The sequence below is a fragment of the Helianthus annuus genome, chromosome 6, assembly GCF_002127325.2.
Source record: "Helianthus annuus cultivar XRQ/B chromosome 6, HanXRQr2.0-SUNRISE, whole genome shotgun sequence".
Classification (NCBI taxonomy): domain Eukaryota; kingdom Viridiplantae; phylum Streptophyta; class Magnoliopsida; order Asterales; family Asteraceae; genus Helianthus; species Helianthus annuus.
Window position 1 is genome coordinate 56,482,552 of NC_035438.2, and position 72,089 is coordinate 56,554,640.

Here is a 72,089-nt window from a genome sequence, read left to right on the forward strand (position 1 = left end):
AACACCATGAACGTATATATGACACCATAACATTGCAAATATCATTTACATTCAATCTTGTTTTCTGTGGTGTTGTATTTTACAAGACACCATAATTTGTTTTGAATTTCTAAAATAAAACACTATAGAAAACAAGACTGAAAGATTGAATGTAAATGGTATTTTCAATGTTATAGTTTTTTAGATACGTTCATGGTGTTTTACTATAAAACACAACGCCTAAAATCACTATACAATTAAAACAACATAGAGAAAACACCATGGACTAAAACATCCGATTGACTGGTAATTTTTTTTCTCTATATAAGCATAGCAATATGGTGCTTATATTAAAGATAAAAAACACTCGTTATTATGGTTTAAATTTTTCTTTAAAAAGTTACGTATAAAAACTTACTGACGATTAAAAACGACGGAGGTAACTTGCATGTGCATTGCATGTGAGTTTTTAAATTTTATCTTTAATTAGGTTTTTTTATTAAAATAATTATTTGCCCTTATCCTAATAAATTAAATAATGACATGTATCCTCATCATGTTCTTTATTATCCTTCTCACAAATTTCATTTTTTACAGGATCTTGAACCTATATATATATATATATATATATATATATATATATAGGGTATGGTTCATGCGAGAACCACCTTTGTTGCAAGAACGAGAGAACCAATGTGAACACAAAAAGAGTACCTAAAAAAATCTAAAAAACACAAAAAAAAATTTTAATATTTTTTTAAAGAAAATCGCTATATGTCGTTACAAAAAAAAACCTTTTTTTCGAGTAACAATTATCGATGCACATGTGCATATGTATCATTTCTTGGACAAATTCCGTAATATATTATCCGTAATTGACAAATGCACTTTCATTTACACTACTATCCGTAATACACTACTTTTTACATTGTTTATATTAAAAATACACATGTGCATCATTATATATAACCATGATATAACGTGTTTTGTTACAAAAAGTTTGTGATTTTAAATGATGAAGTAGACCCATATACATTTATTTGGTTAGTTATATCTAGTGGTTGATGCTTTGATTATATTTGTCATTTTATTATGTAATATGTTGTTTGGGTGGTATAAAGGGTGTTGATGTACATGTAATAAAGTGAAATATTGGTAATGGTATTGTATTATGGATGGTAGGAGGTAATGGTATTATATTACAGATGGTAGGAGGTAATGGTAGTGTATTATGGATGGTATGATAGATGAAAGGGAAAGTGTATTCAAAGTAGTGTACCAAAACACGTTATAATATATTCATACATATAGATGCACATGTGCATTTCTAATATTGTTAATGTAAAATGTAGTGTATTATGAATGGTAGTGTAAATAAAAGTGCAATTATCTAATATTAGTAATGTATTACGGAATTTGTCAAAGAAATGATACATATACACATGTGCATGGATAATTATTACTTGAATTTTTTTGTTTTTTTAGTGATGAAATATAACTCGAATTTTTTTTGGTTATATCTAGTGGTTGTTGGTTTGATTATATTTGTCACTTTATGATGGAATATGTTGTTTGGATGGTATAAAGGGTGTTGATGTACATGTAATAAAGTGAAATGTTGGTAATGGTATTGTATTATGGATTATAGGCTGTAATGGTATTGTATTATGGATGGTAGGAGGTAATGGTAGTGTATTATGGATGGTATGATAGATGAAAGGGAAAGTGTATTCAAAGTAGTATACCAAAACACGTTATAACATGTTCATACATATAGATGCACATGTGCATTTCTAATGTTATTAATGTAAAAAGTAGTGTATTATGAATGGTAGTGTAAATGAAAGTGCAATTGTCTAATATTAGTAATGTATTACGGAATTTGTTAAAGAAATGATACATATGCACATGTGCATGGATAATTGTTACTCGGATTTCTTTTTTTTTTTTTTTTTGGTTTTTTAGTGATGAAATATAGCGATTTTAAAAAAAAAATACAAAATTTTTTTTTAGTGTTTTTTAGATTTTTTTAAGGTATTTTTGGTTGTGTTCACACTAGTTCTCGCGGTTCTCGCAATAAAGGATGGTTCCTAACAGATCCTTTTCCTATATATATATATATATATATATATATATAGGGAGCCGCTAAAATGAAAACCACCCACAGTTGTAAGAACCATGAGAACCACTCTCCACCATCATATTCTACCAACCAAAAGAGTAGTTTGGTCATTTTACCCCAAATGTCAAATCCACTTCTCTCAACATTTAATGCGACCCCCTCTTTCTTTGTCTCTATCTGTCATTAATAGATATTGTCTCTCTCCTCCATAACCAAATCCTTCATCCCACCTTCTTCTTGCTACCTCAACAACAACAGCAGCACCACAACCCCTTAGATCTGACACGAGTGTCTTCCGACGAGTCAAAGGGACAACGATGACGACGGGCCGCGGAACGGGGGTAATGGTGGTGGTGATTGGAGTAATCCGGTTGGCGACGATGGACATGGGTACCGTCGTATAATCTTGCTCAATCAGTCACTTGAATCTCCTCCATCTACCCATTTTTATCTCGCAAACATCTTCCTAAGCTCCACGGCGTCGATCCGAGGAGTTTTGAGAAAACCCTAGCCCTAATTTATCACTCCCATTCTATTCTTACAACACAATCAGGTATTTAACTCTACATTCTATTTATTCATCTTCATTACTCATGTCTTCATCCTTTAACTTTCCCCCATTTTTACATTCTTCAAATGTTTATGTTTAAAAAGTTCTGTTTTTTTCATACAGATGCTATATTTTGGGGATGTATTTGAGCTAGATTGAAATTGTTGAATGAATTTATTTGGTTTTTGAATATGAGTATGGAGGATTTTAAGTTATGTAGAGTTCAAATGATTTAAGGACAGAGATTACCAAAACATGGTTATAAATTCCAACTTCACATTAACATGTTGTAAAAAAATGTAACTTTTAATTATTTTGTTTATAATTTGTTCCGGGAACCAGTAGATTATCCCCAGTTATGTTTTGTGAATTCTTGGCAATTACTATTTTGTTTTTTTTTTCCTTTTTTAGATGTATTTTTTATACATTCAAGCAAAGAACCAGTAACTTATTTTTTCAATGCTTGTATGGTGGCTTTTATAACACATGTAGACTATTGGTAACGGACTTGGGTTTCTCTTCTGTCATTTTCTCCGGCAATGGGTGGGTGAAGGGGGTCTGAACCGGTAGTGGCTGCCTTCTGCTGCCGCGCCACCTGTTGGTTTGATCTGTTGGATTAGGCGGTGATGATGCCAAAAAAACGTATATTTTGATTACGATGGCGCCGCAAGGATTAGGAAGTGACGATGCCAAAAAACGTTTATTTTACGTAAAACGTAAAACGTAAAAAATTTAACGTAAAACGTAAAATGTAAAACGTAAAACTTGAAAAAATTTACGTAAAACGTAAAACTATAAAAATTTAACGTAAAACTTACGCAAATTGTAAAACGTAAAACGTAAAACATTTTCGTGAAAAAACGTAATACGTAAAACTTTTATGTAGACTGTAAAACGTAAAACGTACAACGTAAAACGTAAAACTTTTTTTATGTAAAATGTAAAAACGTGAACTTTTTATGTAAAACGTAAAACGTAAACTTTTTAACGCAAAACGTAAAACGTACAGCGTAAAACTTAAACTTTTTAACGTAAAATGTAAACTTTTAACGTAAAACGTGAACTTTTTAACGGAAAACATGAACTTTTTAACGTAAAACGTAAAAAAACGGCGCGTAAAAAACGGCGAGTAAAAACGGGGCGTAAAAAACGACGCGTTAAAAACGGGACGTAAAAACAGGGAGTAAAATACGGCGCGTAAAAACGGGTCGTAAAATACGGCGCGTAAAAACGGATCGTAAAACAAAGGTGAGTTCACACAGCCAAGCAAACAAGCACATAGTTAGCATACCGAGCAAACAAAGGTGAGTTCAAACAGCCAAGGCATGGGGTTCCCAGGGTGGGGCGTAAACGGGGCGTAAAAAAACTAGGCGTAAAAAACACGGCGCAATAAAAACGGCGAGTAAGAATGAGGCTTAAAACACGGCGCGTAAAAACGAGGCTTGAAACACGGCGCGTTAGAAGACGGTGAATAAAAAACGACGAGTAAAAATGGGGGAAAACACGGCGCGTAAAAACGAGACGTAAAACACGGCGCGCTAAAAACGGTGCATAAAACCGGGAATAAAAAACCGCACGTAAAAACCCGGTCACAAAAACGACGTGAAAAAAACGGGGCGTAAATAACGGCGCTAAAACAGGTCGTATAAACGGCCCGTAAAAACGGGACGTAAAAAATGGGGCGTAAAAACGGCTTGTAAAAACGTGACGTAAAAAATGGTGCGGCAAAAAAACGGTGCGTAAAACCGGGCATAAAAAGCGGCACTAAAAAACCCGGTCGCAAAAACGGGGTGAAAAAACGGAGCGTAAAACGGGTCGTAAAAAAACGCGCGTAAAAAACAGGTCGTAAAAAAACACGCGTAAAATCTTTTTATCATAAAATCAGATTTTAAAATGTTGTTTAATAAAAAAATTCTGATTTAGAAAAAAAAAACAATCAATGCAATAGGACAAAAATGTAATAAAAAACAATAAAATTAATAAGACAACAAAAACAAAATTACTTAAATACCCTTTAGATTAAAGTATTAAAGACATAATAAGACAAAAATAATTTAATATTACTTTTAACGACTTTTAATCTCATCCATCAATTTTGAAGATCTAATGGCCAGAAAGTGGTTCCCGCGGTTCTTACAACTGGAGATGGTTTTCATTTTAGCGGTCTTCTATATATATATATATATATAATACCTAATATAATACGTACTTTCTATTAAGGTGAGTAGAAAACAAAAAAAAAGTGATTCATCCACACCGAAAAAAACGAACTGAATAACCCAAAACATCATTTTTTTAATGTTTGTTATATATTGATTAGGGTTATAAGTTTTACAACAAAGATCCAGGACACCCAGGATCACTCTGACAAATAGATCACCCTTCTGCATGAGAAATAAAAGCGGTGTAGGCCCACCCATCTAGGAGGAAATTCACAACTGGAAAAACCCCTTGTCTTAATATGAAGCAAATTGCTCTAGACGAGACTCCAACTCAAACCCAAACTCACAACCTCCTGTAAGGAAAACCATGGGGCTACTGCTAGACTAACAGGGCCTAAAGTATTAAGCAAGATTTTGATTTGAATATTTCACTAAACTCATTTTAACTTTTTTTGAAGTAAATGATTAGAACTTCCAATATTGTAAACTTTTTTAAATGAATAATTTATATAATGTTTAATTACAAGATTTTTGTACATTGTAAGTTGTATCTTTTGCTTTATTGTTTTACTTGCTTTAGGTGTGTTGCTCCTTTGGTTTTTTGTTTTGTACATTTTTGGGGGGTTAAAAGGTTGACTGAACCCTCATCGCCTCTTCCTCCTTTACACCCTTCCTCTCTACACGCGGACTGCTTTTCTTGCGTTTTCGTCGATGATTTTCTGGTGATTATTGTCACACCCCAACCGATGGCGGAATCATCAGAGTGAGACGAAATAGATTGCTCATCACACATAACACTATTTTGCGACAATAATAAATTCAAAACCATTTTCATTGATAATTCAAATTGTCAAATACAACCAAATGAAATACAAGTACAACATGAAAATGACAAAATACAACAACAATAACATAACAAAACATATTCAAATCTAGTAATCTTGAGCGTGTTTCTAGTCATACCTACTAGATTCATCATGGCATCAACATCAACCTGTAACATGTTTAAAGTAAAGTTTCAACGCAAAAGCATTGGCGAGTACATAAGGTTTGTATAAATATATCATAAGTATGAAAAAAAAAACATTTTCTCGAATCCACATGGCAATTGTACACAAGGTAACTAGCATACAAAGTGTCCACAAGAATTAAGTGTCCCTCGCCACAAAAGTAACGAAACTAGTATGAATAAAAGACTTAACAAGACCCCGACGGGCGGCGTGGTACTCCTATAGCGCTATATATATTAAGTTCGGGCTAGCAAAGTTAATGACATAAAGCATGTATGATTCTAGCATGAACCTAAGTAAACAAGTAGCATGTATAAGGATTGAGAATACAAAGCATGTTTAAGTGTGTGTTGTGAATTTGATATATTAACATGTTACAACCCAAAGTGTTTTAAAAGTAAAACGGGTCAAGTGTACTCACGGTTTTGCAAGCTTCCACTTGTTAATCCGTAAAGAGTTTGTTGGTTTGGAGGTGGAACACCGAGTCTTTCTACATGAGGAAACATAGGTGTGTGAGTAATTTGGATGATAACGGAGGATTAAGATTAGGGATTTAAAGTATAACAAAAGTAAATATACAAGAAAATAATCATTTAGACTTAGTGCTCGTTCTTGACATTATAAAATCCCACAGGGGTTAGAATGATTTCATGGGTTTAATACCCATTAGAATCGTAACGAGAAACTAAGTACTTATGTGATGTAACTTAGTACCTTGACGAATAATCATCTAATTATCATCAAGGGTTCAGTCATTATATGTTTTATATATGGTATATAGTATATAGTGTGATTATAGTCCAACAAATATTACAAGAATCTCATATAAGTCAAGCAAGGAGGTAGGAGGATAATCATTCCATTTAAGACCTCTTTCGTATTTTCACCAATACACAAGTTGCTACAAGAACAACAAGGATGGTCATGAATACAATTAAATGAAATGAACTAACTATTCGAGGGACAAATCATCAAGTGAGGTGGTGGATTGAAGTTAGGAAGCCAAGGCTTCCAAATAATCACACACATTCATCACAAGTCTTGTTACAAGAACAAGCTTGAAAGATACAACACTTGTGGGTAAAAACCCTTATAAAACAGAAAGTTTGGAGTGAATAAAAACCCCTAATTTGTATGTAACAGCCTTGTTTTTAAGCTTACTAATCATAGGCTTGATTAGTAGCATAAGGACATAGGTTTGTTGAAGAAAACCACAAGATTAAGAAAGTTTTAATAAGTTTTCCTTCCAAAACAGAAAGTTGGACCTCATTATGGTGATGTTTCACCTTGGTTTTCCATGGAAAACCTTGTGAAAACAATCCTAGAGGTGTTCCACACTTTGTAGAGGAAGAAGAAGTGAAAAAGATGGAAGAAAGGTGAGTTTAACTCACTTTTGCAACTTGAATGTTTCTGCCTTGAATATGACTTTTGCTACTGATTTGGAGTGATTTGAGAGTGAAAATGAGGTCTTTGCAAAGTGAAAGAAGTGTGGAAATGAGCTAGGTTTTATAGGAGAGGTTTAGGGTGAGTTTTAATGAAGTTAGTTGAAAGCTATAACCAAAACAAACACACCTTTGCCCAATAAACGAGCTGGAAACAACCATTCTGCGGATCACGTTCTTTGGCGGGGCGCGAGAGAAAGAGTGAGGGCCGGTCGCGGCCCGCGACCCAACATGTTTCGTGATTTTGTTTGATTTTTTTGGCAATTTAAGTCCCTAAAGTTTATATTTGGTACGTTTTAAGGCATTTTAAGCATAATAGGTATAGTGTAAGGGTGTATTATGCAACTAAAACATAAAACAAGTATAAAACAAGTATGACTTAGTATATGGGTCGAGAATATGTATCGTATACACATGAATTGAGTATGTATGACAAGTATTTGTAAGTTTAACACATTTTGCAAGAGTTACGCATAAGGTATCACATGTATAATGAATTCAAACGTACGAGCGCGTATGAATATGTAAAACATGAATTGTAAGAAATACGAATTTTTATTTATGATCTAAGTCTCGGATTTTACAACGATATAATGAAAAGACGAAATACAGGAATACAAGATTTCCAAAAATAGAAATACAAGACAAACTTTCTAATTAAGGAAAGTTACAAAACGCAGGGCGTTACAACTGTAGGTAAGTATTTTGTTTATTATTATTTTTTTTGTGTATGTTGGTTGATCGTGTTGGTTTTTAGGCATTGCTCTTTTTACGATTTTATTGGTGGGTTTATGTCTTAGTAATTTTCATTTTCCGACTACTCTCGCTTAGTATTTTGTTTCGGTATTGCCGTATGCTGTTTGATCATCTTTGTTTTTGGGTTTTCGTCTTTGTACCATCTTGTTTGATGGGGGTTATGTCTTACCAATTCGTCTTTGTATCATTTTGTTTGGTAGGTTTTTGTCTTGCTTATGTTCCCAAGTATTTCAAGAAGCATGGGCAAGGTGCTCCTACAAATAATTAAGTATGATATGTTTGATAGCGATCTTTTTATATGTTGTCTATCACACTCTTGATTAGGCTCTTTACTTTAGGTGTTTGCGATGGTTTTTAATAAGCAACCTCGCCTAATTTAAGATGAGCCTATGATCGATTATGACCAACAATGGTTGATAAGACTTTTAGTTTCTTTGTAGTTATATCGATGTGTAACTTATACATTTTTGTTGTTTCGTGCAATAGGTTATTACATCTTATGTAGATTTGCGTTTGCTTCGTTATTTCCTTATTGCTTGCCCACTTCGGTGCGTATTTCAGATTCACATGTCGGGCTAGGATGCGTGTGCCAGAGTTGAATACATCATGGTAAGCGTGTCACTTATCGTTTTATTTATTACTAGTTTTTTGTTATCTTAGCGAATAATTAATTATTAATTTGTAGGTCACCCGACACACACAATTCCAAGACAACCGATGTTTTTTGTTGTATCAACCGATGGGCGTAACTGTCAATTAAGCCCTTTATGTGATGTGCCTGCAAACCGGATGGAACCAGTGGTCGAAAGAAGACGCTGCCAGAACACCATGATGTTCTTGCTTTTGTACATACTACACAAAAATTCAATTGGATTTCTTATTTATGTAAAAGCATTTTGCTTATAGTTGTAATTGTCTTTTTTTGTATAGAACACCATGATGTTCTTGCTTTTGTACGTACTACACAAAAATTCAATTGGATTTCTTATTTATGTAAAAGCATTTTGCTTATAGTTGTAATTGTCTTTTTTGTATGAAAGCAAAGAACTTTATTACTTTACATTGTATGACAATTTGTATCAAAGTGTTATGTATTCGAAAGAAACAATATGTAACAACCGCTAACAATCCGTCTGTGTTATAAATGCTTTACATTCATGATCTCTGCCGTGCAAACAACTTTATTTTATTTTATTTTAAATCAAATGAAGAAAAATATATATAAATCTTGATTAGTGTTTAGTGACTATCTTTTTCAAATTTGACTTAAGTTTAAGTTTACCATAATACAACTTGGTTATTTTTTAATAAAAAATTGCTTCACTTTTACCCCTACTTTAAATTTAAATTAAATTTGAGAAAAGAACTAATCACAAATAAGTAAATAATACCCAAATTTTATATATGCTCCTTTCCGGAAACTTACTTTAAAAAATATTTAAAGATTTCACAACAATCAAACACATATTAAAAAATAAAATTAATTATATACATATACATTCAATTTAACGCTAAATTTTTGTTAAACAATTAGAATGATTGTATGCAAAGACTAACAATCTAACATTCAATTTAACGCTAAATTTTTGTTAAACAATTAGAATGATTGTATGCAAAGACTATTTCATGTTTACAGAATATTCTTTATATGTTAGGAAAAATATATAAAAACACAATAAGCACCTCCAAGTCAATATATACCCCCTCCCTATATATACCTTCAAATTACTCAACATTAGCACTCAATCCTTTTCATTGCTATATAATTAAGGTTTCTTAATTCTTGCAACTTTCAACATGGTGGTCTTTTCCCATGTAGGAAAGAAACTAGAACAACTTTGTAGTTGTTTATTAACTACTTTTAGATTCATGTGGTTCTTAGTCATTTATGTGTATCATTATGTTGTGCGTCGCATGAACCCGTTTTCTATTGAAGTGTTTTATTTTCTCTTTGTTTCGTGTTTTGGGTTTCTTATCCTCAATGCAATGGATCCAAGAACCACCACATTTACCCCTAGAAAGCTAGATCTATTCTTCACCTCCGTTTCGGCATCTACTGTTTCTAGTATGTCTGTCGTTGAAATGGAGGTTTTCTCCAACTCCCAACTCATCATTATGACAATATTGATGTTCATTGGTGGTGAGGTTTTCACTTCTATGGTTGGACTCCTTGTGCGTAGTTTTTCCCGTCGTGGTTCTATACAAGAGGGTGGTAGGGTGAACGATTCGATGAGTGATCTTGGTATCCCACCAAACTTTCATGCCCAGCTTGAGCTAGGCACCATATCGAACCCTGAATTCGAGAGCTCTAAATCAGATATTTTTGAGTTAGGTTATGAATCAGAACCACATGTGGCTGATGTGGAGGAACTGAAGTACAAATCCATAAAATTTTTGGGCCTTTTAGTGTTAGGTTACTTATTGCTTGTCCAAACTTTAGGTGTTTTCTCAGTTTATGTATACCTAAATGTCATCTCAAGTGCCAAAAATGTACTCAAACAAAAGGGTCTAAACACATTCACTTTCTCCCTCTTTACCATAGTTTCCACCTTTGCTAGCTGTGGTTTTGTTCCCACCAATGAAAACATGATGGTGTTTAACAAGAATTCTGGCCTATTATTAATTTTAATCCCTCAAGTTCTTCTAGGTAACAATTTGTACCCCTCAGTTTTGAGATTTTCTATTTGGAGCATTGGAAATTTCAAAAAGAAAGACGAAACTAGTTACCTCTTGAACAATACCCAAGAAATCGGGTTCCATCATTTTCTTTCTCACATCCACTCGTCGTTTATTGTTGTTACGGCGTTGGTGTTTATCCTCGTACAATATATATTGTTTGCCTCAATGGAGTGGAGTGCCGATGCTTTGACGGGCATGAACAATTATCAAAAGTTTATCGGGGTCCTGTTTCAAACCATCAACACCAGACATACGGGTGAAACCATCGTAGATCTCTCCACCATCGCGGCCGCCTCATTGGTATTGATCGTGGTCATGATGTTAGTTTCTTTTCTTTATTCTCTTATTTATTCTCCATCTTGTTAACATAGATAAAATTGTCAATCAATTTCAAACAAATCATGACCATCAAGATAACGGTGCAATTATGAAGGTTCACATGGCTTTGTTATCGGATCATATAAACTTTGTTTTTGTTATATATTAAATTAATTAATATGAATAGCGTGAAGTCAAATTTTGATGAATATTCTAAGATAACATGCATTTAAAAAATCTCAATCAAGGTTTGGATTTAATATTTTTTTTAATGAAACATTTTCCTAGGACATGCCGTAGGTTAAGTACCATTTATGATTAAAATATTCGTCACAATTTATGATTAAAATATTCGTCACATGGTGTTAGTTGGAATAAACGGGTCGGTTTAACTTTTATACATTAAAAATTAACCGAAGCAAATCAACTTCGAGAAACTCATTCAAAGTGCGTTATTTAAGAACGACTCGAATCATGCTATGAAACTTCACTTGACTCGCAATAATATATAAAATTATTTGTAATATTATTTTACTCTTACCTTTTGTAATATTTTATTAATTAGTTTTCCATATTTTTTATTCAAATTATTGGGTTTATTTTAAATAACCTGGTGTCTTGGAGTCGTACGTTTTACACCTTTACCATTTATAGAATTTTATTCATTTGTTATGATAACAATAAACTTCAAAATGCTACAAACTATTACTATATGTAATTTCCCATTCTTTCTTATAAAAGTCGTCATAATTTAACTTTGCTTTCGTATGTTGGTTAAAAATTACTTGCATTTGTCAATGGAATTTGGCCTACTTGATAAATTTGCAATGGTTATCTCGACACAGGTACCTTCCTCCATATACCTCGTTTTTACCATTATCCGCGAAACAAAGTGGCAAAAGAAATAGCGACCAAAGAAAGAAGAAAAACAGAAGAGTATTGTTGGAGAATATCATATTCTCACAACTCTCTTATCTTGTGATTTTCATCATGCTCATTTGCATAACAGAAAGGAGAAACATCAAAGATGATCCCCTTAATTTCAATGTCCTAAATATCGTGGTTGAAGTCATAAGGTAACCCTAATACTCCCTCTACAAGTCTACATGTATAGTATCTAATATTGGACATACACACAAATCACCATAAATGGATGGATAGATGCATGCTTATTTTAAAATCCTATGTAACGCAAGAATACAATTTTACTTGCACAATGAAAGGTGAAAGGTGAAAGGCTGGCTTGTGATCCAATCCAAGTGGCACTTCTAGCTAGTTGACACACATAAAATTAAAAAACTGAAATAATTAATGGATGGCGATGCAATTGTTTTCTCATTATAACTATGTAATCACAATTGCAATATTTTACATGACAACATATTAATCTAAGACAAATTAAGGCCATGGTTGGCTTAGCTTTTCAAAACAACTTATAACTTCTTAAAAAAGTTAATAAGTCACAATAGAATGATTTATTGACTTTTCCCCTCACAAAATAGTTTCACCCAAACACTTTTTAACTTTTCAAAACGTCAATAAGTAAATAAGTCTCTAAAATAAGCAATCCCGAACACCCCCTAAGAATGAAATATGTAAATATATTTATACTTTAACAACTGCCTAAATTATACAGAGAGAACATCAACTATAAAACTGATAATGTCTTTTAAAAAGCAATGGCTTATGCTTATGCTATAGGGTGTGGTCATGACCACCATGACTCGCCACGTCAGCGCTATGTCACCCACCTCTAATCCACCATTCAAAATCACTACCCTAAGGGTGTTGTCATGATCCACCCAAACCACCACCCTAAATTAATGCATATACTTAAAATATTGGAAAAAGAAAAAGAAGTCTGTGGTTTAATCCACGCAAACCATGATAGATGCTTGAGGGGATTAGTGTAACATTTGATTAATGGTCCTAGATGTCAATTGATAACCCTTTAGCGTTATGACTCAAACAAAATAAAAATACACAACTTATTATTATTATAATTATTATTATTAAAGATTGTTATAACTATTGTTTATTAAAGTATTATATTAAGGTTATTGTACTTGTTTATCATTTTATAATTTTTATTTGGGGTTATATCAGTCTCCATCAAATTTCTTATATTCATGGCTGGATCTTTGGGAGTGCAAGTAGTGTGATCACACAAGGCCCTAGGGGCCAAAATTTACTAAAACTTTTCATATAATTTCATTCTTTTAACAACACTAGGTGATGTTTCATTTGCGTTGCGGGGCCATGGCCGAATAATTCTCAATCAATTAAAAAAACAGTACTATAGTTTTGTAAGAAATAAAAAGTAAAAAGAGTGTTAGGCAGCTCTTTGACACGATTTTTAGTTGGGGGCAAAGTCATATTTTTATTTTTACCTGGAGGAAAAATCAAAATTTTTTCCCGATGGTAAAATCCTAATTTTTAGGTAGGGGAAAACCATATTTTTATTTTGCACTGGGGCAAAAACGTAATTTTGAATTGAGGGTGATAACGTAATTTTGAACCGAGGGGAAATTTGTAAATTTTAGCTGGGGGCAAAAGCATAAATTTATTTTGAACTGTGGGCAAATACGTAATTTTAAACTGTGGGCAAAACCGTAATTTTAAAGTAGGTATAAAATAATAAACCGGTGTAAAATCATAATTTTGAGCCGGGGGAAAAACAAAATTTTATTTTGAACTTGGGCGAAACGTATTTTGGCTGAGGGTAAAAGCATAATTTTTTTACCGAGAGCGAAATTATATTTTTTTAGCTCCGGGCAAAAGGATAAACGTATTTTGAAGTTGAGGCAAAACTGTATTTTTTAACTGGGGACAAAAATGTAATTTTAAAGTAGATATAAAATAATAAACTGGTTGGTCCAATGGGTATTGCTCGCCACCCATTTGAATCAATGGCAGAGAAACACTATTCCAGGGCAAAAACATAATTTTAAAGTGTATAAAATGATAAATTGGTTGGTCCAATAAGGGAGGGGTGGCCGCTCATTTGAACCAATGGCAAAGTGATATTATTCCCTGCCATGTGGTTTCATTGCTTGCTTCTACTGTTTCTTTTCTTCAATTATTAGAATACAATAGGATAATGCTATTTTTTTCTTTGTTACTGTTCCGTTAGAGAATTAATATATAGGAGAATTATAGGAACCCAAGGCATCCTTAAATATGAAAAGGTTATTGTCAATGACTTGTAAGAGTAAGTTAGCGTTTTAGTTCAATTAGGCCATGGAGTGTACTCTAAAATTTAGGGTGTTAACAGTGATATGACATGTTTAACTAACATTGCAAATCACTGATCCCTTCTTGTGTTAAAAGACATTAAATGAGTTATGTGTTAACATGTTAACCCAATGTTAAGAAGTTGAATTAATTATTATCTTCTTTTTTAAACCAAAAACCACAAAAAGATAGAGTTAGATACAATTAATGGGAGTGAGACAAAGTGAAATGGAAAAAAGGTTGATGTGAAACTTATCTGAAGCTAAGATAGGTTAAAGTATACCCAAATGCTTTAACACCACTAACATATATAAAATCGGATATTTTATCTATCCTTTTTGTTCCTAATGGTTATTCTAACCGGACTTAAACCACTTGATTGATATAACACCATATATACAACCTGATATATTGGGTACCACTAGACTAAAGATATATATACTGAATACATGAAAGAAGGATTTAAAATTAGATTCAAGATCATATCCCTCTTGCGAATCACCAAAACTATATATCAACTTACAGTTTGTGATTTGAACCATTTGCAGTGCTTATGGAAACGTGGGGTTCACCACCGGCTACAGTTGCGGTCGTCAACTGAAACCAGATGGCATTTGTGAAAACAAATGGTACGGTTTCGCGGGAAAATGGAGTGACACAGGAAAACTAATTTTAATTGTAGTGATGTTTTTTGGTAGGCTAAAGAAATACAACATGAATGGAGGCAAAGCATGGAAGCTCTTGTAAATATGCAATTTTTTTTTCATGCCCTCCGAAGATGCATAATATAGTTTCTTGGTGTGAAGCATCTACACAAAGAAAGAAACTTGCTTGATGGTTAATATAAAATGTATGAATCAACCAGTTATGATTATATTTTTACTTTTTGTTCAAAGTATGTATCTATGATATGTCCTAATTTTCTTAATGCATTATTAAGTTGTAAACTTTTGTAAACCAACAAGAACACATACCCAATCATGCATATCCATGACCCAAACCATACATTCCTAACCTTCCAAAACTTCCATTTTAATACTTGTTTTAGTTTGTTTTAGCAAAAACACATGAACATATCATTTGGTGAACTTTACTTGCATAAAGTAAACATTTTGACCGAAAATAACAAGATGAGTTTAGGAGTTATACCACTAGACAAGCTAGGGATGTTTACTATTCTTTAAATGATGAGAAAAAGCTTGGTTTTGAGATTCAACTCCAAGCTTATGCTCCAAGCCCCTTAAATCTCAAAACTTTAAGGGATTAGAGGCTAAATTTGGTGATTTGGTAGAAAAATGAAAGGGTTTGGGGCTCATTGTTCTTGGTCTTTTAAAAGAGAGAGAGAGAGAGAGAGAGTTGTGTGCGTTTGAATGTCTGGAATGAGGAAGTGTGCATAAGGAGTATGATCTTGATGATCTTTAGAGCATCCACAATAAGGCTCTTAAAAACACCTAAAAACATGTACAGTCAGCTGCCACATCAGAAAAACAATCACCCTTCAAAAACACCAAAAACCTACCCAATGAGAAAACACAAAAACACATAAAAACATTGCCACATCATCACCACCTTTTATATTTAAAGGTTTTTTTTTTTTTTTAATTTATCACCAAACCCCCCACCCTTTGGCCCCACCACCTAACAAAAAGCATCTCAAATATGCGTTCTTCATCAAATATGGATCTCAAATACATGGTAAAAAAATAAATCCCACAATAAGAACAAATGGATGAGGTGGAAAAATGGCAAAAAAACAACCCATAAAAACAGCTATTGGGGATGGTCTTGGTACAAAAATATATCTTACACAAATAACCAAGCATGACATCTAGCATTCATCAACTTAACACACAAATTTAGATGGTTTTGTGGTGGATCTCAGCCGAAGGAGGGGACAAGAGGGTTGGGATTTGTGATTTTGATGATTAGTCTAGTTTTTTTTTTTTTTTTTTTTTTTTTTTTTTTTTTTTTTTTTTTTTTGAAAATTAACTGATGATTAGTCTAGTTAAGAATGTTCTCAAGATAACCTACATAAGATTTCGTTTTAGTATGGTTATATAATTAATTCAGTTCGTCTAATTAATAGTAAGTTATGCCAATTTTCACTAGGCAATACAATTACACACTCAAAAATATAATGTTGGGTGAAAAGTGGCAACTGCATGCAATGTTTTAAATATCGGTATGAACTGGCCGGTTATACCGTTTAAACTGGATATCGGACATGAGTCCGGTCCGATAAAGGCCGGTAAAATCTGAATACGGTATGTCTTATGTACCGGCGGTAAATCTGGTTCTACCGGTTCAAAACGTTGAACCGGTTTGCATTATCTTAAAATTTTATTTTATAATTTTAATAAAATACGATATAAAGGTAATATTGACCACCCATATTTCCAGTAATTAACAAAATGCATTTCGTTTTAATATTCAATCACTGTTGAAACTGTTATTCAGCTCGTTCGATATAATATTGTTTATAAATAATAAAAATTCTCGAAGAATGCAAAATATTTTACAAGAAAATGGTTTTTATAGATAAAACCATGATCAGTTGCATAAATCCTAATTAAAATTAGATTATTTTTTGAGATAAAGTTGTATTTTATGAAATTATAGGGTTAACTAGTAACCCGGTTGAACCGGCCTATACAACCCGGTTCAACCGGTAAACCATTTTAGAGTCAAACCCTGTATGATTTAAAAACCGGTTTTTAAAACATTGAGCGCATGTGTTAAAATGTAATAAAAACGACAATTACGCGATAAAAACGGAAAATACAATACTTTTATGTTCGTATTATGTTTTTATCTATTTTCACGCCAATCACATATTGCCATTACTTTAATGTTTCAAGATATAATCACCAACGTTCGTTTTAGACACTTTTACCGTAACACAATAATTCTATCTCCAATGGTTTTCAAATGCAATCCCATGCATTTACCCAAACTTTGCTAGACTTTATGGAATCAATTACCATTAATTAAATCTAATTGCATGTAACTAATGCAAATCCTGATTAATTAGATGTACAGATAATGTCTCGAATTTACCGGTTGCTGCACATATGAGATTAGTTTTTGGATGAAAGTGGCAAAAATGGCCAAACCATAGAGATGATAATGACATTTTACTCTATTGTGTATTTGAAGGTTTGTTATGATATTCAAGACTTATGTAATGTTGGAAAATTCATGATTTGAAAATTTTCCAAACATAAGCACAATGATGCACATTCAAGCAGGGCCGGTTCTGAGAATTCGTATACCCTGTTCGAGCTCCAAAAAACGTGCCCTTAGGCCTTAACGAAATTGGGTATTGGGCTCATTAAAGATCTAAACCTAATGCCAATTGGCTAATAACTAATCTAAAGCATAAGAATAGTTTTGTAAGTGGGCCTATGTTAGTATTTGTATTGGTATACCCTATAAAAAAGAAATTTTTACGTATACACATCGAGTTTTTTTCTAAAAATAGCATGCCCTTCGAAATATCGGGCCCTGGCTGGTGGTTCTCCCCGCCCACCCCAAGGCCGGCCCTGCATTCAAGAGTTTGACATCTAATCGTATGACATGAAACTAGGGATGGTGAGTGAAGCCTTAATTATTAATGTTAAACTCTTGAATGTGCATCATTATGCTTATGTTTGGATAGACAAAGTATTTATTATGATTTGTCATGTTAAGTGTAATGTTTATTCTAGGTTTGTTCACTTAAATTTCTAATTTATGTAATCTTGACATGAACATCATAAGTTGAAAAAGTGCATGATTATTACATACTTTAATCAACTTTAGGTGGATTATGTGTTTTTCATGTTATTTTTTTCAAAGAGTTGTTAGATTAGTCACCCTTGATAAGAAACTAGTCTATATCTATGAACATTGACATCACTTGGGTTTATTTGTATGAATATTGTATCACTTGGGTTTATTTGTGTGAATTTAGGTGGATAGTTTGTGTTGATCATTCTATTTTTTTTCATAAATCATACGATTAGTTATCTTTAGTGGGGTTATAATTACTTTTGTATTTTGTGATTTTGCAATATATCCATGATTGTCATCAGTTTTAGCTAAATGAATTTGAGATTAACATGATATTCTTCATGATTGATTGCATTGTCTTTGTTAGTTTAGTTGTTACAATTTGCATGCTATTTTAGTTATATACAAACCGTCACTTTTTAATAGGCCAAACACTAATAATGATTTAGTATTAGGATCTACGTATCCATGGATCGATATTTTGTTCTTACAGATACTATACTAAATATATGATAGATTGATAGGTACACTGGCCTATTTATGTGTGGTTTAGTTCTTAAGCGAAAATCATTTTTGTAAATTTCAAAACTCAATTATGTGTATCTGGTTGTAAAAACATGTCCATACCCGACCCATTACTCGTTGGTCATTAGGTATGCCTATTAGTTTCTTAAAAAAATGCCCGTTAGGATTTTCAAGTATGTATTATTTTCTTTCATTTATATTATCATATAATATGATTTTATGTTTGTAAAATCTAAACTAAACTAAACTAAGATATTTTAATACATATCATCAGTGGCGGATCTAGAAAATCCGCCAAGCCGTAACGTTTTATAAAAAAAGGTAGAAAATCCGCCCAGCCGTAACGTTTTATAAAAAAACAGTAACGAAATCGAAAAAACGTTATATTTTTCCAAAATTTACACTAATTTTACACTACCGCTGGAGCGCCAAGCCGTAGCGGGGGTTGCCCCTAGTTATATGCTGGATCCGCCTCTGCATATCATAGTCACTATAAAATATCATAGTCACCATATAAATCTTAAAAGGTAATGTCATATCTCGTAGCATATAAATATAAATAATAACATTCAAAAACATATACCAGACACGAGTTAAAGGAAAAAATATTATTTTTTCCCGATATATGGTTTGGGTAAGCTGGTATTGGGTACAGACCGGACATCACCTAAAACCAGACCCACAAATCTTTTATCTGAGTCTGATACCCGCCTCGTACCCATAAATTTTTATTCAATCTCAATACTCAAATATCCTATCCGGATATTTTTTTTTTTGAGTACTCCGGTCAAACTTGGGTTTTTTTAGTATTCTCAATCGGGGTCAGGCTTTGGGTTTTTTTTTTCGAGTGAGCAGAGCTAATTTTGGGTTTTGAAAGGGGATAAATTTTGAGGTTTTGTGACGACCGAAGAAGAAATTTATTATGCATTTGTAGTGTAGCAGATAAGTCAATAATCCATCCCCTTTGTTCCCATAACCTTGTAGCCGCCATCATCTTGTCAAAAAATTGCTTTACCTTGGACTCCAACTTCAACATCCCGATTCTTTTCTGCCTTTTCAAGTTTCAATTTGTTTCCTCACGGTTCAATTAATCAAAACCCTAATCCCCAAACAACAAGAACAAGAACTACAATTGTTTTGCTGCAGATTCCTCCTATCAAACCCTTCTTCGTAAACCATATAAATTTCAGCTTCTTACAAAATGATTTAAGCCTCTTATTGATTGATACAGATATGGGAGCTATCTCAGTTGTCTCTGCAACTCTTCCTCTTGAAACCAAATTGATTGGTTTAAAGGCAGTATGCACCCATAACACTACAGCCTCAGCTCCAAAGGCAGTATGCACTTTTCTCAATTTTCCTACTTTTATGTTATTCTTATGTTTTTGCTTATGTTTATCAGTTTAGATTAGAAGCAGTTACTTGTGTATGTGCATTTCTAATGTTATTATTATTATTTGTATTAAAGGAAAATTTCAATTTGAAGTTTACTACTTGATGCCCTTTGAGGAATATAACTTAGGAAATGGGAATCTTGGTTAGGCTGTATATAGTCAATTAGTTCCCATGTCACATCCCCCGGCTGGGGGGGGGGGGGGGGGGCAATGAAGCCCTCGCTGTTGTGATAACCGCGTTGTTGAGAATGGTTGTGGGGCCCATTAAATCTAAATCAATTACATTGTTTTCTTTTTTTTTTTTTTCACTTTTCTTAATTTAAGTTTTAGTTATTCCACTCTACACCATAGTTATTGGTGGTTTAGTACTTTAGTTAACTTTTTGAAGGGTTTTGTTATTCCACTAGACATGGTCTTACACTTAGAGGCTTTTAGGGTCTCACTAAAACAGAGGCAGATATATGTTGGTATACAAAAAATAATGTGTGTTAGAAATGCTTTAGAAAACGAATCTGAGTGTGTGCAAAAACTGCCTCATGCGGGCCCGGGTTTTCGGAGCTGCATTCGTGTCCGCGGGACGTGCGGGCACGCACGAGTTCAACCAAATTCCAGTTCAGAAACTCATTTTTTAAAATACACGGTAAGCCATAAGCGCTTTAAAATATGCAGATTGCGAACGCCCCTAGTGTCATGAAACCAAAATTATCTTATGTAACAAGCGTATTAGAATATTACAGTTTTCAGTATTGCTATTCTTTTAGGAAAAGCTAGCATTAGTAGAAGTTTATCTCATCTAGTGATCAGAATCAATGTAAGAGTGAGCACTAGTGTATTTGTGAACTGAGTGAACAAATCCTTGCCATTGATTACATCATCAAATCGTAAAAGACACTAGTGTATTTTCATCATCAAATCCTGGCCATTGATTTACAGTTGTGTTTACACTTGTGAGTTTGCCGTTTTAAAAAAACTAACATCCTTTAGATGCTTAATGGAAAACTATAGCGTCTGTTCTCTTATGCTTTTAAAGATATCACTATTTAAGGTATGTGAGAAATATGGTCGATTTTAAAGTCTTTTAATAGGAATAACTCATAATGTCTGTTATTATTCCTCTCTGATCCTTTTGGTTTTGTTTGACATATATTCCAGGACCGTAAACGATACAGAAATTCTAAGAAGGCTGGCAACCCTAAAGATCGTGCGCCTATTATTCGTAGTTTAAGCAAAAAGGGATCACCCCATATTGCTAATGAACTTGTTCCCAGATTGCAAGCTGAGGGTTTTCTTCTCGACGATTCTACCTGGACGGCTTTGATGTTGTACTACGCCAATAATGGATTTTTCACTCAGGCAGATGCATTATGGAACACAATCATAAACAGTGCGTATAATCTCGATATTCGTGTAGTTTCGGAACTAATTGATGCTTATATTGGAGCGGGGCTTTTTCACGAAGTAATCAGAATTGTACAACAAATTAGTATTAGGCATCCTCACTTACAACATCAAGTTTATGTGCATACAATATCTTGTTTCGGTAAGGTTGGAGAGCTTGAGCTAATGGATTATACGTTGAAGGAAATGATCTCAAAGGGATATCCCGTTGATTCTTCTATAGGTAATGCTTATATTGTGTATCACAGTCGTTTTGGTTCGATAACCATGATGGAACATGCTTACAAGCGTCTAAAAAGTTCAAGATTTTTAATCGAAGAAGACGGGATTAGGGCGGTTTCTGATGCTTATATACGGGATAAAAAGTTTCATAATTTGGGCAACTTTTTACGGGAAGTGGGTCTCGGTAGAAGAAATGCTGGAAATCTTCTTTGGAATTTATTACTGTTGTCGTACGCGGCCAATTTCAAAATGAAGAGTTTGCAAAGAGAGTTTTTAAATATGGTGGAAGCGGGATTTGATCCCGATCTCACTACATTTAATATTCGAGCTGCGGCTTTCTCGAAGATGTCGTTGTTTTGGGATCTCCATTTAAGTCTTGAGCATATGAATCATAATGGAATTATCCCGGATCTTGTCACTTATGGGTGTGTTGTTGATGCGTATTTGGATAGAAGATTGGGGAGAAATTTGGATTTTGCTTTACGGAAAATGAACGTGAAAGATTCTCCGGTTGTTTTGACCGACCCGATTCTGTTTGAGGTGTTGGGAAAAGGGGATTTTCATTCTAGCTCAGAGGCACTTTTGGAATTTAACATGCGGAAAACATGGACTTATAAGGAATTGATTGCGATATATGTGAAGAAAAAGTATCGGAGTAATCAAATATTTTGGAATTACTGACGGATTATGGAAGAAGATAAATGCGCTTTTTAGTCAGCCATTGAAGAATGTGATTGATGAAAGATCCTGGGTGACCTAAATGACAGAAACACCCCTTCTCACCAAAGTATCTTGTTTTGTGGTCTCCTCAACATGCAAGCGAAAGTGTAAGAATACATACATACATCTCCTTTTTTGTACCGGTCCCATGTTATAGTATGTTCCCGATATGTATATAGGGAGTGTCTTTACCATGAGTTATTCTGAATTCTTTAATGTACTTTCCCATTGGTGTAACATCAAGATACTTTCCCATTTGCTCTACATGGTATAAGAGCAAAGGTACGACTCAAACTATAGGGCGTCGCCCCTGTTCATATTCTAGTTGCCTCTTGTCGACCAAATTTCTGTTCACGGTTCCTTGGAGAAACCTTCTTTCCACGGAACGTTGCATCTCACCGCTGTCATCATCACCTTCAGACACCCTTGATTAGGGTTCCCTGTCTTTTGTCGGAATACCTTCAGATGTGCCTCCACGCGCCACTAGCACTCTGCCACTGTCGCCCATGTGCCGGTGTGTGGCCTGCCGGTTTTCGCTTTAAAATATTCCTTCATGGAGCGACGGGGGAACAGTAAACCGGCAGGGAAAAAGTTTACGTGTAAGATTAGAATTCCTAAACCATAACGGGTTATAGGGCCTTTCATTCCTGGGCAGAGAACTCATGACAAATTGGATGTCTGAGACGTAGAATGATCATAAGAATTTCTCTCTAAAAGCGTGTTTATAGCGAGTGTTTTGTTATCGTTCTGCATTGTGACACCTCGGAGATAAACCTAATATAAATGTAATTAAATCTTACTAATTTACCTTAGGAATTCTTTGGTTCTCAAGTGCTACTTTTGAAATCATGATCTTTAAGTCACATTAGAGAAATCCTATAAAAATGTCGTAGGAGGAACACATGCCCAAACTTCTTTTGACAAAACCGGATTCCGTAACCTCTAAGCGAAATAAAACTACATTGACTGAAATCACATAGAATATTTCTAGATTTCCCCTAGATGAAACGTGAAACACTTATCGAAATATACATTCTTCTCGAGATTGAGATGCCCCAACTCAACTCTTGCGTCGCTTGTTGATATCGCCCTAGGGGGTGTTCCAAACGGTGTTTTGTGTTTTCAGTTCATAAATAGTCCGTTTTGAGCGTATGGATTGAGCAATTTGCATATGATTATTCCAGGGTGAGTACGTACGAGCTTCAAAAAATCAGTTTGAGAGTAGCTTCAAACTGATCATCACGTTATCAAATTGCAATATTCTTCAAAACGCAATCTCAAACACCCCCATTCCGAAGAAGTATACGATGATGGACCCTTCTGGCAATACATCAGAAGTGGCATGGGGTCCTTCAAATCCGTAGAAACGCACTTACTGATTGATGAAGCCATGCCTAACCATCCAACAGTTTCGACCTTCTTAACGATGAATCAAATCACTAACCTGTATAGTTTTAGTTGTTGAGATCATCCGAGAGTCCTGTCACCGACTGCTTGTCTAGTTCACTACTATACGCCGATTGAAAGTCTTCATCTGGACCATCCTTTTCTTTCACCTCTTCAATCCGCTCCAACACCTGTTTAATATCCATCCTTTTCTTGGAATCTTTTTCGCAGCAACTCAACCCAATCTTCAACAGCTTGATCATCTCCCCTTCATTGCTCTTATCGAATCCCGTCATTGCCTTATCAAACATGTCAATATCAGACTCCTGCTCGGCCACAGAGTTGATAAAATCCGTAATCTCAGTGTCGTTTCCTTTGCTTTGGTGGAGAGTGTACACAGGGATCTTCCCTGTCATGATCTCGAGAATCAAGATCCCTAGACACCATATGTCCGTCCTTTTAGAGATGCGGCCGAGTTGATTGTACTCGGGTGACTTGTAGGCCATCATGAGATCACGCGCGTGTTCGGGGTTGGTTACTGGAACCAACGCGTAATCAGTGAGGAGTGGCTCGTAGTTCTTGGTGAGAAGGACGTTTGAAGACTTAAGGTGACCATGTGGCACGATTAGGCTTGGTAGCTTAACGTAAAGATGTTGAAGCCCTCTCGCTACCCCTTTCACTATCTTCAACCGCGTAGGCCAGTTTGGGCTTTGAGTTTCGTCAGACTGGTTACCTGAGATCACAACAATAAATTTATAAGTATGGGCATAACAACTAGGCATATAGTCAATGTTACGGCTGTTCAAAAAGCTTGTGGCTTGTAGCTCGTTTGATAAAAGCTCACTTGAAATCGGCTTGTTTGTAAACGGACCCATCTGAGCTGGCTGGCTCTGTTTGTGGATGAGTCGAGCTCGAGCCAAGGCAAACTCGCTTGTTTCACTCACTTAAATTAAGCTCAGGTTTTAATGTTTATTAGTTATAGGGTAAAGTTCTTGTACAAATAATCTTAACATACTAAACATAGAAATTGAAGGAAAACTCAAAAAGACAAGGTGGCATTTTTGTAATTATCAATAACTATCAAAGTTACTCTACAAATATACCTAAAAAAACCTAACCACTCCCCCCACCCCCAAAAAAAACCTAAACCCCCCAACCCCCCACCCCCCATCCCCAAAAACCTAACCCCCCCACCCCCCATCCCCAAAAACCTAACCCCCCCACCCAAGCTAAAATGCTAAAAACTAAACCCCCCAAAAAACCTAAAAAAATAAAAAAAAACACACAAATTATTTTATTTTATTTTTTTAACATTTTTTATTAAAAAAATCGCTACTTTTAGTAGCAGCAAAAAAAAAAAAAAAAAATTTTTTTTTTTTTTTGCTAACGAAATGTAGCGATTTTTTAATAAAAAATGTTAAAAAAAAAATTGTGTTTTTTTAGGTATTTTTGGTTGTAACTTTGATAGTTGGTGGTAATTACAAAAATGCCACCTTGTCTTTTTGGGTTTTCCTTCAATTTGTATGTTTAGTATGTTAAGATTATTTGTATTTGATCTTTTGCCATTAGTTATAACCAAATAACACTCAATCTTAATATTTGTAAGTCCGCGTTTAACGTTAATCTAAGCTTGTTGACTTGCTCATTTGGCTCATATTAGTTTTGTAAATTTTGCATTTATGTAAAAAATCGTTTTTTTTTTTTTTTTTTTTTTTTTTTTGTTAAACTCTGAAGACATAAATGAGTTGGCTTGTCGAGCCACGATATGGCTCGAACTCAAATTTTTGCTTGTTAAGTGAAGATAAACGAGCCCAACCGAGCTGACTCGTTTAACTTCGGGCCCAAACTGACACTGCCTCCGATCAGCTCATTCGTTATGCAGCCCTCGTCATTATCATACATTAGTGACACATTAACAACTTAGCGACAAACATTTCTTACGTCACCAAGGATAACTCCGTTATAGTGTTTCTTGAAACGGAGGAATTTTGGTAGCATTAAGGAGTTATACAGGTGGTAATATAAGACGATGAAGAGAAAACGTACGATGGAGATGGAAGGCTAAACTAATGTTGTCAACATAATTGGAAACCAAAAGCTTCTCATCTTTATTATAGTAGAAAGCCACAATTGGTTGTATATTCGGATGTGTCAACCTGCTTAACCTTTTCATATGCTCATAAAACTCTTCCTTCCCAACATTATTCATCTGCTTAAACCTCTTCACCACCATCACTTTCCCGCCCGCGATAGCAGTCTTATAACTGGATCCAAACATCCCACTTCCGAGCACCGATGCTGAAGCCTTCAACAAGTCTGCAAGGTCGAACCTTTCCTCGTCATCTACCAAGAAAGTCAGGTTTAACGAAAGATCTGCTTTATTTCCGTTATGATCTGATGTTCCGCCTTTATCCTGCCTGCTAAAGTAGCCAGAGGATGCTAGAACTACTGAACCATTATTTAGAATTTTTACTGGAATTTCCTGGTGGTTGCGGCGACATAATATTGCAACGGCAAAAATCATTGCTGCTACTGCTGTTGCCACCACCCATGCTATGATGATGATCATGACGGTGGAAGTAGTTTTCTTCTTACATTCTCCCAACGGCGGTCCGCAAAGTTCAGTACCTGTTTCAGGAGATAGAGAGGTATGCATTATAAGTGTGATAATTTATAATGAGCATTGGATGGCATAGTTGTCAATAGCGAGCGTAGAGATCGCTATAGCGCGCTACATAGCGTATAGGTCTAGGCTCGCTATTAGGGTTGTAGCGATAGATTGCGATAATAGCGACAGTTTATTTATTTATATATTTTTTAAATATAAATAGCAATTGGATTTTAGGTTTTTGTTAAATATACATGTAAAATAGCATATATACCAGGGTATTTTGATAAAATATACATATAAATTTTTAAATTTTTTTTTCTAGTGTATCGCTATTTATAAAATATCCGCCTGCTATTTATCGTTATTCGCTATGTAGCATATAGGTCCCTTATCGTTATTTGTCGCTATTCGCCATTAACAACTATGTTGAATGGTCATCCGGGAAAAGTTAAACACCTAACATGCATATCGTGGATCATAATGATCCATATGCGATGGATTAATATTATACCTTTACATCAAGCATTGCTAATAGACAGTCAATCATAACGAATCTACATAGGATAAAACATTAAAACATATGAATATATAACTCACCTGAAAACTGGCTTGCAGGAAAATGCTGAAGCCCTTCTGGAATTTCGCCACGGAAATGATTGTTTGCGAAATTTGCAACAGTCAATCTTCCCGGAGCAAAGTTTGGGATTCCACCCTCGAATTCATTTCCTTGGAGCATCAACTCTTTTAGCTTAGGCAATGTTGTCAATGACGCAGGGATCTGGCCGATGAGGTTGTTATTCGCTAGATCTATCTTCTCGAGCCATTTCAGACCCTTGAAAGCATTGGCCGGAATTTCACTAGAAAACTTGTTATTCGACAAAAGGATTTCTCGTATTCCATCAAGCATTCCGAAATCAGGGAAGGCACCCTTCAAGTTATTGTTGTTGAAACTTATGCTGACCAATGATGACAATTCGGATAACATATCGGTGTCAATGTTACCTCCCAGCGCCTTGTTGTCTAGTTTTATGCCCGAAACAGACCCATTGGTGCAAAGAAGGCCTTCCCAATTGGCTGTATTATTTTTATTATTATCACATGGGCTCTTGGTGGGAATCCAGGTGGTTAACTTGTCGCCATTGATAAGGGATTCCTTAAACTTGATGAGCGTTTGTGAATCTGAACCTTTGACAAGGTGGATGATTGAGACAATGAGGAGGAGGACAAGGAAACGACCTGACATGGAACAAGAGGAGAGCACTGGTGCGCGCACATGTACGTACAAGTGCGCGCCCATTGAAAGGGCTATTGTAGAAGGCAATGGCGGCTGTCGTCGGAGTTACAGAAGAGATGGAAAGGTAATGAGTTTTTGTGGGCATGAAAAAAGAAAGGTGTAAAGAGAGAAAGAGAGACATGTTGGAGAAGAGAGAGGGGAAGAAAGGTGCCATGAATAGTTTTCTTCTCCTGCTTTTCATGAGATTTATGCGGGCTTCAAAATATTCAAATAGTAATTATAGGCCATAGGGCATAGCCTACATAACACAAGGATTTAAAAAAAACTACCACGAAACACTTGTAGGAACAAATAAAAGATGGTCATTTTTGAGGGGCTTTAGAACCATATGAGAATGATTCTTAACTACTAAAATCATGGACTAACAATAGGAATATAAAATAACTCTAACAAGAGTAAATTACAAGTTTTCTCCTTCATGTTTACATCGTTTTTCAGACAGTGTCCTTTGGCGCTAAAGTTGACAAGTTTTGTACTTAACTTTTACAAAATCCTATACGTTATGTCCTTTAACCCTAACCTAGTTAGATTTTTTGGTTAGATCTAATTACAAAAGGGCAGTTCAGTCTTTTTACTCATTGATTAAATATATTTTGTTTTATCAAAAACAAATTCAGATTTAAAAAACTAACAAATTCAAAACCTAATAAGTTCTCATCATCCACTACCTTTGTAAAAACATTGTTCACAACGAAAACCCTTAAAAATTTCGTTTAAATGTGATGTATGAAAAAAGTCTTCTAGTGTTTTGTTTTAAAGAGGTAAAATTGGGGTTAAAGAGGGTTTTGTTGACGAATTTGAAGCCATTTCATTAGGGTTTGAAGGAGGTTGACAAAATTGAATGTGTTGGTGTACGATTTCATGGTGGTGGCTGGAATGTGGTGGTTCGGGTGGGTGGAGGTGGGAGGAAAATTAGTGAGGAAGATAATAGAGAATGAGTAAGAGAGATATATTTTCTTTTCTCTTTTTATATTTATTTTTTGTTCAATAAATTGATGATGTATTTTTGAGTTTTTGCATAGTTAGTCCTTGGATATTTGAAATGACAAGACTACCCTCATGTGCAAGGCATATGATCAGATTTAACCAAAAATTCTAACTGAGTTAGGGCTAAAAGACATAACGTGCAGGATTTTAAAACATTAAGTACAAAACTTGTTAATGGTAGCGCCAAAGGACACCGAATGAAAAACTGTGTAAACATAAATGACAAAACTTGTAATTTACTCAAATAACAATAAGCTTCTTTCTATTAATCTGCATAACTGCCCAAAAAAAAAAAAGAAACAAACATGGACACCAAATTATCTGATAGAGGTTTTTCAAATTCCCGCCACTATTAGAAGAATGAGTTCAAACAGTAATATTCAAGTACGTGTTAGATGATTTTGCCGTCGCCATGCAATTTTTATAGACAGATTACACTAAAGATACTATCTTGCAGATAGAATTTATCTTGAATGGGCCTCGATTGTAAAAAGCTTATCGTATTCACAAAACATCAAGATGAAAGAATTCAAAACACGTCATAAGTAAGCAAGAAAGGATGTCGAGAGGGCGACTAGTGTCTTATATGCTCGATGACACATTATACAAGGCCCAAATGTATATTTTGAGCAAATAGTAGTGTTTATTTGTTAAAACGTCATCATACATGTGTAGAAAAAATCTTCATTAGTGGCGACTACATTAAGATTAAGATTGTCTTTTAAATCACACACTACCTCTCCACCTTGATAGCAATCTATCAGAAAGAACATATTCTGGCTATATGATTTTAGTCCCTCACATCTAAGTTCAAGGGTTTCGAGTCGTGGGTTTCACTGGAATCAGTCTCTCTATTCTTACGAGATAGAGGTAAGGTTGTCTATATCTTACTCTCCTAGACCCTACCTTAGTTTAGCTATTGGTGGGATTTACTGAGTATGATGATAATGATAAAAAATGACATCTAAGTCCAAGGGTCTTAGTGTAATTAGTTTGTATTATGTTTTAGGATTAGGATCAAATACAAAGGCGCCTTAAAATAAAAAGTGTACAAAGGCTCCTAAAAATAAACCCACTACAAAAAAAAAAAAAAAAAAAAACCCTAAACACCCACCACCACCCAAAAACCTAAACCCCCTACCCCCATCACCCACCAATTTTTTTTTTTGCCGGGGGGGGGGGGTTTAGGTTTTTGGGTGGTGGTGGGTGTTTAGGTTTTGGATGGTTGTGTAGTGGGTTTCGTTTTAAGTTATTGGACCCTTGTCACTCTATAAAGCTTCTTACACTTCTTACAATTAGAAGTCTTTATAAAATAACTTAACCATTAGACTATAAGGTATGGGGATCGTCCCCAGTTTGTTCTGGTTTGGCGCCGAGCCAAACACCGCGCCGCCGCCCTCCGGCTTCGTCCTGGACGTCCTCTTCTGGACGTTGGAGACGCTCCACATGAAGACAAAAACCTTGCCTCCCCCTCTCTTACACACCTATAGATACAATATATGTCATATATATTTTAGGTCCATCCTCCCATTTTCATACCTCCATCCTCTTTGCTCCGTTCACACACCCATCCTACGTGGCGGATCATCTTGCAAAGAAGGACTATCATCATACCGCATAGCCTTATGTTTTATTATACATTTGTAGCCTGTAAAGTCTAGGGGCTACATGTGTCAACCTAAAACTTGGTAATTAACAAATAGACTTCTCAGTAGACTCAACCCAATCCATTTGCCGGCCATATGAGGGTATTCTGGTCAATTCAACATTGGACCCACCATCCTACACCTACTCATCTTCTTCACCCAAACCCACCTGCATTCACCATCTATCATCCCCACACCACCTGGAACCGAACAACCCCACCTGATTCGCCTTTCGCGAATAAAACATGCTCAGATCAGAAAAGCGGTTGTCGAAATCCAGGAAAACCGACCGAATTCTGCGACGGAGAAGACACCGCCAGCCCGAATTCATGTTTCTTCAAAATTGGATTTTGATTTGTTTGTTGTGCGTGTGAAATTGGGATTTTATAAGCCTTTAAGGAATTAAATAAACACTTTTTTTACTCGAATAAAGTAAACACTTGCTTGATTAACGAGATCCAAACTTTGAGCGAGGGAATTTGAAGCTGAATCGATGCTAATTTGGTGATCCAAATTATATATAAATGATCTTGATGTTCATGATGATGATGATGTGTTGAACCTGCTGATAAATCTGACTTCTTAATCACTCGATGTAAGTAAGATTGTTTTCTGGTCAATTGTGTGTAGTTGTTAATGTGGGCTGGTAATGATGGTGGTGGTTGGAGTGGAAGGAGAAGAGGTGAGGTGGGAGGTGGGGTGGGGATGATGGATGGTGAATGCAAGTGGGTTCAAGTGAAGAAGATGAGTTGAGTAGGCACATGAGTTGAGTTAACTGAGAAATCTAATAGTCGTTAGTGATAAGGATCACCTGAGTGCAAAAATTGCAACTACTAAGACCAACTTTGTAATTATTGAAGCCTGGGACCAAGTCTGTAATATCAGCAAACCATAAGAACCAACCAGACATTTAACTCGTAAAATTTTCTAAAAAAATATACTATTCATCCATTTGTTATGATTAAGTTTTAATAAAGGTAAATGAGCTCAACCAAATCACTAAAACTGTAGAATGAATACATGACAATGATATATATACAAGTCTGTAACTAACTCTCATGTAATTAACTAACTCAATATACTCTAGTACTCTAATATCTGCAATCTGAAGCGTAGTGGAAACATACCGAACATGTAAAATCCCCATAACACCACTTCTGCCACAACCCTAATCACCCCCAAAATCGAACCCTAATTGGAACAGGCTTGATTAGGGCAATTTTGTTCTGTAATACAGTGGAGGTGGTGTGAAGGTTTCAGCGTTGTGCGGGGGATGGAGGATCGATGGTAACGGAGGTGGTGTGAAGGTTTCAGCGGTGTGGGGTGAAATGGTTGTGGTGGTCGGACGGTATATAGAGACAAAGAAAGGGGGTGATGTTTCGTAGTGAAGGTTCAGGAGATGATGTTGTTTGAGTGGATGTGGTTGTTTAGCTTAGCAATGCAGGTGATGATGGTCATTGTAGACAGGGGTGCGGTGGTTAACGACGTTGGAGGTGTATGGCGGTGAAGGTGGAAGGTGGTTGTGGAGGTGTTGAAGGGTGATGAAGTTTGGTGATGGTGGTGCTTAATGGTGGCGTGTGTGGTGGTTAACAATGGTGGGAGGGAAGTGATTGAAGTTTAGTCGGATTTAAAGTTGAAGGTGTGGCAGTGGCTGGTGTGGTGGTGCTCGCTAATGGTAGATGGGGGTGGTGTGCTCGGTAATGGTGGCTAGGGATGGCGGCCAACAGTGGCTGGGGGTGGTGGCTAATGGGGGTGGTGGTATTTTGTTTTGGGATTTTTTTTAATTAAAATAAAATTAGACATAAAATGATCATTATACCGATCATTTAAATGAGGAAAAAGACAAAGGTAGTGGTTAACAAAAAATTATAACCCAGATTGCCATTTGGATGGAAATGACAACAAAAATAAAACCTCAGAGACCAGATACAAAAAGTTCCATTTTTTTTTTTACAGAAGTGACAAAAGTGACCTAAACCTAAGGACGAGATCTTGGCATTGTACTCAAATATATATTATAGACCTGACATATAAAAGGACAATCAATCATTCAACTCCTAAAGGACACCTGACTAGTTTGATCCATGGCTATAATTTCTAAAAAAATTGACCCATGACTATAGTTTCACGGCAATCACCACCACCACCACCACCACCACTGCCACTACCAATGCCTTTTCCGGTTCCATCATGCAATGAAAAGGATACCAAATAGGTTTCCGGTTCAATCAGTCTGATCAGGCAGTCCAGTTTTAGAAACATCGCTTTCAACCTGCAAACTGAAAAGATTGACACCGACCGTTGTGCATTCAATCTACCAAAAATCATAAAAAAAAAAAGAAACAATAAAAACAACTTACAAGAACCAGAATCAGATTCAAAAGTAGTCGATGAAATAAACGTCACAAGTAAGATAAACAGTTTCTTGAGGTATAGCAAGAAAGGTCATGTACAAATACATCAAATATCCACCATTACTACTAATTCAGTAACACAATCCACGAAACAAACAAAACAAGTACTTCATATCATAATTTTCTTCCCCTTTTCAATCCTATCTGAAGAAAGAAATTACCGTCGTAGATACAGATGCCTTTTCAGCTATCGTTTCTCCTTTTACATTGGCGTGTTCTTCCACGCGCGTCAATCAGTGGTCATTGGCTGGCTCATGCAGCACCTGAAACGGGCCTTGCGAACCGTGGTCATAATCTCGGTTTCAGCATGTTCAAGCATTCTGACAACCTCAGTGAAGGGAGGCCTGACATCGGGATTTCCGTCCCAGCAACGTGTCATTATTTCACCGAGAACTGGAAGGCAGTCATTTGGGATGGTGGGTCGAACACCTTTGTTGACAACAGCAAACGCAGCCTGGACAGCTGTCATGTTCTGGAATGGAAGCATCCCGGTGATGAGTTCCCACAGCACAATTCCGAAGCTGTAAACATCCACCTTCTGTGTGTAGGGCCTATGCTGGATCATTTCCCTGCAACAGCAAACAAAAAAAATAAGGCCGTACACAAAGTGTTGAAAATAACCATATAGCCTACAAAGTGAAGTAAACTTACGGAGCCATCCAGCGATACGTCCCAGTCTCAGGTGTCATTCCTTCGGTCTGCACCTCAATTCGAGCAACACCAAAGTCAGCAATCTTAATCGATTTATCAGCAGATATTAGAAGATTATCCGACTTCAAATCCCGGTGAATTAACCCAAGTCTATGCACATATTCCATTCCCCTCGCAACATCAAGCGCCTGCTTAACTGCCAATTTCAAGGGCACCGATCTGTTCTGTCTCTTCGTCAAAAACTGCCTAACAGAACCCCCTTTAGCATATTCGGTAACAATACACCATACCATCGGCTTTCGACATGCACCAATAAACCGAACTATATTCGGATGCTTTAACGTTGCAAGCATCATAACCTCTTGTTGAAATTGTTGCTCCATGAGGTGCGCCCTCTCTAAGTCATTCTCCGGTTTTTCCAAAAGCTTAATAGCAACATCCACACCATTGTAAGTACCTTTATACAGCTTCCCGAACGCACCTTGTGCGAAAGCGGGTCCCATACAAAGTTCCCGCAGATCGATGGTCCACTCATCGAAATTTTCGAGCCCCTCTGTCGGGAAACGAGCATCTAATAGAGCTTGAGCTAGAGCATCATCACTTAAACCTTGAGAGACTCGTACTTTACTCACGCTCTGTGCATCGAAGTAACTATTTTTTACGCGCTTCAGACCTTGGTGATTTAAGATGCGAGTGTGTGAGTCGTTATTAGACCCGACACTGCTATTGTCTAGAGACATAGCAACTGACCCGCCACCGTTGCTCATCTGCAAACTGTTGAAGCTGTCGATAGACATATTGGAACCCTCGCCGAGTTTATGGTAGAATACTTGTGACAGATCAACGAAGTTATCGTTCCCGTTATTCATACCCACCATACCTTGAAACTTTGGACCCTCCAACATTTTTCTCGTATAAGTTAGAACTACGTTCAAACACTCCTTAATGCGTCATCGCAAGTAAACCGTCAAACCCAAACGCCTCAACCGAAATACCTGCATCAAAAGCACTCCAAACATTCAGATCTTTTACAATAAATCACGTGCCCTTTTACAATACAGACGCACTAATTTGTTCTGCTATAAAATCTTTAATGAAACAAAAATTACGTCTTCCACAACAAACAACACATCATTTGTGAATCAAGTAACCAACTTACAAAAAAATGATACATGTAAGATCCGGCCCCTCGTACCACCAATATTGTCCGCTTTGTCCCCAATGGGTTGCCCCGGTGGAGACTAATGTGGAGTTTTCATGTGCCCAAAACGCATTGGTGATTTAAGAGGCGGGACATTCCTTATAAACCAAGAATCTCTCCTGACCACGGTCGATGTGGGATTTGACGAGGGTGTTACAATGCTCTGTATTGTTATAATACCCATCTTAAAAAAGGATACCCATAACGTCTATGTCAGCTTTTTTTGTAATATTCAATTAAAAAACAACTCGCTTTCTAGATGATCCTTTTCTAGATGATCCTTCTGAAGAAGGCGATTCTAACAATCTTTCTAGTTACTTTATTCTCTATTTCTATTTAATAGCGTCGTAAGGAAAAGGGTTTTATTTCCACCAAGCTAAAATAATATCTCCATTCAAACCCTAATTATCATTTATTCATTTTTAACTAACCCTAACCCTTAATCCCCAAAATAATAATCAATATCCACACAAGTGCATCACTACATTAACCAACTCCAAACATCACTAAATCCCCTAATTAAATATAACTTAATTCATATTTCACCCCCAAATAAAAACTAAAAATACCCATTAAAATCTTTAAACTTTACAAGTTAAACAAACAAGCAATCAATCATTCTAGTAAACTTATAAAGATGTAATCTTTAAGTCCCAATTAAACAGTACTAAATCCCCAAATTGAATACAACTGAAATCATATTTCACCCCAAATACAAACTAAAAATACCCTTTAAAATCTGTAAACTTAACAAGTTAAACAAACAAACAATCAATCAATCATTCAAATAAACTTATAAAGCTGTAAGCTTCAAGTCCAAATTGAGCAGTGATCCATGAACACAAAAGTATAATTACTAAAAAGAGGAAAACAAAAGAACTTACAGATGATCAAGAGGGTTTGTTTTCATCTTGCTTAAAGATTGCAACTTTGATTACGGAAGTGTAAGAAGATGATTGTGGAAACGAATTAGAGATCGAATTTGGTCATTGGGATAGTTCTTGTTGTCGCGTTCGACACGTCGAGGGGTAGAGAGAGAGAGAAAGTAGAGAGAGAGAGAACATGAGTGTTGAAAGAAAAGCAAGAACTGGTCTTCAACGAGTTTTGTCATTTTCTTTTAATATTTTATGTTTTTTGTTTTTATTTTTAGAAAAAAGAACATGTGACTAAAAAATCTTATAAATTTTAGGCTACTTTCATTCGAGATTTTAGTGATTTAGTGGGGCTGGAGGTTTAATGTGGTGGTAGTCTTTTTCACTAGTGAAATCGATCCGGATACGAGATTTTTTTGATTGAGGGTGAAATTGGTCCGGATACAAGATTTTGTTGTTACTAAGCCCGTTGATGAGGTGGGTATCGTACGTGTAGAACCGGTTCGTGTGACGTGAATTGGAATTAGGCCATTGATGAGGCAAGAGGAGAGATAATTTTTTGTATTAGACCATCCGTAGTGGTTAATGCTCTCTAAGGGGTATTTCTGTCATATCAATATAATAGCATCTCTTCAAAAAAATGTGTAACTGTTAACGCCTTTTAATACCATTTTAATCATTAATTTCTAATATTTTTTCTCCTCCGTTAGCATTATACTAAAAACGTCACTCCTTCTTCATGCTCTTATAACGTCCAGGGGCGGTGTTGAGGGCGTTATCAAGCTCATTAACATCCCTGTAGTGCCCATTAATGTGCTTGTTTTGAAGATGATGATGTAAGATTAAATATTTATTTATAGGGTAAATTACACTTTTCGTCTTTTATGTTTCTACCGGATAGCCTTTAGCTTCAATAATTACAGTCACAATCCTTTATTTGCATTACACCTTTCGTCCTTTAACACTAACCAGATTAAAATTTTAAGTTAAGTCTCGTCATGTGACTTGCACATGAGGGTAGATCAGTAATTTTACTCTTTTAACACCACCACATCATACTTTTTAAACCTCAGTTCCTGATCACCAAACAACAACCCAGAATCCTTCCCCTCATCAACAAAACTCTTCTCAATTTCACTAAAATCCAACCCTTTATAATCCTTCTCAACCCCATGAACATGTATAAACTGAACAACCAACTGATTCTCAATCCCAATGGGAATTCTTAACGAAGGAACAAGAAGCACCTTATAAGCACTCCAAATCAAATAAGCCATATCAGCAAGCAAAACCTTTTGAGATTTAACTCTACAATGGACAACAGGCAACAGATGAAACTCACCTTTGGGTAACACACCATCACCGGACAACGCCGGTCCATAGTCCACCGGTCCAACACCCAAATCAATCCACAAGTAGCGGTTTTTCTCGGTCCAGATGCTTCTAGAACATTTGGTAACACCAAGAGACGAGTTGGTTTCAGTGTATCGATATGCATAGGGTTTTGATTGCGAGTTTAAATTTAAGAAATAGATGTAAACTCCATGAAAAGGGGTTTTTCTTTTTCGTAATCCTGTTTAATGATTGTATCGATTTGAGAATAAGAGATTGAGATTAGATTGGATCTAAGGGGTGCTGGGGTGGATGCGATTTGGGATTTGATGGCATTGAAGAAGGTGGAGGAGAGAGAAGATGAGGAGAGACGGTGGGTGTAGAGGAAAGGGGTGGTGTGGTGTGGCAAATCTAGTGGTGGTGATGGTGATGGTATACGTCGTGGCAGTGGCTGGAGTAATGGCTGGGGTAGTGGTGGTGGTGAGACGTTAGGTTATAGGGGTTTTAAAGAGAGAGAAGAAACTGGGTTGTGTGTGATTGTGAAAATGAAAGAAATAAAAAGATATTTTATATATAATAGTAAAATTACTAATATACCCTCATGTGCATAGTGCATAGCACATACCATAATTAACTGAAAATTTTAACCTGGTTTATGCTAAAGGATCTAGGGTGTAATAGGTTTTCCAAATAAAGGACTGTGACTGTAATTATTGAAGTTAAAGATCATCCATTGCAATCCGATACAAACATAAAGGACGAAAAGTGTAATTTACCCTTATTTATATGTATTTAATCTAGTAGTCATCATTATTATTTATATAATATGGATCAAAATATATTAAAACCTATAATATAATTAGTTGGTAATTGTTGATGGACCATATTACCCTTATTAACTAATTGGGTTTCCGCTTTGGTGTATATAAGGAGATTACTAGAGAGGGATTAGGGTTAGACTCTCATAACATCAACACTAAAACTGTCCCCTCCTCTCTCTCCATTACTACGAGTTCTTCAACCCTAAAGAACCTGGAACTGCCATCAATAACTTACATCCTAAAGGGGAACCAGAACATCATGACAACTATGTCGAACACAATGGTTGCGTCTCTAACTGGATTCTCCGTTGGCCTGTTTGCTGTATCAGGTATTATTTACATGTTTTCCATTATGTTTAAAAAAGAACTAATCAACATGTGGCATTAGAGCATATGTTGATAAATCAGTTTTTTCTTTTTTTTTTGTTTCCATAAATCTGGAATCAAAAATCTGGAAAACAAAACTTTATGAAAACCTGATAAAACTCAAGAACATGAAATTCAGTTAAAGCTTAATGTTCAAGTTACGGATGTTTAATATATTTATTGTTCGAGTATAATAAGAAGCTATGTTAATTATGCCTTAAAAACATGAACGTCTCATTTCTAGCCAAAGCTGATTAAATTCATTCATGTCCAGCACACTTAACAAGTACATAATGTCACATCCCAACCGATGACGGAAACATCGGTATGAGACAAAAACGAGATTGCAAGAGACTTCATAACACTATGTGACAATAATAATTAAATTCAAATTTCATTTCAAAACTAGATTGTCATACAAGATTCAAATAAAAAGAACAGCATTGTCTCAAAAACAAACATAACATCAAAATAGATAAATTAATCTAGGTGTGTATCTAAGTCCACCTAAATCTTGTTTCATCTTGTAACATCATCTCATCAATCAACCTGCAACATGTATTAAAATAGAGGCGAGTATACAAGTTTTTGTTACGTAGCATAATATAGAATAAAATAGTTTAAATGCTCATATCCAACATGAATCATAATAAGCAAGTTTACTAGCAGGTCGAAACGGTGTACTTATACGTTCAAACCTAAGTTTCCAACGCATTAAAATAGCCTATCCCAAATAGAGTAACGGGAGGTTAACATGTTTAACATAACAATACCCCAAGTTTCGTGGGCGGTGCGTTAATCCTATAGCACTATAATTGTTAAGGTAGGCTAGCAAAGTTAATGAAGCATATAATCGACACAAATAGTTTACATTAGCATACAAGTATAAACAACCATCATATAGTTTCATGTTAAGCATGGATAGAGTTTAAAATAGTTTCATGTGATGTGTAATTTAGTATGGCAAACATGTTGCACCCAAAAGTGATAACAAGGAAAACGGGATCGAGTATACTCACGGTTTTGCAAGCTTTCCTACTTGATAATCCCGCGAGATTTGGTTGTTTGGTCAAAGGGGAGCACCTTGTCCTTCTACACGAAGAAACATAGGTGTGAGTATTAAATGATTTAACAGAAGATCATAGATTCGGAATTTAAAGTGTATGAAAAGTAACATAAGTGAAAGTAATCATCTTGTACACGTAACACTTGTTCTTGACACTATTGAAACTCAAAGGAGTTGGTGTGTTTTCATGGATTCAAATACCCATTAGAATCGTAACAAGTGTATGGTCATAGATGATGTAACATATTCTTGACAAGTAACTACTAAGTTATCATCAAGGTCTGGTTACTTAGGTATATATATATATATATATATATATATATATATGGTTCATATGGATAATATAGGAGTATTATATAAATATTACAAAGTCCTATAGGTCAAGCATGAGGTAGAGGGATGAATCCCCCATTTAGGAACCTCTTGTGTATCATGCAAATCATGCATGAGGTAGGAAGAACAAAGCTCCCATTTAGGTACCTCCATTGTTCACCACTACACTTGTTGTCAAAAACTACAAGGAGGGTCATGAACTTACAAGTATTAATGAAATAATAACATCTAATCTATGGAAAAACATCAAGTAGTGAGTGGATTTCTATGAAGGATAGCCCAAGCTAGTCCAACTATCACACATTCATCAAGATTCAAGCTTGAACACTACTTGTGGGCAAAACCCTAACTAAAACAGAATGTTTGTGAGGTTTTAACCTCTGATTTAACATGTATCACCTTTGTTTTTAAGCCCAACTAACCATTCAATTGATTATGAGCATTAGGACATAGGTTTGAGATGAGATAAACTCAAGTTTAGCTAAGTTTAACAAAGTTCAAGTGAAAACAGAAAATAATAGTCCACTTTGGAGCCTTTTTGGTGACATTCCATAGCTTGATTTTCCATGGAGAACCTGTGGAAATGTTCCTAAGGTTGTTCCAAGCAAGTGGGAAAAAGAATGGATGAAAAAGACTAAGTATTGAGTGAGTTATGCTCACTTGAAGAACTTGTGATGAATCTGTCCAAGTTCCGATTTCCAGCAGCTTTTGAGAGAGATTTGAGAATGTTTTGGACAAGTTACAAAGTGGAAAATGCTTGGAGAATGATGGGTTCTTATAGGGAAATGTTTAGGGTTGAAGTTGGTGTGTATTAAATGCACAAAACAAGTTTAAAACTCAAAATAAACACAAAACAACGCCAAAATGCGATCTGATCAAGCTTCTGCGGGCTGGGCCGCTCTCGCGAGCCGCGTAAATCTGAGTCCAGGTGGCTCGCGAGCCGCCACTCGCACCAAGGGGGGTAAAGTTTGATTTTTGGTCCGTTTTGGTCCCTTAACTTTCATATATTGTTGTTTTAAGTTGTAATTAGGGTATTTTAGGTACAAGAAGCATATATAAGGGTATGTGCCAAAAGTTTTATTTACATAAATATATAAAAACTTATGCTATTAAAAGGAGGCATCATGGGTAAATTGACCAATGAAAATATGAGGTATTTTGGGCAAGCGTAGGAAGCGTTTAATAATTAAATTATAAAAATACATTATATTTGAACCTACTCTGTTTTTAATGAAACTTGGTTCAAAATGTAGATAAAATTATTCTCGTCTTAATGGCATGTTCATTATTTTATAAAACGTCATATTTTAGAAGTTATAAGCGCCAAATAAAGTGAAGCATTTGAATTAATCATAATAATAAAATAATAATAAATTTAACATTTGAGATTTGTGAATCTTGTGTGTACGTGTCAATTAAAAAGGAATAAAATAATAATTAAAATTGAAAAAAAAAACTCTACAATTGAAATGGTGGTACGTGTCTTTCAAAGAAAGAAAAGAAATGATAACTCACAATTGAATTGTATACGTGTAGGATAGAAATGAATTTCTTCCTTTGATTGATTAATGTACAAGTAAACATTTTCTATAAATAAGAACCATCAGTCACCATTTTCATTCCTTCGAAGATCCTTTCTTTCGCCACTCTCTTCACATACATACATACACACACACACACACACACACACACACACACACACACACACACATATATATATATATATATATATATATATATATATATTTCAATAATTTCCCATAATAATAATAATGCCCTGCCCCGTTTTAAGTGTTTTAACCCCTGATCACTGATACCCTTTTTTCGATTGATCTGGAGCCCCATAACGCATGTCAAGGCTCTGCCCGACTAAGTTCGTTGGGGTTCTGTCTCGTGACGTAGGGATAAAGTTGAACTGGGTTATTATATTTAAGGCAAGTGCAAATATATAAATATATATATATATATATATATTTATTAAATAGCTCAGGAGTTATACCCAAGATTATACCAGGAGGCTTTCTAGTTGAACCCCAAAACTCGGGGGGGGGGGTATTCCCTAATTGATATTATCAACACAGTTCGCTGTAGAAATTGAATTTTATCGAACCGTCGACTCACCCAGGCTACAAACAGACGTGGCTACCCTATGCTAGAAGGGGTCCCCTCGCGCCACGCGAGGGAGACGTTTTTTCAGTATAAATAGAGGGGTGTGGCACTTGAAGTTTGGCGTTGGTTCGACGTAAAAACTCGTTTCCTACATTGAGATATCATCTGTTTACTTCAAAACACACACAACACGAAATTCTGCCACGATAACAGGGTAATAACGCGATCACTGCTACGATTTAATGTCCGATCGATAAAAACCAATCCGATGGATGTTTAAGTGCTGCCCGTATTCGGGCTATATTTTGTCATTCGTCGTGAAGGTTTTGATCTCGTGAGTTGTCGTAAAAGTTGTATTAAGTTACTGACCTAGTTTTCGTGTGCATTGTTATTTGAATTAGGTTAACCAGGTTAAAATCGGTAGGCTAAACGCTGCCCGTCTAAATCTGCAATGTGAGTCCATTCTCTTTTCTCACAGTTTGTGAGTCATTCTCTTTTTATCAAATTGTTTCCAAAACCCTATTTATTTCAAAGTTATAATTACAGGGATTAAGTCTTTGTAATCTTCAATTACTGCCGGTATGTGGGGTTTTGTATACATTACTTGATACCCGTCACCATTGGACAACGGGTTAGCCAATGGGTGATCTGACCATAGTCACAGAAACGAGTCGAGTGACAAATACCAATTTGGGGTAATTGGTTGATATGTAAACATTGTAATCGCTCTTAATACTGTGAATTATAACAAATATGTTTTTGTACAAAAATGAAAGAACTCACCAGTATTTCCTGCTGACCAAATGTTTTTAAAACGTGTTTCAGGTGATTACGGTAGATTGGAATAAGAGTTGTGACACGACACCAAACGGCTTAAAGAAGTGGCTTATTTTATCAAATGAATTAAATGTTATTTTTATATATTCGGGTTTATCCCATATTAAAGCTACCTTTGTAAACATGGGTTTTATCCCATCTATTTAATAAATAAAATCTGGTGTTTTCTAAACTCTGATATTTTCCTAACTCACGGTCCTGATGAACATTTCCGCTGCAATACTTTTCAAAATAACCACCGGTACCACTTGACTGCTCGCGGCTCCCGTTCAGGGTATGGTCGGGGGTCGTGACAGTATGTTATGCAAAAGAATCATAAACTAAACATAAAACAAGTATAATTTTGTTTATTTGTTGAGAAATAGTATCGAATTTGCGTAATTTGGCATATAGATCAATAGTTTGCAAGTTTGACGTTTTTAGCACAAGGTATGAATAAAGTGTCACATGAAGGATGTTTTTGAACGTATGAACATGTATAAGACGCATATAACACAAATGTAACGAAAATACGAATTTCATTATGATTCAAGTCTCGGATTTTACATAGGGTACAACGAAAGGACGATTACAAGAATGCAAAGTTTCCAAAAATAGAATTATAAGCAAGGGTTTCCAAATTTAGAAAGTATGAAATAGCAGGGCGTTACAGTCTCCCCTCCTTTAGAAAATTTCGTCCCACAATTTAGGAATAAGTAACAAAAAGATGCGGATACTTGGCCTTCATATCACTCTCGAGTTCCCAAGTAAATTCAGCGCCACGTTTTCCTTCCCATCGAACCTTAACGATAGGAATTTGACTGTGCCTCATTTTCTTGACACCTTGGTCCATGATTTCGATGGGTTTCTCCACAAAATGCAAAGTGTCGTTGATTTAGAGATCTTCGAGAGGAACTTGAAGTCCTTCTTCAGCGAGACACTTCTTGAGATTCGAGACGTGAAACGTTGGATGAACGTTGTTGAGTTCTTGAGGTAAATCGAGTCAATAAGCTACCTTGCCAATCCTCTCGAGTATCTTGAAAGGACCAACATAGCGAGGGGCAAGTTTTCCCTTTTTACCAAAGCGAACTACTCCTTTCCAAGGAGATACTTTGAGTAGTACATGATCACCAATGTTAAATTCCAACGGTTTGCGTCTCTTGTCAGCGTAGCTCTTTTGTCGACTTCTGGCATTGAGTAGATTGTCACGGATTTGAAGGATCTTATCCGTTGTCTCTTGTATGATCTCAGGACCAGTAAATTGTTTATCACCAATCTCATGCCAGCTTAAAGGAGATCGGCATTTACGACCATACAATGCCTCGAAAGGAGCCATTTGAATACTGGTGTGGTAGCTATTGTTGTACAAGAATTCGATCAAGGGTAAGTGCACATCCTAACTACCACCAAAGTTGATGACACAGGAACGGAGCATGTCCTCTAGGGTTTGGATAGTACGTTCAGTCTGTCCATCCGTTTGAGGATGACAGGCTGTACTAAGATTCAAATGAGAACCCATAGCGGACTGGAAAGTTTGCCAAAGACGCGAAGTGAAACGACCATCATGATCAGAAATGATGTCGAGAGGAATACCATGACGGCATATAATTTCGTCGGTGTAGAGTCGAGCAAGCCGTTCAACCTTGAAATCTTCACGAATAGGAAGAAAATGAGCAGATTTGGTCAAGCGATCGATGATTACCAAGATACTATCGTGACTAGAAGGAGTGCGAGGAAGTTTGGTTATGAAGTCCATAGCAATGCTATCCCATTTCCAAACGGGTATTTCAGGTTGTTCGAGTAGACCAGAAGGTCGTTGATGCTTGGCTTTGACTTTCGAACAGATAAGGCACTTAGAAACATATGTGGCAATGTCTCTCTTCATACCAGGCCACCAATAGGATATACATAGATTATGGTACATCTTGTCAGCACCAAGATGAATCGAGTATTTGGATTTGTGTGCCTCGTTCATGATGAGTTCACGAAGATTGTCGCGATCTGGCACCCAGATGCGATCACGAAAGCATTGAAGCCCATCAGACTTGGTCACAAGTTGGTCTTCAGTTGCACCATGTACTTCTACGAATAAGGTTCCTTTGTTGGCTGACGAATATTGAGCTTCACGAATGCAATTGTGAAGATCGCTAGAGATGTAAAAACAACAAATGCTACTAACATGAGTCTTACGACTAGGTGCATCGGCCACGATATTCGCTTTACCAGGGTGATAGCGAATCTCGCAGTGGTAGTCGTTAAGTAATTCCACCCAACGTCGCTGACGCATATTAAGTTCTTTTTGGTTAAAGATGTGTTGTAGGCTCTTATGGTCAGTGAAAACCACACACTTTGTACCATATAGGTAGTGTCGCCAGATCTTTAACGCAAAAACAACTGCGCCAAGCTCAAGGTCGTGGGTCGTATAGTTTTTCTCATGTATTTTGAGTTGACGAGAGGCGTAAGCGACGACTTTGTCTGTTGCATGAGAACACAACCAAGACCACGATTCGAGACATCGCAATACACCACGAAATCATCATTCCCATCGGGAAGAGCAAGAATAGGAGCGTTACAAAGCAAATTCTTGAGAGTTTGAAAAGATTTCTCTTGCTCAGGACCCCAAGCAAAAGGTTTCTCTTTTTGAGTCAACAAAGTGAGGGGAACGGCGATCTTTGAAAAGTTCGAGATGAATCGGCGGTAATAACCTGCCAATCCTAAGAAAGAACGGATTTCAGAAGGAGTTTTAGGAGCAGTCTAATTCTTCACTGCTTCGATTTTGGAAGGATCAACATGGATTCCTTTTTCACTAATAATGTGTCCAAGGAATTGGACTTCTTTGATCCAGAACTCGCATTTGGAAAACTTCGCGTAAAGGTGTTCGACACGTAAAAGCTCAAGTATGAGATGTAGATGACGTTCGTGATCGGCTTGAGATTTAGAATAAATGAGGATATCATCAATAAAGACGATTACGAAACGATCCAGATAAGTTTACAAACGTGATTCATGAGATACATGAACACAGCGGCCGCGTTGGTCAAACCAAAAGGCATAACCACGAACTCGTAGTGTCCATAGCGAGTGTGAAATGCAGTTTTGGGAATATCCTCTTCGAGAACACAAAGCTGGTGATAACCAGATCGAAGATCGATCTTGGAGAAGTAAGTAGCACCTTGGATTTGGTCAAAGAGATCATCAATGCGCGGAAGAGGATAACGATTCTTGATGGTGGGTTTGTTAAGCTCTCGATAGTCGATGCACATGCGAAACGAGCTATCCTTCTTTATTGACGAAGAGTATAGGAGCACCCCAAGGTGAGGTACTTGGACGAATGAAGCCCTTATCGAGGAGTTCTTGAAGTTGCGTAGATAACTCTTGCATCTCAGAAGGTGCAAGACGATAAAGAGCTTTCGCAACAGGAGTCGATCCAGGTACGAGGTCAATACGAAAGTCGACAGATCAAGGTGGAGGAGGACCATGTAAATCTTCAGGAAAGACATCAGGGAAGTTACGCACCACTGGAACATCACTTACGCTCTTTCCCTTGCCCTTTTCTTCCACAACGTGGGCTAAAAAGGCAAAGTACTGTTTGCGTAAATATTTGTTCGCTTGTGTGCAGGACATCAATTTCAGTCCCTTTGAAGGTCGGTCTCCATAAACGTGTAAAACATCACCAGATAGAAGAGGTAAACGAACGTATTTCTCGTGGCAAGCGATTTCAGCATGGTTCTTTCGAAGCCAATCCATGCCTATGATGACGTCGAAACTACCCAATTGCATGGGTATAAGATCGATGGTGAAAACGTGCTCGTTAAGATTGAGGAGACAATCGAGAAGAACGGAATTGACAAGGATAGATTTGCCATTGGCAACTTCGATAGAAAACGACTTAGGTAGCTTACAGCGTGTACAACTTAACAAAGATTCAAATTCTAAGGACACAAAGCTTTTGTCCGCACCAGTATCAAATAGTATTAAAGCATAAAGATGGTTAATTAGAAATATACCATTAACGACGTCATTGTCGTTGCGCGCCTGATTTGCGTTTAGGTTGAAAGCTCGTCCTCGAGGGGGTTGTTGTTGTTCCTTATTAAGTTGAGGACACTGAGGACGAAGGTGAGTTGTGTCACCACATTTGTAGCAGGCTCGTGCTAGTTTGGCGTTTTGTTGAGCGGCTTGAACTTGTTGAGCTTGCTGGGCTTGTGGGGGTTGTTCTTACAATAGGTGGTGTTATGGCCGAAATGATTGCAATTGGTACAGGGGCGACAATTGACATTGGTAGGGTGGTGAAAATTGCAAGTAGTACACTTGGGATGAATCCCAGTGTATGGCTTTCGTTCGTTTGTAGGCGTAGCAGGGTTGGATTGTAAGGCTTGAGGGTTTGGCAGAGTAACAATCGCATAATTCTGACTAGAAGCCTTCTGCTTCTTGTTCTGGTTCTTTTTGGTTGATGAGGTGGGTTCAACAGTGGCTTGGTGTACGTTCTTCGAGGAAGCCTTTTCAGAGTTCCTACGAAGGACGATGTTGCAGTTAAGGCGAGCGGCCAAGCGATAGGTTTCCTCTATGGTTGCTGGAAGAGCAGATTCCATAAGGTTCATGAAGGAGTCAGGGTAGCAGTGGATGTATTTGTTGATTTGCTTTTCTGGTATATCGACCTGGCTAGGACAAAGAATGCTAAGTTGCTTGAAATGGGTGGTTAAGCCATCGTTATCATCGCCGAGTTGTTTCAGGAACCAAAACTCATGCTCCATCTTCCTGAGCTCATGCTGAGGGCAGAATTCTTCCCTCGTGATCTTCTTTATTTCAGCCTATGGTAAAGCGTGGGTGGCATCTTCTCCTCTTATGCCTCGCTCAGAGGTCCACCAGTCTAGGGCCCTTGAGCGAAACACCCCAGTAGCGTTTTGGGTGCGTAAGTCGTCAGGACAACCACTCTGACGGAACACGATTTCCATGGCGTCAAACCATGTGAGCAATGTGGTGGCACCATCCTTGCCTGAAAATTCTAGGGGTTTACAAGCCATGAATTGCTTGAAGAGGAATGGTGATTTAGGTTGCTCGACCTTGGATTCGACAGAACCCTGCTCGATGGAGGGTTGAATCTTACTCACGATATCCGGAATAACTCGGGCCATTTGGTCGGCCATTTGTTTAGCGATTGGACCCACTAACTCTTGTTTGGAGATGGAGTTGGAGTTGTTGGAGTTCTTCTTTAAGCCCGACTTAGACTTCTTGGCTTTCTTGGAGGATCCAGAGTTTGGTGAAGACATATAGAGATTCAAAAGGAATGAATAGGTGAGACTTGATCATAATGTTTGTTTAAGAAAAATCGTTTTTCATGAAATGAATCACATAGCATAAAAGTGTTCAAATTGTTTCATATAAAAGGTTCAAATAGCATAATCATGGTTTCCACATAGCATAACATGAATTTCATATAGCATAACATGAATAATGAAAGCATCGTAAATTTAGTTTGTTCACGAGAGAGTATTATTGTTTTTTGATTGCGATAAACGTGCGAAATGTGTAACGGTTTTGAAATGAACGAAGGTTCAAGTATAAAATCACATATAAATTGAGATACATAAAAGAGAGGCTCATAAAACAATAGATTGTTTCGGGTAGAGAAACGTCGACTATTCCAAAGTGGGTCGAAAGTCCTTTCGAATTAGAGAAAACGTGCTTTGGCCTATAGGTAAGATACTCTCGTCGAGAAGCGATTAACGGTAACTTACGCTTCTAGTTACTACACGTCTCTAATCGATTGAAACAAAGACCCATTAGAATCGTAACAAGTGTATGGTCATAGATGATGTAACATATTCTTGATAAGTAACTACTAAGTTATCATCAAGGTCTAGTTACTTAGGTATATATATATATGGTTCATATGGATAATATAGGAGTATTATATAAATATTACAAAGTCCTATAGGTCAAGCATGAGGTAGAGGGATGAATCCCCCATTTAGGAACCTCTAGTGTATCATACAAATCATGCATGAGGTAGGAAGAACAAAGCTCCCATTTAGGTACCTCCATTGTTCACCACTACACTTGTTATGATAAACAACAAGGAGGGTCTTGAACTTACAAGTATTAATGAAATAATAACAACTAATCTATGGAAAACATCAAGTATTGAGTGGATTTCTATGAAGGATAGCCCAAACTAGTCCAACTATCACACATTCATCAAGCTTCAAGCTTGAACACTACTTGTGGGCAAAACCCTAACTAAAACAGAATGTTTATGAGGATTTAACCTCTGATTTAACATGTCTCAGCCTTGTTTTTAAGCCTAACTAACCATTCAATTGATTATGAGCATTAGGACATAGGTTTGAGATGAGATAAACTCAAGTTTAGCTAAGTTTAACAAAGTTTAAGTGAAAACAGAAAGTAACAGTCCACTTTGGAGCGTTTTTGGTGACATTCCAGAGCTTGGTTTTCCATGGAGAACCTGTGGAAATGTTCCTAAGGTTGTTCCAAGCAAGTGGGAAAAAGAATGGATGAAAAAGACTAAGTATTGAGTGAGTTATGCTCACTTGAAGAACTTGTGATGAATCTGTCCAAGTTCCGATTTCCAGCAGCTTTTGAGAGAGATTTGAGAATGTTTTGGACAAGTTGCAAAGTGGAAAATGCTTGGAGAACAATGGGTTCTTATAAGGAAGTGTTTAGGGTTGAAATTGGTGTGTATTAAATGCACAAAACAAGTTTAAAACTCAAAATAAACACAAAACAACGCCAAAATGCGATCTGATCAAGTTTCTGCAGGCAGGGCCGCTCTCGCGGACCGCGTAAAGCCGAGCCCAGGTGGCTCGCGGGCCGCCATTCGCCCCAAGGGGGGTAAAATTTGATTTTTGGTCCGTTTTGGTCCCTTAACTTTCATATATTGTTGTTTTAAGTTGTAATTAGGGTATTTTAGGTACAAGAAGCATATATAAGGGTATGTTATGCAAAAGAATCATAAACTAAACATAAAACAAGTATAATTTTGTTTATTTGTCGAGAAATAGTATCGAATTCGCATAATTTAGCATATAGATCAATAAATGGCTAGAAGTCTGCACCACCTCGCAATTCCATCCCAAACCTTTTGCGTGAACGGGCACGTGTAGAAAACGTCTTCGGCAGACTCCTGTTCATCTCAACACAAACTCACACAAAGCGGATGGCACTTGTACGCCTCTCCTTAGCAAAGACACCCGCGTTGATAGTCTATTCAAGTTTAACCTCCACACTAGAAAGTTAACCTTGAGCGAAATCCATCGATTCCACGAGTAGACGGTAGCTGCAGCCGTTTGGTTGTTTTCCACCAAGCACCTCCTCAACCCACTGACTGAAAATAACCCATTTGAGTCCAAAGACCTGCTCCATTTATCCCCTTCATCAGTCAGCGAGTCGTTGGACAGCAGCCTAGAAAGCTGCATAAAATCATTATGTTCAGCAACCGACTGGCAATTGAAAATCTTACACTAAAAACTGATAGATTTTCTTTGATTTAGTTCCTTCTTCGAACCAAACTCAGATCTTAATCATCAAACTGAAACTAATTCAGATCTGATTTCTATTCAAAATATTCTTTCAGCAGATTTAAACATACATGAAACAGATCTGATATCGATGTTCTGATTTTGGTCTTAAAGAAAAACTAAAACTTATCGAGACAATCAACTGAATTCACAATCACTGAATTTGAACAAAGTCGACACAAGGGACCCAAATTTGAACAAAGTCAAACACCAACTAAAGTAAACAATAAAACATCCATACTTATCTAACCCAATTTAACATTCAAACATATAAGAGAATCTCTTGTTAGAGAACTCTGCCAAGTCAACTTTACAAGGAAATCACTCAGTATAGCAAACATAAAAACTCAACTAAAAAATTTAACTACCCCTGACCCAATTAGAAAATCATCCCAGTTTGCCCACCAACGATCTGTGAACAAACCCCTTTTTACATGTGAAATTAACAATTAACTCCATCCCACGAAAAGTAGCTCTTGCATGTTTAAAGCTTCAAAACATCAAATAAAATCTTATGAACCACAAATTTAAATTTAAAAAGATAACAAGAACTAACTGAAAACACATATGTTCACCTGTAAATCTCTGTCATTAAATTTATATATATATACATATATATATATATATATATATATAGAGTAAGGTTAACATACAAAAAGCCTTATCATACATCACGTAGGAGACAATGGTAACCGTTGGATCAGGGGTATAATCACGCATGGGACCACATAATCATGCATGGGACCACATAATCACGCATGGGACCACATAATCACGCATGGGACTATAATCACGCACGTTCTATGATAATAACGCACGTTATATTTTTTGTCATGTATGTTAATGTAGGTTAAGCCTTGAAGTACATTATACTTTCTCTCTCTCTCTCTCTCTATATATATATATATATATATATATATATATATATATATAGGGAGGTTCATTTGAGAAGAATGTTCTTGAAAGAAGAAAAAATGAATTAATCTAGACCATATATTTTTTTGATCAATGGTTATAAATCAAGATATCATTTTTGTCCACTTTTAATTAATGCTTTAATTACTAAGGGTAGTATAGACATTTTGATGTAGAAAATTAATAAATATTTTAAAGAGTTACTCAAATCTTATTAATGCAACCATAAATTACTCCTTCACCATCATTAATGTATTGGCTCCTACACAAATTTTATTAGAAGTGACAAAATTATTTAAAAATCTTGTGTCCTACACATATTTTATAATGAGTCGCAAAATTATTTAAAATTGTTTGTGTCCTACACATTCTGTATCTTACACCAAAATATTGTTTTAATGGTGTAGGAAACGTCGAAAATGTAAGATCATGTGCATGATTGTTTTTATCGTGTAAGGTGCACAACTATTTTATAAGATAGGCTCATTAAGTGATTAGTATTCATTCATTTGAATAGCAAAAATAAATAATAGCCTTATTAAATGATTTGTTCAAATTACCTTTGTATCCTTTATTCTTTTTATTCTAAATTTTTAATTCTTCTCATTTGAACTCTCCACTATATATAAATATAAATATATATATATATATATATATATATATAAACAATAAATTTATAAAAATCATGTTAATAAAACAATAAGCAAGCCAAGACCAGGCCAAGCTTGAGCTGAAAAACTCATCACGAGGCCAGGCTCAGGTCCTTTTAAGTTTGAGCTCGAGCTTTAAAATAGACCTGGCAAACGGGTCGGGTCGGGTCATGGGTCAAAACGGGTTTGGGTTGAAACGGGTTCGGGTCAAAACGGGTTCAGGTTAGAACGGGTTTCGGGTCGGGTCGGGTTGGTTAAGAAAATATATATATTTTTTTTTTGTGATTGTACATCAAGGGGCAATTTTGTCGGGTTAAAACGGGTCCGGGTTGGTAACCTTCGAATATGTACCTATTTTGTCCAAAATACAACATTTTAAATTCATACTTACTTCAGTGTATTGTACATTATTAAGGTACTATAATACTTACTTATTAATTCCAATTCCTTTTAGCACCACACATGGTTAAATACTGAGTGTAACACCCCGTGTTTTCGAATGTCAAAGTCAAAGTCCAAGTCAACTTTGACTTCTTTGACTGTTAAGGTTTCTTTTTACCTTTTTCTATTATGTGGAGTAAGTGTTGTCTAATGAAATGATCGAATGTTCAATCAATACGACCGATTTACGACTGTGAATAGTAGGAAGTAACAATGCGATAAAGTTAATCAATCAATAACCAAGCTAATTGATTCATCAATCGAACTCGAGACACGAATTATGCGAACCCTGGTGTTATTATACGTGTGTGTGTGCCTTATGTGTTACTTGTGCATGTTTACTTATATGTTTGGTGTGGTATTCAAGCGAATCAATCAAAAATCGAATCGAAACTCGAAAAGCAATCGAACTTAATCGAAACCGACACCAAAACGTGACTTATAGAAGATTGTATGTTAGATATAGTAGTTGGGACTGAAAGTAATTTGACTAGGAACCCTATCGTATTCGTATCATCGTCCATCGAAATCGAAACATCGAAAAACGTCGCGAAATACTCAAAGTGGATCGCGGATCGAACAGGAGGCATCCTGATCGAACAGGCCAGCCGATCGGCTAGCATCTTCCTAGCCGATCGAGCAGCCCATTCGATTGGAGCTCCTGGCCGATCGGCTGCCACTTTCCTCTTTTGGAGCCTATAAATAGGGTTGTCATTGTCACACTTTCCATTTTTGGAAAGCTCTGACCGAACCAGCCTTCTTCTTCACCTTTTCTCAGATTTCTCTCAACTCCGTTAAGTTTTCACTCTAATTCTTGTACGTTTTTGATCACCACATGATTCTACACTTTTCTATCTTTCAAAACTCGATTTCTAACCATGAAATCACCAAGATTTAAGTGTTCTTGAGTGATGTCATCATGGTGTTCTTGAGGAACACCAAACTTTGGCCTCATTCAACCATGAATAGCTTAGATCTGACTGATTACCACATAAACAAACTAAGATTCTTACAAATGTTAACATTTTTATGAATAATTTCCAACTTTCTTCAACCTTTTACACTCAAAACCTTAAAACCGATAGAAACGGAGCTTGAACCGGCTAACTAATCATTCTAACAGTTAAGAGGTTCAAGATTCGGGTTCTATATACAAGTTTCATCGACGATGGGTTAAACTCTAAACCGACGTTCCGAACCGTTCACCGGCCGGACTTGGGTGATTCCTGTCTGAGCCGAAGAAACGAGTAGGAACGGAGGATATCATAGTTCAACTTGTTATCAAACTACCTCGATATGGCAACAAGTAATCGAATAGCCAAGTGTTAGACGAAAAGCCGACCAGGTCAGAGATGCTGGCCGAACGGCTAGGCTGTTCAAACAGCCCAGCCGATCGGACATGCCAGCCGATCGACCGGGCCAGCCGATCGGCTAGCACATGGTTCCACACTTTTCAAATTTTATGAAGTATGCTATTGACGAAGTGATGTTCGATCGAATACGCTACTCGATTGGTAAACATTACTGTTCGGATCATGAGATACTATGCTTCAACACTTAATCGTTTTACAAGCCGTTCGTAGTAGGGAATGCCAGCCGATTGAACAGTCCATTCGATCGAGCGACATCCTGTTGAGAACCACTTCAAAAGTTCCCAGCCGATCGGTTAAGCCGGGCGATCGAACGGACCGTTCGATCGATCGACCTGAAAGGTAAGAACACTTCAGTGTTCTCATATACTACAACGAAAACTTCAAAAGTTCAAATCCTCAAACACAAACACACCAGAGGAAGAAACAATCCACTCGAATGGCCCAGCCGATCGAGCCTACCGGCCGATCGAACAGGACTGTCCAAACAGACATACCAGCCGACCGAACAGCCCGTTCGATCGAACCTGCCGTTCGATCGACCAGCCCATTCGATCCATTCAGACTTGTCTTATTTTCCACGTTACTCATTGTTGTGCTATCGAACTATTCAGGCAAACCTTACTCTCAGCGCTCCCTTCAATCCATAATCAATCACTGTGAGTATACTCGATCCCTTTTTGCTTTTAGCACTTTTGGGTGTTACATACGTTGCTATATCAAAACATAAACGATCACACTACTCAAACTATTTGAACGCTAACCAATATGCATGTATTACGTGACTTAATGAATGCTTGTTGATTGTGTTTACACGTGGAATGCTGTCTACCTGCCTTAACGACGTAGTACTATAGTTTGGACTCAGCACCCGTTCACACGGGGGTTGTTAAGGACAATTACTTGCATGGATTACGGTGGTAATCATGTATTGCGAACCGTCTGGGACGGTCAACCCGCAGTCATTGGTATCGATAGGTCCATGTCGATAATTAACATGCTTCATTTTCCTCTGTGTACGTGTTGGTTATGCGTAAACTATTCGAACTCTATATGCTATTATCAAACTTGTATGCTCACCTTTACATTTTATGTATTGACTTTATTTTAACGTATGTGACAGGTAATTAGGATGCTTATTTGCTAGGAAAGCGAGGCTAGAATAAGTTTCTAGAAGCCCCCAACAAATAGTTGTCTGCCGAGAACAAGCGTCTGGGGCATAGTTGTCTGTAGATCTTGTCCTCTGGCATTACAGCCAGAAAGTCAACAGAATAGGGGTCTAGAAGCAGATAAACAATTGCTGTAATAATATTTGAATCTGAGTTGTCGGAACGGAATTTCTTGTTTGGATGATTATCTGTAATGACATGTTTGTTTATTCGGGATACGGTATGGGACGTATCTTTAACTGGATTATATAAATAGTTGTTATGGAAACTTCTGAACAATCTGTTTCGCTCAGTGCCGCGCCCCGATGATTCTGCCATCGGTTGGGGTGTGACAGATTGTTATCAGAGCCATAACTATAGGGAATTAGGTTAGACACGACCTAGTCCGGGTCGCTGTCTTAGAGACCTAGACTATAGTTAGGAACCATCAGACCAAGTTTATATGCCTTATTCTGCAATTCTTCACTATCACTGCACTCGAATTTTCAATTAAAGTCAGGCGATTCAGTCAGGAATAGGTGTGAAAACCGCAAACTCCCGACTAAATTGACTGGCTTATGGGGATCTTACTCCTTCATCTCGACATTTTCAATAAACGAGGAGAGTTATACCAAATCAGGTGTGAAACCCCCATTTTGACGAATTTCTCCTTAAACTCTCTTAAAACAAGGAAGAGATTGCTAAGCCAAGGGGTGAAACCCTAACCTTGGCAGTTTGTTCCGAATATTATTCCATCTCACCAAGGCATTCGACGGACTCCAACGACCTGAACTCACAAGTATGACCTAGGGAACGCGTGTGGAATGCCCAAGAATCGAGGCAGAAACACGACATCTAGAGTCGAAAATGATGACAAGTCTACTGTGAATAGTCGAGTTGCCTTGGGTAGTCGATGTCTAGTAGCCGCAGACAATCCATCTCTCGATCTTATGTGTTTCGATTCTGAGAACCGCAACCGTGTATTCTGATGACTCGTTGATTTTTATGTGTTTACGTGTGCTTTCTCTGTTTTTGTGTTTATATTTATATTTTGGGTTGTTATTCGATTTTGCTATCATTTCAGTCGACACACACGACTCGCATTTGCTGTTCTATCTCAATTCGATCTCCAGTTGCTGCAATCCAGACAATATCATACTATGTTATGCTATACGACTAAGTTAGGCTAATACGATGCTATCCGACATGCTATTCGAACGACACGCGAGCTTTGAAGGATAGGTTTCTGTTTTCTGACTGCATCTGTGATTAAATGCCTAGGTACTTATGTGCTTCTGTGTTTTGTGCTCTACGTGCTTATGTGCTTCTGTGACCTATGTGCTCTGTGTGCTTCTGTGCTCCATGATTAGGTATATCTGTGAATCTGTGTTTATATGTTACGTGATTCGACGTGATTCTAAGCTTTAGATAGTAGTAGACGTGTGAGGTGAGATTCAATTTTGTGGTGTTGAGTCTCGTGACGATGTCTAATGCAGACCATGTCGTCGTCTGGATCCCGACACCGTCTGACTCGCCAAGAAAAGAGAGACAGGCGTCTCGCTGCTATCATCTCCAAGCAAGTGGCGAAAGCCGTAAGTGAGGTGTATGAAAATGCCAGCAAAATGTCTGAAGAATCCCGAGCTGAAAACCCTAAGGATTCAAGCAAGGCTGCTTTCAGCTTCAAGCAGTTCAAAGCATGCGGACCAAAAGAGTTCACCGGTGAGGATGGTCCTACTGCCATGTTTCATTGGTTCGACTCGGTCGAAGTCACCCTGCGACAAAGCGGATGCCCCGAAAATCTCCGTACTCTCAATGCTACTGGCGTCTTCCAGTCCCGTGCTCTAGACTGGTGGACTGTTGAACGAAACAAGCGTGGGAATGATGCAGCTTACGAGCTGACATGGGAGGAACTGAAGGCAATTATGATCGATGAATTCTGCCCTCCTCATGAACGCCAAAAGCTGGAGGATGAATTTTGGGTCATCAAGCAGAAAGACGGAGACAACGCTGCTCTCACTGCTCGCTTCAAGCAGCTCAGTATCATCTGTCCCGATCAAGTCAAGACTCAAGAAATGACCATCAAGAAGTATATCCGAGCTCTGCCAGACTGTGTAGCAGATTTTGTTCACGCCTCCAAGCCAGCAACGATCGAAGAAACCTACCTGCTAGCCGCTGAGATTAACGACAAGCGGGTAAAGGCCGGTTTCTGGGATAAGCAAACCATGTCTCTGCATCAAGCCACCGCAACACCCATCGACTCATCTGCTCAATCCTCCAAGTCATCAAGAAGAAAGAAGAAGCACAACAACAACAGCTCTAGCAACAAGAACTGTGCTGTGACAACTACTGCTGCTCCTCTACAAGTTGTACCAGCTCAACAGCAGCAACAACACCGCTCAGCTCCAGTGATCAATGCACCGCCAGCAAAGCGTGCATACACAGGCCCTCACCCACTCTGCCCAACATTCTCATATCATCACCCAGTGGGTCTGGCTTGTCGTTTCTGCGCTCACTGCAACCTTTACGGTCATTTCACTGCGAACTGGCGCTATGGTCCCCGTCAAGCCCCGGTTCAAGCCACTGTCAACCAAGCTCTACTTCCCGCCCCTCAAGGTCAACAAGCAGCTCAAGCACCTGCAGCCAACGCTCGAGTCTGCTTTGCATGTGGTGACCCTAACCCCTTTTCAAACAGGTGCCCGAACAGGGTGGTTAAGCAAGAGCCCCAGCAGCAACAACCACAACAGCAGCCTCAGCAACAGCATCAAGCAGCCCATGCCCGAACCTTCAACATCAATGCCCGTCAGGCTCAGGCGGATAACAACGTGGTTAATGGTACGTTCCTTGTGAATGGTATTTATGCATCATGTTTGTTTGATACTGGAGCCGATAACTGTTTTGTGTCGTTTGAATTCGAGAAGCTCCTTAGTCGTAAGCGCTCTTATCTATCCTCGTCATTCGAAGTCGAAGTCGCTACGGGAAGAACTATTGCCGTTAATTCAGTACTCCGTGATTGTACTCTCGAACTCAACAATCACATCTTCCCAATCGACCTTATTCCAATGCAACTCGGAAGCTTTGACGTCATAATAGGCATGGACTTTCTTCGCGAAAACCATGCTGAAGTTGTATGCTTTGAAAAGATGATTCGATTCTCGCTCGCGAATGGTGATCTATTGTGTGTGTATGGTGAAACAGCGTCGAAAGGTCTCAAGCTCATGTCTTGCATTCAAGCCAGCAAGTATCTCCGCAAGGAATACCGAGCCTTCTTGGCCAACATTGTAGTAGCGGAGAAGGAAAAGAAAAAGAAAGTTGAAGTCAAAGACGTTCCAGTGGTTCATGAATTTCCTCAGGTGTTCCCTGACGATCTTCCCGGACTACCACCAAGTCGTGATATCGACTTCCGCATTGACCTCATACCTGGAGCTAACCTCGTTGCCAAAGCCCCTTATCGACTCGCTCCATCCGAAATGTGGGAACTCTCGAACCAACTCCAGGAATTACTCGCTTTATTCGCCCAAGCACCTCTCCTTGGGGCGCGCCAGTCCTCTTCGTCAAAAAGAAGGATGGATCGTTCCGGATGTGCATCGATTATCGGGAATTGAATAAGCTAACCATCAAGAACCGATACCCCTTGCCTCAAATTGACGATTTGTTTGATCAGCTACAAGGTGCATAAGATCGATCTACGCTCAGGCTACCATCAATTGCGGATTCAAGAGGAAGACATTCCTAAAACTGCTTTTCGAACCCGTTATGGCCATTACAAATTTGTTGTTATGCCCTTTGGTCTAACCAACGCACCCGCGGTTTTTATGGACCTGATGAATCGCGTGTGTAAGCCTTATCTTGACCGTTTCATCATCGTGTTCATCGACGATGTCTTGATTTATTCCAAAATGAAAGCCGAACACGCGCAACATCTACGTTTGGTTCTCGAGTTACTCCAGGGGAACCAACTCTATGCCAAGTTCTCCAAGTGCGAATTCTGGTTGGAGGAGGTTCAGTTTCTGGGTCACATTGTGAATAGCCAGGGTATCCATGTCGATCCCGCGAAGATTGAAGCCGTCAAAAGCTGGATTACGCCTAAGAACCCGTCTGAAGTTCGTTCTTTTCTCGGACTCGCGGGCTATTATCGACGATTCATTGAAGGATTCTCCAAGATCGCTGTGCCACTTACCGCTCTTACGCATAAGGACAAGCCTTTTGTGTGGGGAAACGCACAAGAGACTGCCTTTCAAACCCTCAAGCATATGCTGTGCAACGCTCCGATTTTTACGCTGCCCGACGGAAGCGACAACTTCATTGTCTACTGCGATGCTTCTAACCTTGGTCCCGGCTGTGTCCTCATGCAGCGAGACAAGGTTATAGCCTACGCATCTCGTCAGCTCAAGATCCACGAGAAGAACTATACAACCCATGACCTCGAGCTAGGCGCGGTTGTCTTTGCTTTAAAGATTTGGCGACACTACCTGTATGGCACTAGGTGTACGATCTACACTGATCACAGGAGTTTACAACACATCTTTAATCAGAGAGAGCTTAATACGCGTCAACGCCGATGGGTAGAACTTCTCAACGATTACGACTGTGAGATTCGTTATCACCCAGGCAAGGCGAATGTGGTTGCCGACGCGCTCAGCAGAAAGAGTTACGTGCTCAGTATCCGAAACATCCAAGCCCAGCACGACCTCGGAACCCTTATTCATGAAGCTCAACATGCTTGCTTTAACGAGCGTACATTGAAGAAAGAAAGGATCTATCACGATGGAGCTCAGTTGGTAAGCAAATCCGATGGGATATTCTATTATCTGGATCGAATTTGGATCCCTAAGCGGACCGAATTGCGAAAGATTATCATGAACGAAGCCCACAAATCCCGATACTCCATTCATCCCGGCACTGATAAGATGTACCAGGACCTTCGCTATAAGTACTGGTGGCCGGGCATGAAACGAGATATCGCCCTGTACGTTGGAAGTTGCTTAACTTGTGCAAGAGTCAAGGCTGAACATCAAAGACCTTCTGGCTTACTCGAACAACCGCCGATACCCATATGGAAGTAGGAGAGTATAGCTATGGATTTTATAACAAAACTCCCGCCCACGCCATCAGGTCATGACAGTATTTGGGTTATAGTCGATCGTCTAACGAAATCAGCCCACTTTTTGCCTATACGAGAAGACTACAAGGTGGAGCGACTAGCCCAAATCTACGCCGACGAGATCATTCGAAATCATGGTACGCCTTGTGACAACTCGAGTTTCCAAGATTCCAATTTAACATTTATTGCACGTTCACTGTTTGTTTAATTGTTTACTTGCACAATTAGTTTGCTGTGAAACTGTAACGTTTTAATTTAATAAAGTATATTGTGTTTGAGCATGGTTATGTGTTGCTTATGAATGTTTTGACAAATACTAAATTGTGGTGGTGAAACTGTAAATTTCATATCTTGTGCATGCAATATGTGATAGATAATTCTTTAGGGTGCTTAGTGCTAATAGTGAAACTAAAATCATACTTAACCCTAATCCCTTTCACTAATCATCACCAAAGAAACTAAGCACGTACTTCCACATTCTCTGATCATCTCCTACAATCATTTGCTTCATCTTTGGCACAAGTCTTTTGCATCAATCTTGGTCTTTCAATTCACCTAGAATCAATCCAAGGTAATCGTTTAATCATTGCTTGTTGTTAATTGTTAATTGTGTGATTCATGAAAAAAAACCCTAGTTCTACATGTAGTGTTTCTGTGGTTATGGATTCTGATTATTGAGAGACGAATATGATTAGTTGTATGCTCGATAAGATTGTTCTTGTAATGATTGTTGTTGTTAATCATCGTTTGATCGATTATGATTCTGCAGGCTATATGAATGAAATTAGGGTTTTCACATTCGTATGCGTAACTGTTACATTGTGATGAACGTTTGCATGATTGATGCTAAATCTTGATTACACTTTGTCCGAGTATTTAAGATTGAATGTATCCGAGCTTTAGATGGGGGATGATGTCCGACCTTTAAAATATGTAATCATGTCCGACTTTTATATCATGAACATATAGTCCGACTTTTTGTACTACAACACATAGTCCGACCTTTGTAATTTTGTCATGGTCCGAGTTTTGTGATAACATAAGGTCCGACTTTCATAATGAGCAAGGATCCGACTTTTGTATGATATTAATGGTCCGACTTTTACAAATATGTTACATGGTCCGAGTTTAAAGCATGAAGCCTTGTCCGATCTTTAAACACTTGAAGGGGGTCCGAACTTTGTGAGCCTAAACCCCTTGTCCGACTTTTCTTTAATCAAAGGGATCCGACCTTTGATTAGTGTGGTGTGTCCGAGTTTTTAAGGTATCAAGCCCCCCCCCCCCCCCCCTTGTCCGAACTTTAAGTAGGGAAGCCCCCCCCCCCTTTTGTTTGTCCGAGTTTTGAATGCACATATAAGGATCTGACTATTGTTTAAATACAAGGATCCGACCTTTTAATGATTAATGATATGAGGGATGTCCGAATTTTAATAACCTATGACCTATGTCCTAGTTTTATACATATCATATAGTCCGACCATTGAATCTTAAACATGATCCTCTGTTATCTTATGCATGTAATCCTGCTAAGTATGTAACTTAGTTAAACATGTAAACCATTGATGAATTGCTAAGTTGTTAACCCTAATTGTTTGTTAACATTGTTAGTTAACTAGTACTGTTAAGATATTATTCCCGTTACGTATGTTAACCCTGTCAAGTAGATTATGAATAACCCTGATAGTGCGAACTGTAAATGACACTTACATGCAACATGAATGGCACGATTTTGTTTATCTGTTTACGTGATACGTGATAATTGCTTAAGTACATGTTATGACATAGATTGCATGTGAATCCTTACGAACATAAACTGATCTGGTATACGGGTATACTATAGGATTCGACTGATTGATTGATTGTTTACGAGCTCATAGATTAGCATACCGAGCAAACCAAGGTGAGTTCACACTCTTACTAAGGCATGGGATTCCCAGGGCTTGGGAATGGGATTGAAGGAATAAGGTTGAATAGATTCGTACTGATACTGTTACTAGACTACCACACCATCGTCCTCGGTTGTGCAGGACACATACGTAAAACCTACGTATACTTATGCTACTCACTGTCCTCAGGTTGCGAAGGACACTCACGTAAAACCTACGTGAACTTATACTCACTACTGCCTCGGTTGTGTCAGGCACTTACGTAAAACCTACGTAAACCCCCGCGTACCCCTATCCTCGGTTGTGAAGGATACTTACGTAAGACCTACGTAAACTTGTACGTATTACTGTTCTCGGGATATGTAGAACACTTATGGTTACGAATAGTCTAACGGTTATACAACATGGGAAGCCCCCACCAATAGAACGTACTATCGGCCCAGTAGAGCCACATGTTACAAACGAACTTACTATTACGCATTTACTTTCTGTGAACTCGCTCAACTAGTTGTTGATCCTCTGTTACATGCTTTGCAGGTCGTTAGGTACATGGAGCTTGCACAGGGAGGAGTTGGTCGTTGTGGACTTGGATCGTGATTGTTGGTTAAACACTTTATGACATTTCATACTTAATTATGTTGGATTTTATTTATACGCTTCCGCTAAACAGTGATAACATACTTATGTTTTGGAACGTCTTTCATATTGGTGGTTGAATGGCATTTGCTTTTACTTATTAATTACATGTTCAATATGATTGGTGGCTTGATCCTGGTCAGTCACGCTCCCAAGCGGTGATACTCCGCAGGTGGACTTTGGGGGTGTGACAGATTGGTATCAGAGCCATTGGTTATAGAGAACTTGGTTTTAATATGGGAAAACGTTTTTATTAAAACCAGACTATAACCAAAACAGTGCTCTCAACGATCCACAACGACGCTTCGCTCCACGTGCAAGACTCAACATCCTAGGTAATAAGGTTTATGTTTATTGCCTACGTGCTAGAATTGCATAGAACTTTGCTCGTAGTATGTTTAGATTACATTGCTCACTACTTGTTATTGCTTGAGAACATTTGTGTGCTTACACTCTTCTGTCATCGCACTATTCGCGAACCTTTCTCACTTATGTTGCCTTTGATGTGAAGATCAATGGCCGGACGTATTAACTTGACACAAGCCCAGTTGACGGCTCTTATCAATGAACAAGTTGCTGCGGCACTTGCAGCTGCAAAGGCAGGAGGTATACCCTGCAGTCGTAACTCATCCTAGGATCTTTAGATCCTACGTTCCTAAACAACTCTTATGTTTAACCTTATTCTGTTCTTACACGTTAGGTCAACCCGTTCAGCAACCTGTGTGTACCTTCAAGAACTTCATGGACTGTCGTCCAAGCTCATTCAGTGGCACGGAGGGGGCGGTTGGACTCCTCCACTGGTTTGAAAAGCTCGAGTCTGTGTTCGAGATGTGTGAATGCCCTGAGGCTCGCAGGGTGAAATATGCCACTGGTACTTTAGAGGGAATTACGCTAACTTGGTGGAACGCGCAAGTGCAGATCTTAGGGTTGGCAGCTGCTAACGCCACCCCTTGGAATGATTTCAAGGAACTGATCAAAAGGGAATACTGCACATAGGAAGACATTCACAAGTTGGAAGATGAGTTGTACCATCTGAAAATGACTGGGTCAGAGATCGAGGCTTATACCAAAAGGTCAAACGAACTGGCCGTGCTATGTCCAACTATGGTGGACCCTCCAATCAAGCGCATTGAGTTGTATCTCAAAGGTTTGGCGCCAGAAATTCATAGCCATGTAACATCGGCTAATCTTGACAACATTCAGGCTATTCAACGCCTTGCGCATCGCCTCACAGATCAGGCAGTGGATCAGAACAGGCTGTCTAAACGTATCAGCGCTACTGCTACCGTTACCACTTCTGCTACACTTGCTACTCCCAGTGACAACAAGAGAAAATGGGATGGGGATTCCAGCAAGGGATCAGCTTCAGTTCAGTCACAGGTTCAGCAACGAAAGACTGACAGTTATCAGAGTCCCAATCAGCACTCCTCAGGCAGCCACAGGCAGGGTGGATATCGAGGGAACCTCCCAAAGTGTAACAACTGCAACAGACACCACAGTGGCCAGTGTAACAAGGGTCGCTGTCAAAGATGCCTCAAGATGGGTCATGAGGCCAAGGATTGTAGAAGCCCTCGGCCTGCGAATCAGAATCAGTAGCAGCCACCAGCACAGCAGAATCAACAACAGGGCAACAGGGGATGTTTTCATTGTGGTGCAGAAGGTCACTTCAAAAGGCACTGCCCTCAGCTAAACAGGAACCAGAACAACAACAACAACAATAACAACAATCAGGGAAATGGCAACAACAACAACAACGGTGGGAACAACAACGGCAACGAAGCAAGGGGTCGTGCATTTGTGTTGGGGCAGGGTGATGCCAGGAATGATCCCAACGTAGTCATGGGTAAGTTTCTTCTTGACGACTTTTATGTTACTGTATTGTTTGATTCGTGCGCGGATACAAGTTATGTGTCTTTGAAAGTTAGCCAAATGTTAAAACGTGCACCAACTCCCCTAAACACCAAACATGTCGTAGAGTTAGCTAATGGTAAAAGTCTAGAAGCAACACAAATAGTTCAGGGTTGTAATCTTATCCTCGCTGGTCAGACTTTCTCCATCGATCTCATTCCTATAGTTCTGGGTAGTTTCGACGTCGTCATCGGCATGGATTGGTTGTCCAAGCAGCAAGCAGAGATTCTATGTAAGGAGAAGATCATTCGTACTCCTCGTTCGGGTAAAGAACCTCTCGAAGTTCAAGGCGGCAAGAGTGGTGCTGTGGTTGGCATCATCTCTTTCCTGAAGGCTCAGAAATGTTTACGAAAGGGTCATACGGCTATCTTGGCACTAGTTACTGATGCATCGACGAAAGAGAAAAGGATAGAGGATATTCCAGTTGTACGTGATTTTCCTCAAGTGTTTCCTGAAGATTTACCTGGTCTACCGCCTCATCGCTAGGTCGAGTTTCAAGTCGAGCTAGCTCCAGGAGCAGCACCTATAGCTCGCGCACCGTATCGTTTGGCTCCAACAGAACTGGAAGAACTGTCTAAGCAACTACAAGAGCTCTTGGATAAGGGCTTCATTCGTCCAAGCTCTTCGCCTTGGGGAGCTCCAGTACTATTCGTGAAAAAGAAGGATAGCACTTTCAGGATGTGTATAGACTACCGCGAACTGAACAAGGTCACAGTGAAAAACCGTTATCCTCTTCCACGCATTGACGATTTATTCGACCAGTTGCAAGGGTCGAGTTACTATTCCAAGATTGATCTAAGGTCAGGGTATCATCAGCTGAGAGTCCGGGATGAGGACGTCTCCAAGACAGCATTCAGAACTCGCTACGGTCACTACGAGTTTCTAGTCATGCCAATTGGGCTTACGAACGCGCCTGCAGTTTTCATGGATCTTATGAACAGGGTGTGCAAACCCTATCTTGACAAGTTCGTCATTGTCTTCATCGACGAGATTCTGATCTACTCCAAGAGTCAGGAGGAACACGAGCAGCACTTACGTCTTATCTTGGAACTTCTTCGAAAGGAACAGTTGTACGCCAAGTTTTCAAAATACGACTTCTGGCTTCGTGAAGTCCACTTCTTAGGCCACGTGGTGAACAGGGATGGGATTCATGTTGATCCATCCAAGGTAGATTCGATCAGGAACTGGCCTGCACCGCGTACACCAACGGAAATACGCCAATTCTTGGGTTTGGCGGGGTACTACAGACGATTCATCAAAGACTTTTCCAAGATCGCACAGCCACTTACTATGTTGACGCAGAAATGTTACCTATCGTTGGGGTAATACACAAAAAACGGCTTTTCAGTATCTGAAGGATAGACTATGCAGCGCACCTATTCTCTCATTGCCAGAGGGCACGGATGATTTTGTGGTCTATTGTGACGCATCGATACAGGGGCTTGGTTGTGTATTGATGCAGCGTGATAAAGTTATTGCCTACGTTTCGCGGCAACTCAAAGTTCATGAACGGAATTATACGACGCACGGTTTAGAGCTGGGAGCTGTTGTTTTCGCGCTAAAGATATGGCGACACTACTTGTACGGTACCAAGTGCACTATTTACACCGATCACAGGAGTCTCGAACATATCTTCAAGCAGAAGGAATTGAATATGCGTCAACGACGATGGGTCGAGCTACTTAATGATTACGAATGCGCCATCAAGTACCATCCAGGCAAAGCCAATGTTGTGGCTGACGCTCTCAGTCGAAAAAACACCTTACCTAGGCGTGTACGAGCTTTGCAGCTCACTATTCAGTCTGAACTTCCTGCACAAATACGAGATGCTCAGGTGGAAGCATTGAAACCAGAAAACGTCAGGGCTGAAGCCTTACGCGGCTCAAGGCAACGATTAGAACAGAAGGAAGACAGCGCCTACTATGTAACTGGGCGTATTTGGGTACCACTATACGGCGGTTTACGAGAACTTGTGATGGATGAAGCTCATAAGTCTCGCTACTCGGTACATCCAGGTTCGGATAAAATGTACCACGATCTCAGAACTACTTACTGGTGGCCTAGCATGAAAGCCCTCATCGCAACGTACGTCGGCAAATGTTTGACTTGTGCGAGAGTCAAGACAGAGTACGAGAAACCCTCAGGCCTACTGCAACAACCTAGAATACCACAGTGGAAATGGGAGGAAATTTCCATGGATTTTGTTACTGGCCTGCCTAGATCTCAGCGTGGGAATGATACTATATGGGTGATCGTGGATCGACTCACCAAGTCTGCACACTTCCTGGCTATTAAGTAAACGGATAAGTTCTCCACCCTCGCAGACGTTTATCTTAAAGAGGTTGTTTCGAGGCACGGGGTGCCCACCTCCATTATTTCGGATCGGAATGCACGATTGACCTCAGAACTATGGCAAGCGATGCACAAAGCTTTTGGCTCTCGTTTAGACATGAGCACAGCTTATCACCCTCAGACGGATGGGCAGTCTGAGCGCACGATTCAAACCCTAGAAGACATGCTTCGGGCGCGTGTTATCGATTTCGGCAACAGCTGGGAAAAGCATCTCCCGTTAGTGGAGTTTTCGTACAATAACAGTTACCACACCAGCATTCAAGCCGCTCCATTCGAGGCATTGTACGGACGTAAATGTCGGTCACCTCTCTGTTGGGCAGAGGTGGGGGATAGTCAGATTACAGGTCAAGAAATGGTAGTTGACGCTACTGAACGAATAGCACAGATACGACAACGCATGGCGGCAGCTCGTGATCGCCAGAAAAGCTACGCTGATCAACGCAGAAAACCGCTCGAGTTCCAAGTTGGGAATCGAGTGCTACTCAAAGTCTCACCCTGGAAGGGTGTGGTTCGTTTTGGTAAACGAGGCAAGCTCAACCCACGGTATGTTGGACCGTTCGAAATCACTGAAAGAATAGGCAAAGTAGCCTACAGACTAAACCTACCAGCTGAACTCGGTGCAGTTCACAATGTTTTTCACGTGTCGAATCTGAAGAAGTGCCTGTCAGATGAGACCCTCATAGTTCCTTTTAAGGAACTCACTATCGACGAGTGGTTGCAGTTCGTCGAGGAACCAGTTGAAATCACGGACTGGGATGTCAAGGTCCTCAAGAACACTAGAATACCTCTTGTACGAGTTCGTTGGAACTTCTGTCGTGGCCCAGAGTATACCTGGGAACGAGAAGATCAAATGGAACTCAAGTATCCCCAGTTATTCGGAAACCGTGCAACCACTACTGAGGCTGAAGCTACTACTACATAATTTCGGGACGAAATTCCAAACCAACGGGGGGATGATGTGACACCCCAGGAAAATCAGTAAACGATACAACTTACCTAGCTTCCTCAGTAACCGCATGCTAAATTTCGGGACGAAATTTCTTTCAAGTTGGGGATAATGTGACAACTCGAGTTTCCAAGATTCCAATTTCGCATTTATTGCACGTTCACTATTTGTTTAATTGTTTACTTGCACAATTAGTTTGCTGTGAAACCGTAACGTTTTAATTTAATAAAGTATATTGTGTTTGAGCATGGTTATGTGTTGCTTATGAATATTTTGACAAATACTAAATTGTGGTGGTGAAACTATAAATTTCATATCTTGTGCATGCAATATGTGATAGATAATTCTTTAGGGTGCTTAGTGCTAATAGTGAAACTAAAATCATACTTAACCCTAATCCCTTTCACTAATCATCACCAAAGAAACTAAGCACGTACTTCCACATTCTCTGATCATCTCCTACAATCATTTGCTTCATCTTTGGCACAAGTCTTTTGCATCAATCTTGGTCTTTCAATTCACCTAGAATCAATCCAAGGTAATCGTTTAATCATTGCTTGTTGTTAATTGTTGATTGTGTGATTCATGAAAAAAAACCCTAGTTTTTACATGTAGTGTTTCTGTGGTTATGGATTTTGATTATTGAGAGACGAATATGATTAGTTGTATGCTCGATAAGATTGTTCTTGTAATGATTGTTGTTGTTAATCATCGTTTGATCGATTATGATTCTGCAGGCTATATGAATGAAATTAGGGTTTTCACATTCGTATGCGTAACTGTTACATTGTGATGAACGTTTGCACGATTGATGCTAAATCTTGATTACACTTTGTCCGAGTATTTAAGATTGAATGTATCCGAGCTTTAGATGGGGCATGATGTCCGACCTTTAAAATATGTAATCATGTCCGACTTTTATATCATGAACATATAGTCCGACTTTTTGTACTACAACACATAGTCCGACCTTTGTAATTTTGTCATGGTCCGAGTTTTGTGATAACATAAGGTCCGACTTTCATAATGAGCAAGGATCCGACTTTTGTATGATATTAATGGTCCGACTTTTACAAATATGTTACATGGTCCGAGTTTAAAGCATGAAGCCTTGTCCGATCTTTAAACACTTGAAGGGGGTCCGAACTTTGTGAGCCTAAACCCCTTGTCCGACTTTTCTTTAATCAAAGGGGTCCGACCTTTGATTAGTGTGGTGTGTCCGAGTTTTTAAGGTATCAAGCCCCCCCCCCCTTGTCCGAACTTTAAGTAGGGAAGCCCCCCCCCCCTTTTGTTTGTCCGAGTTTTGAATGCACATATAAGGATCTGACTATTGTTTAAATACAAGGATCCGACCTTTTAATGATTAATGATATGAGGGATGTCCGAATTTTAATAACCTATGACCTATGTCCGAGTTTTATACATATCATATAGTCCGACCATTGAATCTTAAACATGATCCTCTGTTATCTTATGCATGTAATCCTGCTAAGTATGTAACTTAGTTAAACATGTAAACCATTGATGAATTGCTAAGTTGTTAACCCTAATTGTTTGTTAACATTATTAGTTAACTAGTACTGTTAAGATATTATTCCCGTTACGTATGTTAACCCTGTCAAGTAGATTATGAATAACCCTGATAGTGCGAACTGTAAATGACACTTACATGCAACATGAATGGCACGATTTTGTTTATCTGTTTACGTGATACGTGATAATTGCTTAAGTACATGTTATGACATAGATTGCATGTGAATCCTTACGAACATAAACTGATCTGGTATACGGGCATACTATAGGATTCGACTGATTGATTGATTGTTTACGAGCTCATAGATTAGCATACCGAGCAAACCAAGGTGAGTTCACACTCTTACTAAGGCATGGGATTCCCAGGGCTTGGGAATGGGATTGAAGGAATAATGTTGAATAGATTCGTACTGATACTGTTACTAGACTACCACACCATCGTCCTCGGTTGTGCAGGACACATACGTAAAACCTACGTATACTTATGCTACTCACTGTCCTCAGGTTGCGAAGGACACTCACGTAAAACCTACGTGAACTTATACTCACTACTGCCTCGGTTGTGTCAGGCACTTATGTAAAACCTACGTAAACCCCCGCGTACCCCTATCCTCGGTTGTGAAGGATACTTACGTAAGACCTACGTAAACTTGTACGTATTACTGTTCTCGGGATATGTAGAACACTTATGGTTACGAATAGTCTAACGGTTATACAACATGGGAAGCCCCCACCAATAGAACGTACTATCGGCCCAGTAGAGCCACATGTTACAAACGAACTTACTATTACGCATTTACTTTCTGTGAACTCGCTCAACTAGTTGTTGATCCTCTGTTACATGCCTTGCAGGTGTTAGGTACATGGAGCTTGCACAGGGAGGAGTTGGTCGTTGTGGACTTGGATCGTGATTGTTGGTTAAACACTTTATGACATTTCATACTTAATTATGTTGGATTTTATTTATACGCTTCCGCTAAACAGTGATAACATACTTATGTTTTGGAACACCTTTCATATTGGTGGTTGAATGGCATTTGCTTTTACTTATTAATTACATGTTCAATATGATTGGTGGCTTGATCCTGGTCAGTCACGCTCCCAAGCGGTGATACTCCGCAGGTGGATTTTGGGGGTGTGACACGCCTCGTGACATCATTTCAGATCGTGACGCTCGGTTCACTTCGCGATTGTGGGAAACGTTTCAAGCGGCCCTTGGTACGTCGCTTAATCTGAGTACTACATTCCATCCTCAAACCGACGGACAGACTGAAAGAACGATCCGAACTCTTGAAGACATGCTCCGAGCGTGTGTCATAGATTTTGGTGGTAGTTGGAACAAACACCTGCCATTGGTGGAATTCTCGTACAATAACAGCTATCATGCCAGCATCCAAATGGCACCTTTCGAGGCTTTGTATGGTAGAAGATGTCGATCGCCTATTGTGTGGCACGAGATCGGTCACTCGCAACTAACCGGTCCCGAGATTCTACAAGAAACGACTGACAAAATCCACCAGATTCGAGACAACTTGGTGAAAGCCCGGAACAGACAGAAAAGTTACGCCGATAAAAGACGCAAGCCCCTTGAATTTGAAGTTGGTGACTATGTACTCCTAAAGGTATCACCTTGGAAGGGTGTCGTCCGATTCTGCAAGAAAGGGAAACTCGCGCCTCGATATGTTGGACCTTTTAGGATTTTGGAAAGGATCGGAAAAGTCGCCTACAGACTCGAACTACCGGAGGAACTCAGTAACGTCCACCCGACTTTCCACGTCTCTAACCTCCGAAAATGCCTTGCACATCATGATCTAATCGTACCACTCGACGATCTTCAGGTCAACGAAACGTTACCCTTCGTGGAAAATCCTGTCGAAATCATGGATTGCCACACCAAGCAACTCAGGCGCTCTCGCATCCCGATCGTGAAGGTCCGATGGGAAGGCAAACGAGGCGCGGAGTTCACTTGGGAAATCGAAAGCGACATGAAGGCCAAGTACCCGCAGTTGTTTAAATAAATATATCTGAAGCATCAAATTGGTAAATCACGGTGTTGTGTAGCCTTCGAGCCTAATTTCGGGACGAAATTCCCTAAACAAGGGGAGGCTGTAACACCCCGGGTTTGGGTTGAAACGGGTTCGGGCCAAAACGGGTTCAGGTTAGAACGGGTTTCGGGTCGGTCGGGTTGGTTAAGAAAATGTTTTTTTTTTTGTGATTGTACATCAAGGGGCAATTTTGTCGGGTTAAAACGGGTCCGGGTTGGTAACCTTCGAATATGTACCTATTTTGTCCAAAATACATTTTAAATTCATACTTACTTCAGTGTATTGTACATTATTAAGGTACTATAATACTTACTTATTAATTCCAATTCCTTTTAGCACCATACATGGTTAAATACTCAGTGTAACACCCCGTGTTTTCGAATGTCAAAGTCAAAGTCAAAGTCCAAGTCAACTTTGACTGTTAAGGTTTCTTTTTACCTTTTTGTATTATGTGGAGTAAGTGTTGTCTAATGAAATGATAGAATGTTCAATCAATACGACCGATTTACGACTGTGAATAGTAGGAAGTAACAATGCGATAAAGTTAATCAATCAATAACCAAGCTAATCGACTCATCAATCGAACTCGAGACTCGAATTATGCGAACCCTGGTTTTATTATATGTGTATGTGTGCCTTATGTGTTACTGATGTGTGTCGGTGTGTATATAATTTTGATGTATATTTAAGCCCCTTTTTACACTTTTAGCCAAGTTTTAAATTTATAAAACACGATATTTACTAACACTAAACACACATATGGGCAAGTGCACCCATCGTGGACGTAGTATAGTGTTGGTAAGATACCGAGGTCGTCCAAGGACACAAGAGCTTTTAATACCGGTTTATCCTCAACGTCTAATCAAATCAAAAAGTGAGAAAAATGTTTTAAACTAAGAAAAATAAAAATTAACTAAATGCTGAAAAATAAAATAAAATAAAAACAGATAGACAAGATGAATCACTTGGATCCGACACGTGTATTAGTATAACCTTTGATTATTTTTCGCACTTTTGCACTTGTTTAAAAGATTATCTTGGTTATTGTAGTAGGCCCCTCTTTTGAAGGCGACGTTACCCTCAACCCAGTAGTTTGAGTCAGCAAGGATACAATCCTAAAGGGTCGGATTATTGAAAGATAATGAATTAAGTTATTAATGCAAATTGTGGTAGGCCCCGCTTTTGGCAGTGACGTTACCCTCGGCTAAGTAGTCTGAGTCAGCAGGGATACAGTCCTAAATAGTCGGGTTATAGTATTAATAGTAGTTAACTTATGAGGGGGTCAAAGAGTTTGGATCCCCGCCATCCAATACCTATGGGTATTGAAGGAGATCCTACTAAATTTGACCCAGGTCCCAAGCAGGACCTCTAAACGCTGAACAAGGGCAAGACCCTTACCAAACCGTTCCCTTAACCCCCGACCAGGTAGCCAACAT

At 38.2% G+C, this 72,089-nt stretch overlaps 4 protein-coding genes across 6 annotated transcripts; 2 read left to right on the forward strand and 2 right to left on the reverse strand.

The window, feature by feature from the left end:
- The first annotated feature begins 9,791 nt into the window (after positions 1-9,791).
- Positions 9,792-15,209, forward strand: LOC110878926 (probable cation transporter HKT7). The gene is made up of 3 exons (XM_022127322.2): positions 9,792-11,020; positions 11,864-12,094; positions 14,801-15,209. Exons 1-3 carry the CDS (start codon positions 9,819-9,821, stop codon positions 14,997-14,999), a joined length of 1,632 nt encoding a protein of 543 aa, XP_021983014.1. The 5' UTR covers positions 9,792-9,818; the 3' UTR covers positions 15,000-15,209.
- A 3,992-nt stretch (positions 15,210-19,201) lies between these two features.
- On the forward strand, positions 19,202-28,012 carry LOC110878928 (pentatricopeptide repeat-containing protein At3g42630). Of its 3 annotated transcripts, XR_002558322.2 has the most exons (3): positions 19,202-19,886; positions 21,095-22,389; positions 26,895-28,012. XR_002558322.2 is itself a non-coding variant. In XM_022127324.2 (2 exons), exons 1-2 carry the CDS (start codon positions 19,782-19,784, stop codon positions 22,241-22,243), a joined length of 1,254 nt encoding a protein of 417 aa, XP_021983016.1. In that variant the 5' UTR covers positions 19,202-19,781; the 3' UTR covers positions 22,244-22,601. The 3 variants fall into 3 exon arrangements, 2 of the variants coding, with proteins under 2 accessions (XP_021983016.1, XP_021983017.1); XM_022127324.2 differs by lacking the exon at positions 26,895-28,012 and having other exon boundaries at positions 21,095-22,601; XM_022127325.2 differs by lacking the exon at positions 26,895-28,012 and having other exon boundaries at positions 19,263-19,883; positions 21,095-22,601.
- LOC110878927 (pollen receptor-like kinase 2) lies at positions 23,127-27,603 on the reverse strand. Its single transcript, XM_022127323.2, has 3 exons — positions 26,877-27,603; positions 25,715-26,296; positions 23,127-24,401 (listed from the first exon to the last, which is right to left on the reverse strand). Exons 1-3 carry the CDS (start codon positions 27,574-27,576, stop codon positions 23,737-23,739), a joined length of 1,947 nt encoding a protein of 648 aa, XP_021983015.1. The 5' UTR covers positions 27,577-27,603; the 3' UTR covers positions 23,127-23,736.
- Positions 28,013-32,562: 4,550 nt separating the features above from the next.
- LOC110878930 (serine/threonine-protein kinase STY13) lies at positions 32,563-35,583 on the reverse strand. Its single transcript, XM_022127326.2, has 3 exons — positions 35,357-35,583; positions 33,272-34,266; positions 32,563-33,189 (listed from the first exon to the last, which is right to left on the reverse strand). Exons 2-3 carry the CDS (start codon positions 34,174-34,176, stop codon positions 32,850-32,852), a joined length of 1,245 nt encoding a protein of 414 aa, XP_021983018.1. The 5' UTR covers positions 34,177-34,266; positions 35,357-35,583; the 3' UTR covers positions 32,563-32,849.
- Positions 35,584-72,089: the final 36,506 nt, after the last annotated feature.

Excerpts from the sequence above, each read along its gene's own strand:
- LOC110878930 (XM_022127326.2), bottom strand. The coding sequence starts at position 34,176 with ATGTTGGAGGGTCCAAAGTTTCAAGGTATGGTGGGTATGAATAACGGG. Across the intron at positions 33,190-33,271 it reads ACGTATCGCTGGATGGCTCC|GGAAATGATCCAGCATAGGC; the intron begins GTAAGTTTACTT and ends TTGCTGTTGCAG.
- LOC110878926 (XM_022127322.2), top strand. The coding sequence starts at position 9,819 with ATGGTGGTCTTTTCCCATGTAGGAAAGAAACTAGAACAACTTTGTAGT. Across the intron at positions 11,021-11,863 it reads GTATTGATCGTGGTCATGAT|GTACCTTCCTCCATATACCT; the intron begins GTTAGTTTCTTT and ends ATCTCGACACAG. Across the intron at positions 12,095-14,800 it reads ATCGTGGTTGAAGTCATAAG|TGCTTATGGAAACGTGGGGT; the intron begins GTAACCCTAATA and ends AACCATTTGCAG.
- LOC110878928 (XM_022127324.2), top strand. The coding sequence starts at position 19,782 with ATGGGAGCTATCTCAGTTGTCTCTGCAACTCTTCCTCTTGAAACCAAA. Across the intron at positions 19,887-21,094 it reads CAGCCTCAGCTCCAAAGGCA|GACCGTAAACGATACAGAAA; the intron begins GTATGCACTTTT and ends CATATATTCCAG.
- LOC110878927 (XM_022127323.2), bottom strand. The coding sequence starts at position 27,576 with ATGGGCGCGCACTTGTACGTACATGTGCGCGCACCAGTGCTCTCCTCT. Across the intron at positions 26,297-26,876 it reads TCCTGCAAGCCAGTTTTCAG|GTACTGAACTTTGCGGACCG; the intron begins GTGAGTTATATA and ends CTCCTGAAACAG. Across the intron at positions 24,402-25,714 it reads TTTAGCCTTCCATCTCCATC|GTAACCAGTCTGACGAAACT; the intron begins GTACGTTTTCTC and ends TTGTGATCTCAG.